We start from the raw sequence: 72,089 nt of genomic DNA on the forward strand, positions 1-72,089 counted from the left end.
ACATTGAGCCCAAACATGTAACAAAATCAGATAAAACCAAATATAACAATTTATCTAAGCTCGAAATTCTAACCCTGAACCAGTGGTTCTGGGTTGTCAGTCCCCAGCAGAGTCGCCAGAGCTGTCACACCTCCTTTTGGCCACCCCACGAATGGGTGAAGGAGTTTTTTCCAATTAAAAGACAATCGAAACGGGATTTGTTTATTTATTTCAAAGTCGCCACTTGGGAGTTTTAGGGTGTCCCAAGTCACCGGTTTAATCCCGAATCGAGGAAAAGAATGACTCTGTTTAACAGTCTGCGAACCAGAAATCCGGATAAGGAATTTTGTTAACCTGGGAGAAGGTGTTAGGCATTCCCGAGTTCCGTGGTTCTAGCACGGTCGCTCAACTGTCATATTTGGCTTGATTATCTGATTTAATACATGTTGAACCTATGTGCGAATTTTAACTTTTAACCGCTTTTATCATTACTATTATTTTTATCAAGAATTGCAACATCGTGAAAACACGTCTCGAACCACATCACATCAAGGCACCCGTGGTTGTTGGAACATTTCAACTCTGTTGAGATTTGGATTTGGGTCACATAAATGTGCACCCGAGTTTAAGAAGATAACATTATTAAATACGCGCCTAAAGCGACTAGCGTATCATTATTTTGGGTAGGGCCGTGAAATTTGCTAAACGGCCCGTCCCGGAATCTAAGTACTCGAAATTACTATCCGTTGAGGGCCCCGCACTTTGGGTATTCTTGTTTGTCGAGGCTCGTCTCATTCGTTATTTATTATTATTATTATTATTATTGGGGGAATTTGCAACGTTGTGAAAATGCATCTCGAGCCACGTCACAATCAATGTACCCGTGATTAGAGACATATTTCGACTCCGTTGAGATTTGGATTTGGGTCACATAAATGCACACCCGTATTTAAAAAGGTAAGATTAATTAAGACGCGTCCTAAAGAAACTACGTATTGTTGTTTTAGAAAACGGCCGTGAAAAATTCACTAAACGGCCAAATCCAAAGTCTAGTCAATGGTTATGTATTTATTGAGGGCCCCAGTGATGTGTGATTTATTTGGCGAGGCTCGTCTCATTTTTATTTAAAAGGTCGTCCTATAGTGGCTATGTTTTCTATTGAGTTTGTCTCTAATAATGAAAGAAGAAGAATGGTCCAACTTTATTTACATGCTTACAAGTTAGTTATAGTCGGGTTCCGAATGTGATTTGCCCAAATCCGAAACATGAATGCGTGTCTGGGCAGTCGTTTAGATATTATGGGCCCAGGCCCAGCGCACACTGTATGGACTGGACCTGGGCCATTCCCTTTCCTATAAGGGCCTGTTAGTCCATTCGACTCAGGCCCAACATTTATAAGGCTGAAATGGAAACTGGTGTTATTTTATTCTAATGGTATTGTTGCAAGTTATAGCGAGGCAGCCCGCTAAATGGAGTGAGATTAACTAACAATGGACAGTTTAACACTTAACATGCATTAGAAGATATGCTAATCACAAACACAGCTAAAATTCCAGATATTGTTTACTACATTCTCACTTCTTTTCTATCTACCAACATACATACATAAGGTGATACTAAGTAGCCATACGTGATGTCTAATTATACATGATGACTGCCTTCATTATCCTAATGGAAGATATGAACTATTATATATACAACTTTAATGTTCAATATACAGACTGAAACAGATTCGAAAAAACAACAACTTTAGCTCTTCATTTATGTATTCATGTTTCAACTTTCAGCTTACATTGACAGTGTATCAGTGGTGTACCTGGTATTTGGGAAAGCAAAAGAAGAAGAGGAATGATCAGTGGAAGCAGTAGCATACACAGCAACAGCAGCAACAAGAAAACAGCACTCAGCAGCAACAACCCAGTGATAGATTTTTAACACCAAGACAAAGAACCCAGTTTGCAGCCCAGCAGCACCCCAAAACAAATACAGGCAAAGCAGAGAAGGAAACAGATGCAGAAAAGCAGTAGCCTCTGATTGTTATGTTCAAAATCCAGCACACTCTTAACTCTATATCACTCTGAAAACAAACTGTCCTCTAAAGGTTGAAAGACCAGCCTTGTGTTTGCTTTCCTTTTCTCTCTTAAAACTGTCCAGCCCCTCTCTTAGCCAAAAATAGCTCTATTTATAATCTGAAAGAGACCCCTAAGGTCTGCATAGAACTTCACAGCCTCTAGGTATGCCCATACCCTTCACTTCCCATGCCTAAGTGTCTTTTCTTGATGTAAACTATTTTGTTCCCCATGCTTGTCCTATTGCTCTAATCAAGAGTTATGGGTTTATTAAAATATTCACTTAATTCCAATGCTTGTTGTTTTGTTCCCCATTGTCATTAGGTTAATAGTATTTTAATTACCACTTGACATGTTCTTAAGTTAATCCCTAATCAAACTCTGTCAAAAGCCAGAATTACCCTTAACCTTTGCATATTATTGTATTACCCTAACTCCTAATAGTCAGTATATAAACCTCTCTAAATTCAACTAATCACTGACTACTAACTAATCAGCTTAAACTCAATACTGACTTCAGGTTGATCTATTAGATTTCTACAACTATACCCAACTCTCAGCCTAAGTTCAGCCAATGATTCAAACTCAATCAAACAGGGGTGCCAATCAAATGGTATGAGTTGGTCATATTGGGAGCCAAACCTGACCAACTCAAAACCAATTGATCCAATAGACAGTTGAGGATGCAAACTAAGATCGAAGCACTACTACAACAGGCCTATTGATACAAGTCTCACCATAGATAAGAGGAACATGCTAGTAATCACACTGAAATGAGCAGACTCTTGATTTTCTAGTTTTTCAAGTGAATTCAGTTGACGACACTTATTTAAACGACTACACAAGCTATAATATACAGCAAACAATCAGTAAAACACATAAAACAAACTAAACATTAACTCAAGATTCACAGACATGGACAGAAAAATCAAAACAAACCAAACTAAACATGAAAGACAGATAGAATTCATAAGAGAAATATTACCTCAGGGATTTGAAATCAAAAACAGACCCAGGCTCGAACTCGGACTCAACCATTTTTGGGGTCGAATGGACCTTAATCGAGTGTTCTCAACTGAGAACACTTCGACTAAGGTCAATTAGACCCCACATCGTCTTTTAATTCGGACAAATCTCAACTTTTAGACTTTTTAGGGTTCTTTGTGGTCCGATTTGGGATTCGTTCAGCTCTGGTCAGATTCGAACGGAACCAATGGCCTTTAGGGTGTGAAGGAGGTCAGGAGGTGTTGTGGTATGATTTTGGGGTCGGTGGGTGTAGATCTGGTTTTGTTAGAACCTTCAAACGAAGATTCGAGACGATAGAGAATGATTCGAGGCAAGAGGCTAACGGATTTTTGTTCAGGGTGGTTGGGTGCATCAGGGGTGTTATTTTGGTGGTCATCGGCATCGTGGTTGCCGGGTTTACGGTGGGGGAATCCTAAGGCGGCTAGGGTTTGAAGGGGGTTTCTAGGGACGAAGGTGAACAGTGTGTGAGGGGGGCTTTGGTTTGGGGCATGGGGTGATGGATTGGGGGTTCTTATACGGGGTGGGGGATTCAATCCTGGACGTTGGATCAATTAAGATCAGTGGCCAGGATTAAGGGAACTAAATAATACGGCGTCGTTTGGTTTTAGCCAGGGGTCGGTTCGAACCGGAGTGGGTCAGGTCATGAGGGAAGCCGGGGACCGTTGGATCAATGTAGATGAACGGATCTGATCAAATCGCCTAAAACAGCGTCATTTCAACTTAGCAGGGGCTGCACTGGACCATCTGATTGAAACAAATCAACGGCTCAGATTGAGGTGCCGAAACGGCATTGTTTGATGCATCTGAGGGGTCAGGCAATTGGACTGGACCAATGCAACGGATTGGGCCTGATTTTCAATTGAATTTTTGGCCCAAATCCGATATTTTCTTTCCTTATAATTAAACAAAAATTCCTAATCAAATAAAACCAAAATTAACTACACAAATATTAATTAACACCTAACAACAATTATCACACGAATTAAAACATTTAATAAAATCACCATGACAACAAATAGAATAAAAATGCATATTTTTGTGATTTTCACTTTTAAAACCAAATTATGGTTAATTAATTCCTAAATGTACCATTTATTCGTAAATGCATGCAACATGTACTTTTGTATTTTTTAACTATAGCAAGGCAAGCATTTACGGACAGAACCATTATCAAAATGTCACGCAAATTCTCAAAATTGTACCCGAAGGTAACTTGTTGTACTTTTATTTTCGATTTCTTTTGGAGTAGTTTCCGTGAAGCAAAAAAATCACGTGCTCACAGCTGCCCCTCTTTGTCCGAAAACACAAAGAGTTTTCGTGCAAAGATAAAGTGAGTGGATACGAGCGATTTTTTGCCCGTTGGAACACTCTGTGTGAAGCATTCTTTTTTGAAAATGATTTAACCGAACCTTTGCTTCAAAGGTTTCCTACATATCCCTGGCTAAAAGGGAATCAGGTTAATGTAGTTCGGGAAGTTTTGGTAGCTGGGAATACCATGGGACTGAAATTTGCTGTTACTGCTGCTGCGTGCTGTTACTACTGCTTACCAATTTCCTTATTACACCGTGCTTAAAAAGAAAAATCAAGAAGCTAGTCTAGACAACGGATTACAAGATCCCATCTATCTTCCATTTGTTCTTGATTTCTTGTCGGCTTGTGTCTATTCCAATGCTTTTCTTCCGAGAACTTGGGGATGACACTGGCCTTTTGCTTTTCTGAATACCAGTTTTCATCGTTTTGTTCGGTCCGCTGGGGATATGGCTTCCTTCATTAAACTTTTTGGCGATTCCACTGGGGATACGGCTTTCTTCATCAAAATTTTTTATGCCGGGGATTTTTGTTGTAACCTTCTGCCTTCCGGTGGGTTACTGATTTCAAGACCTGAAGTATAAGACTGAAAAGTATTCCTCTCGTTATACAGGTGGGCGCCTGAATGCAAAAATAGAAATGTATTCCCTCGTTATACTGGTGGGCGCCTATGACATGAAATGAAAAAACAGAAATATATTCCCTCATTATACTAGTGGGCGACCTAGGACATGAAATGAAAAAACAGAAATGTATTCCCTTGTTATACTGGTGGGCGCCTACGACATGAAATAAAAAAATAGAAATGTATTCCCTCGTTATACTGGTGGGCGACCTAGGACATGAAATGAAAAACAGAAATGTATTCCCTCGTTATACTGGTGGGCGCCTAGGACATGAAATGAAAACAGAAATGTATTCCCTCGTTATACTGGTGGGCGCCTAGGATATGAAATGAAAAAACAGAAATGTATTCCCTCATTATACTGGTGGGCGCCTAGGACATGAAATGGAAAAACAGAAATGTATTCCCTCGTTATACTGGTGGGCGCCTAGGACATGAAATGAAAAACAGAAATGTATTCCCTCGTTATACTGGTGGGCGCCTAGGACATGAAATGAAAAAACAGAAATGTATTCCCTCGTTATACTGGTGGGCGCCTAGGACATGAAATGAAAAAACAGAAATGTATTCCCTCGTTATACTAGTGGGCGACCTAGGACATGAAAAGGAAAACAGAAATGTATTCCCTCGTTATACTGGTGGGCGCCTAGGACATGAAATGAAAATAGAAATGTATTCCCTCGTTATACTGGTGGGCGCCTAGGATATGAAATGGAAACAAAAATGTATTCCCTCGTTATACTGGTGGGCGCCTAGGACATGAAATGAAAACAGAAATGTATTCCCTCGTTATACTGGTGGGCGCCTAGGACATGAAATGAAAACAGAAATGTATTCCCTCGTTATACTGGTGGGCGACCTAGGACATGAAATGAAAAAACAGAAATGTATTCCCTCGTTATACTGGTGGGCGCCTACGACATGAAATAAAAAAACAGAAATGTATTCCCTCGTTATACTGGTGGGCGACCTAGGACATGAAATGAAAAACAGAAATGTATTCCGTCGTTATACTGGTGGGCGCCTAGGACATGAAATGAAAACAGAAATGTATTCCCTCGTTATACTGGTGGGCGCCTAGGACATGAAATGAAAAAACAGAAATGTATTCCCTCATTATACTGGTGGGCGCCTAGGACATGAAATGGAAAAACAGAAATGTATTCCCTCGTTATACTGGTGGGCGCCTAGGACATGAAATGAAAAACAGAAATGTATTCCCTCGTTATACTGGTGGGCGCCTAGGACATGAAATGAAAAAACAGAAATGTATTCCCTCGTTATACTGGTGGGCGACCTAGGATATGAAATGAAAAACAGAAATGTATTCCCTCGTTATACTGGTGGGCGCCTAGGACATGAAATGAAAAAACAGAAATGTATTCCCTCGTTATACTAGTGGGCGACCTAGGACATGAAAAGGAAAACAGAAATGTATTCCCTCGTTATACTGGTGGGTGCCTAGGACATGAAATGAAAACAGAAATGTATTCCCTCGTTATACTGGTGGGCGCCTAGGACATGAAATGGAAACAAAAATGTATTCCCTCGTTATACTGGTGGGCGCCTAGGACATGAAATGAAAACAGAAATGTATTCCCTCGTTATACTGGTGGGTGCCTAGGACATGAAATGAAAACAGAAATGTATTCCCTCGTTATACTGGTGGGCGACCTAGGGCATGAAATGTAAAGACTGAAAAGTATTCCTCTCGTTATACAGGTGGGCGCCTGAGGTATGAAATGTAAAGACTGAAAAGCATTCCTCTCGTTATACAGGTGGGCGCCTGGGACATGAAATGTAAAGACTGAAAGGTATTCCTCTCGTTATACAGGTGGGCGCCTGGCCTCAACAACAACTTTGAAAATAAAATGTCATTCCTTTCTTTACGCAGGCGAGATTTCAACAACTTTTAAAAATAAAATGCCTTTCCTCTCTTCAGGTGGGCTCCTGACCTCAACAACAACTTTGAAAAATAAATCGTCATTCCTCTCTTCAGGCGGGCTCCTGACCTCAACAACAACTTGAAAATAAAATGCCATTTCCTTTCTTTAGGTTGGCGAGATTTCAAAAACTTTACAAATAAAACGTCTTTCCTCTCTTCAGGCGGGCTCCTAACCTCAACAACAACTTTGAAAAATAAAACGCCTTTCCTCTCTTCAGGCGGGCTCCCGACTTCAGCAACAACTTTGAAAATAAAATGTCATTCCTTTCTTTAGGTTGGCGAGATTAAAACAACTTTAAAAATAAAACGCCTTTCCTCTCTTCATGCGGGCTCCTGACCTCAACAACAACTTTGACAAATAAAATGTCTTTCCTCTCTTCAGGCGGGCTCCTGACTTCAACAACAACTTTGAAAATAAAATGCCATTCCTTTCTTTAGGTTGGCGAGATTAAAACAACTTTAAAAATAAAACGCCTTTCCTCTCTTCAGGCGGGCTCCTGACCTCAACAGCAACTTTGAAAAATAAAACGCCTTTCCTCTCTTCAGGTGGGATCTTGACTTCAACAACAAATTTGAAAATAAAATGCCATTCCTTTCTTTAGGTTGGCGAGATTAAAACAACTTTAAAAATAAAACGCCTTTCCTCTCTTCAGGCGGGCTCCTGACCTCAACAGCAACTTTGAAAAATAAAACGTCTTTCCTCTCTTCAGGCGGGCTCCTGACTTCAACAACAACTTTGAAAATAAAATGCCATTCCTTTCTTTAGGTTGGCGAGATTAAAACAACTTTAAAAATAAAACGCCTTTCCTCTCTTCAGGCGGGCTCCTGACCTCAACAGCAACTTTGAAAAATAAAACGCCTTTCCTCTCTTCAGGTGGGATCTTGACTTCAACAACAAATTTGAAAATAAAATGCCATTCCTTTCTTTAGGTTGGCGAGATTAAAACAACTTTTAAAATAAAACGCTTTTCCTCTCTTCAGGCGGGCTCCTGACCTCAACAACTTTGAAAAATAAAATGCCTTTCCTCTCTTCAGGCGGGCTTCTGACTTCAACAACAACTTTGAAAATAAAAATTCCATTGGCAATGATTTATGAAACATATATTTTGGCAATGTTCATACAATCAGGACCACTCGGGTCGAAATAAATCAAAACGTCCTTTGGAGAAAGGATTAAATTCAATATCCTATTTGAGGGCGGATGAACCCAAAATATCCTATTCGAGGGCGGATGAACCCAAAATATCCTATTTGAGGGCGTATGAACCCAAAATATCCTATTTGAGGGCGGATGAACCCAAAATATCCTCAAAACTTGAAAATATCTTACCTCAAAACTTGCTGGGGATTATTATGCTGGGGATGAATTTTCCTTCTCTTCTTTCCCCAATCTGTGTTGTCCAACCCTCTTGGAATTTGATCGAAAATCTGTCGAGGAGGCTTCCACATCTCGATGATCTGCTGGGGATAACATTGCGAACCGCTGAGTAACACTGCTGGGGATAACACTGCTGAGGATAACTCTGCTGAGTAAAATATGTTATCTTACTCCTTCCAAAACTACTTCCTTTTAAGTAGGATGTTTCATTCCTCTGCAAACTGTTTCCTTTTGCAGAACTGGTTTTTTTATTATTATTTTATTTTTATTTTTTTCTTTGTTTTGCTAGCTTCTTCCTTCGAAGACTACCTCCCTCAAAACTCGTTTTGCCTTTCCCCGAGAAACTGTTGGGGATACCGATTTTCACAAAACTTGTGTTAGACTTCTTGAAAATTTTCGAAATGAACGAAAATTTTCTGCCCCAGTTTGACAATCTTTCTTGCGGCGCATCTTTCTGTCATCGGTAGTATTCCCTGTCCCTGCTTCAAATCGAAAAAAATTTGGTCAGTTTAAAATGTGGCGGTTGGTTGTAATACTCCTGCTGGGGATGCCATCAACCATTCTCCATCTATGCGTTGTCTGTCCATCTCGAAGCTTGGGCTGATACCTTCCGCCCTTCTTGATGATTCATTATTCCCAAACCTCTTGACCACTTTCCTAGTCTCCTTATCTGACCTCACGCATTTCCATGACAGCTGATGTAACTTGAAGATCGTGCATGTTCATTGATCAACCATTTTCTCTGTCTATTGGTGTCACTAAAACACCCTTTGCTACTGGGGATGGTTTTCCATTTATCCCTTTTCTTTTGTGGCATAGCTCAGAAACTGGCATTTCCATGACCTTTTAGTCTCATATGAGTTTCCCCAAATCATGCCTATTGCTCTTCGCGTTGTTCTTTCTTGATTTAGACCATTTGGATGTTCTAATCGGATCTGGTCTTGCATAATTGGAAAGCTGATGGAAGATTTTGAAGTCATTTCTCACTTGTTCTAACCAAACAGACTCTACTGGGAAATTTTTCTATGGAAGGAGAAAGATAAACAAAAAGGGAACCGAAGAAAAGACAAAGGACAAAGATGACTCTTTAACAAGAGGAACTATAAATAAAAGTCTATCAAATGCAGATACCGCCTCTAATAATCATGACATGCACATGTGGCCTATCCTCTTCCATCAATCGTCTTTTAAGATCTTCCCTTGGCGATTCCCCATCTGATTCTTAATCTTATTCGACTTGTAGTGCCCGAAGGGTTTTCACTATCAAGCCTCTCTCATTTTGGTTTTCTCTCAGCTTTCAACGCCTTATGGTGTCCGTAAAGATTTTCACCGATAAGACTCTCTCATTTGTATCACTTTCCAGATGGGGATTTGGAGGGTTGACGATATGACTCTTTCTGCTTGGGATTCTTTTCGGCTATCAATTCATGTCCAATCCATGATCCTTTTCTCTGTTGGGAATCAGGGTGTTATCCCCGACTTCCGTTTGTATGACTTGGCATCTTTCGAAGACTTGGTCAAAAGGTCTTTCTTTGGACCGTAATGTGGGATTTTGGATAGGCTAGAAAGAAAGGGTATTAAAGGCTCAAAAACAAAATAAATTTGGGGTTCAAAATTACAACCTTCGGAACCATATTTGCTTACAACAAGCGCAACTCTTGCCCCAATTTCTAGCTTGGGGATTTTTATTTTTGTTATACTATGTTACACTATGCACATTATTCACATTATGCACCCTATGACCGAGCCGTGAAGCGCCTACGTATCCTCCTTGAGGAATCAGGTCAAACATAGTTCCCAATTCCTCTTTTTTCATTTACCTATTATTTTCTTTTCTTTTCTTTCTTTTTCTCATTTCTCCTTTCTCTTTTGTCGTTTTGTCGTTTTCATTTTTTTCTTCTTTTTTTTTTCTTTTCTTTTCTTTACCTGTCATGCTTGTGTTTTCTAGTCTTTGCTACTGATTCCAAACGAGGGGTACGAAAGAAAAATAAATAAGGCTCAAAAGCGGTAACGAAGGATAAAGTGTTTAGGTAGCAGAACAAAATGCCTTCGTCATTCCAGTCTTCAAAACATGCCAAGTGCAAACAACACAATTAAACAAAGATTTGTAGTCTCTTCTGATGGTGCTGGACTTGACAATTATATTCAACATTTGCTTTTTCATTTGTCATTTCTAAATCACCGTTGGGCGACACTCTCACTCTCATTATCATGAAAGGCGAATCTTGCTTTTAACGGTTTTCTTTGTGTTTTACTTGCCCTAGTTCCGTATGACTCGAGCTCCGAATAATCTCAAACCGTCCTTATTTCCTTTAAATGTTCACCTTTCCGGGGTTTTATGATTAACTTTTAAGATTAGGCCCAAACTGTGTGCACATGTCATGTCACTAGAATCGGCGCTGAACAAAAAAGGATAAAAGGAATAAACAAAAAGATGACTGGAAATAATAAAAGACCGGATTTTGCATTAGACTACCGGTGAAATGGTTTGAATAACAAAACAAACAAACAAACCAGAATAAAATCCTAAAACAACCTGGACAAAACTTAAACAAACCGCTATGACAAAATGGAAAGATAGGAGGATTTGACACAAGATAATGTCCGGATTATAATCCAGACAACAGAAATGACAACAAAATAAGCCATCAAAGATCCTCTCCGGCGGACCAAGGAATGGAGCGTCTTTCCAATTGCCAGGCTCAGCATCTTAGCCACTGAATTCGGCATCAACCTTACTGGGATCTCCACCAAAATATAGCACTGAAAACTTTGCCATGCGCGGACCCCCAAGGATCTCAGAAGAATTCTCATACTCCTTTTCAAAACAAATCATATTCGACCTATGCATCTCACTTCGTATAGGCGATGGACTTTGGCTAGTGTCTGTTGCATCCAGATTTTGCACGACAATGTCACCTGCATCAATAAGCTTCCGAATTGCTTCCTTGAGTCTCCAACACCTCTCTGTGTCATGCCTCAGTGCATCTGAGCAATATGCGCACCTTCTAGAAAAATCAAGCTTCTTTGACAGAGGGTTTGGCATGTTTATATGAATCAGCTTCAACATGTCCAGTTGCTTCAACTTTTGGAACAAACCGACATATGATCCTCCAATAGGGGTGAAAGCCTTTCTTTTTTTCAGCAACATCTCATTCTTGCATGCTTGACTGGGTCGGAAACCTGATCCAGATGGCTTTCGGTAGGCTCGTGAGGGTGGATAGGCATTTTGTGGAGCCGGGCACCTGGAAATTGAAGTATGGTTTTTAGGGTCACGGGGAGAAAAGTGGTGTTGGGGAGGGGAGAAGCATTGAGAAAACATAGCCGAAGGGCGAGTGATGGAGCTACTCGGGTGGCTGGGAAAGCTGTGATAGGCGGTTATATATGGAGAGTGTGGGGGAGCGTCTGGCCTTATGCTCGGTGTTTGGGTAAGGACAGATTCCAGGAAGCTAGGTGGTGGCGGGGGTGGTGCTATCCGAGCCATCCACGCCCGATACATGTCTGCCACATGTTGTCTCAGCATTTTCACTTCTTCTACCAACCCGTTGTTCCGTTCGACCAGTTGTTGTCGTTCACCGGTACCGACCCACTCGGTTCTGAGGTTCTGTGTCATTGTCCCTTTTTACTTTGTAGGGAGGAGTTACCACAACCAACCACTTCTCTATATATGAACATAGCAAAGGGAAACCATCACGTTAGTGTTAGGGCATTTGACAGATAATCATATATCAGAGATGCAATGCACCTAAGCAGTTAAACCGTTCTATCAGAGATGCAATGCACCCGCGCTTTCCTTTATTTTTCTTTTTTCTTTTTATTATTATTATTATCATTCCTTTTTCAATGGTGGTCGAATCTTATGGAGATTGCCTACGTATCATGACCCCGCATGAATCAGACCTTGCGTAGTTCGGCCAAAATGAAAGGTAACAACAATGAAACATTTTTTTTCTTTATCAATTTTCATAATAAAACAAACTGGGTTTCAAAGGCTTAAAGATGACCTACAAACTCAAAAATCAAACAACCCACATATTCTAATCAAAAGATTTACAAACTCAAAAACAAAAGGTCAGCTTCCTTTCTCCGTTTGACAAATGCAACCAAACGGTTATTTTTGCAAATGTGGCCCATTCCAAATTTCACATGAATTTTGAGGCCGGGGAGGATTATTTTATGACACTTTACAAACTTGTCCGTTCTTTTACAAAAATAGCCTTTCGACAACTGAAAGATACTCTAAGGCTATTTCGGCAAGAACGGTTTAAGACGCGGCCGAAACTGGCTCGGCTTATTTTTTGACTAAAAATCCAAACGGTATTCACTTGACCTCTGACTCTTTGTGTTTTTTTACAAATTACAATAAAATCTGGTGTTGCAAACACGGCCCTTCAGCGCCTCGGGGACGAAGATTTTTAAGGCTGTGTGGGTCAACCGGACCAAAATCCTAAAAAAATGACCCAAAGTGGTTGTTTATACAAATTCATCCCTCCGGCGTCCCTTTCGGGAACATTCAGCTATTTTTGACAAAAACAGCATCACCCGACTTTTTTATGACTCTTTTTATCGTTTTTCAAAATAGAAAACTCAATATTGCAAACACTCGGGGACGAAGATTTTTAAGGCTGTGTGGGTCAACTGGACCAAATCTTAAACATGACCCAAAAGGTTGCTGTTAATGCAAAGTCAGCCTTCCGGCGTCCCTTTCGGGAACATTCGGCTATGTCTTGACAAAACAGCGTCACCCAACTTCTTTATGATGAAATTTAAAATTTGACATATATATATTTTTTTGCTATTTTTTGCAAAAGGGGAGGTGGGACATCACCCGACTTATTTATGACAAAATTAAAATTTTGACATGTTTTTTTTATTTATTTGTTTTTGGCTATTTTAGCAAAAGGGGAGGTGGGACATCACCCGACTTATTTATGACAAAATTAAAATTTTGACAAGTTTTTTTTTATTTGTTTTTGGCTATTTTAGCAAAAGGGGAGTTTGGACCCGATGAGGGTTGCTTACGTATCTCACATCCGGTGAGAATCAAACCTGCGTAGTTCGGGAGATTAACTGAACTATTTTAAAACAGGATTTTTTTCATTTTTGGCAGCAAATAACAAAACCACTTTCAAAGCACGACTCTTTTTATTTTCATTTTTGGCATTTTCATAAACAAATAAAAAAACTATTTTAAAAATAAAACTCTTTCATTTTCACTTTTCATGGGAAGACAAACTATTTTCCTTTTCTATATATATATTATTTTTTTTGAAAAACAAGACAGAACAACGACTCTTTTTTTTCTATTTTCCTTTGCTTTTAATAAAACAAACTAATAAGACATTTTTTTTCTCATTTTCTCAAAATTTCGGCAGAGTTTTGACAGTATTTGGGCATTGGGTTTTTTTCAAAAATAAACAATTAATTCTCTAACCGCTATTTCCTTTTTTTTCTTTTTTTTTCTTTTTTTCAATTTCACAATATTCCTGATATTCAAAAGTCGGTCAACACACAAGTCCGAATCAAATAAATGCACAAGTAGCAGCAAGTTAGATGCATCAGGATGGTCATTTTCATTTTTTTGGTACACCTGTCCTAGACAGACTCAACCCCTGTGTTGAGCCTCCAAAGTCAAAGGCTCGTGATGCAAACAAACGTTCTTACTAGGGATCCGGCATGAAGCTGAGTTATTCTAGGTTCATAACCTGGGTATTTGTTCTAGATTGTATACCCGAGCGGACAACTCGAGTCGATGAGGGGGCTACGTACTGGGGACCCGCGGGATCGTCCGGCTTTGTAACTTGTCCGGCCTCTTTCTTATTTCAGGTATTGACACTAACAGAATAGGGAGTCTCGACCAGTGAGCTCCTCCCCGGAGGTAAGAAGAGAAAGGTTTCGGCACAGTTTATATACAGTTCAGATAATATCAAAGCGGCAAAAGCATCATTTAGCACATTGAGCCCAAACATGTAACAAAATCAGATAAAACCAAATATAACAATTTATCTAAGCTCGAATTTCTAACCCTGAACCAGTGGTTCTTGGTTGTCAGTCCAAAGCAGAGTCGCCAGAGCTGTCACACCTCCTTTTGGCCACCCCGCGAATGGGTGAAGGAGTTTTTTTCAATTAAAGGACAATCGAAACGGAATTTGTTTATTTATTTCAGAGTCGCCACTTGGGAGTTTTAGAATGTCCCAAGTCACCGGTTTAATCCCAAATCGAGGAAAAGAATGACTCTGTTTAACAGTCTGCGAACCAGAAATCCGGATAAGGAATTCTGTTAACCCGGGAGAAGGTGTTAGGCATTCCCGAGTTCCATGGTTCTAGTACGGTCGCTCAACTGTCATATTTGGCTTGATTATCTGATTTAATACATGTTGAACCTATGTGCGAATTTTAACTTTTAACCGCTTTTAGCATTACTATTATTTTTATCAAGAATTGCAACATCGTGGAAACACGTCTCGAACCACGTCACATCAAGGCACCCGTGGTTGTTGGCACATTTCAACTCTGTTGAGATTTGGATTTGGGTCACATAAATGTGCATCCGAGTTTAAGAAGATAACATTATTAAATACGCGCCTAAAGCGACTAGCGTATCATAATTTTGGGTAGGGCCGTGAAATTTGCTAAACGGCCCGTCCCGGAATCTAAGTACTCGAAATTACTATCCGTTGAGGACCCCGCACTTTGGGTATTCTTGTTTGTTGAGGCTCGTCTCATTCGTTATTTATTATTATTATTATTATTATTATTATTATTATTATTATTATTATTATTGGGGGAATTTGCAACGTTGTGAAAACGCATTTCGTGCCACGTCACAATCAATGTACCCGTGATTAGAGACACATTTCGACTCCGTTGAGATTTGGATTTGGGTCACATAAATGCACACCCGTATTTAAGAAAGTAAGATTAGTTAAGACGCGTCCTAAAGAAACTACGTATTGTTGTTTTAGAAAAAGGCCGTGAAAAATTCACTAAACGGCCAAATCCAAAGTCTAGTCAATGGTTATGTATTTATTGAGGGCCCCAGCGATGTGTGATTTATTTGGCGAGGCTCGTCTCATTTTTATTTAAAAGGTCGTCCTATAGTGGCTATGTTTTCTATTGAGTTTGTCTCTAATAATGAAAGAAGAAGAACGGTCCAACTTTATTTACATGCTTACAAGTTAGTTATAGTCGGGTTCCGATTGTGATTTGCCCAAATCCGAAACATGAACGTGTGTCTGGGCAGTCGTTTAGATATTATGGGCCCAGGCCCAGCGCACACTGTATGGACTGGACCTGGGCCATTCCCTTTCCTATAAGGGCCTGTTAGTCCATTCGACTCAGGCCCAACATTTATAAGGCTGAAATGGAAATTGGTGTTATTTTATTCTAATGGTATTGTTGCAAGTTATAGCGAGGCAGCCCGCTAAATGGAGTGAGATTAACTAGCAATGGACAGTTTAACACTTAACATGCGTTAGAAGATATGCTAATCACAAACACAGCTAAAATTCCAGATATTGTTTACTACATTCTCACTTCTTTTCTATCTACCAACATACATACATAAGGTGATACTAAGTAGCCATACGTGATGTCTAATTATACATGATGACTGCCTTCATTATCCTAATGGAAGATATGAACTATTATATATACAACTTTAATGTTCAATATACAGACTGAAACAGATTCGAAAAAAAAAACAACTTTAGCTCTTCATTTATGTATTCATGTTTCAACTTTCAGCTTATATTGACAGTGTATCAGTGGTGTACCTGATATTTGGGAAAGCAAAAGAAGAAGAGGAATGATCAGTGGAAGCAGTAGCATACACAGCAACAGCAGCAACAAGAAAACAGCACTCAGCAGCAACAACCCAGTGACAGATTTTTAACACCAAAACAAAGAACCCAGTTTGCAGCCCAGCAGCACCCCAAAACAAATACAGGCAAAGCAGAGAAGGAAACAGATGCAGAAAAGCAGTAGCCTCTGATTGTTATGTTCAAAATCCAGCACACTCTTAACTCTATATCACTCTGAAAACAGATTGTCCTCTAAAGGTTGAAAGACCAGCCTTGTGTTTGCTTTTCTTTTCTCTCTTAAAACTGTCCAGCCCCTCTCTTAGCCAAAAATAGCTCTATTTATAATCTGAAAGAGACCCCTAAGGTCTGCCTAGAACTTCACAGCCTCTAGGTCTGCCCATACCCTTCACTTCCTATGCCTAAGTGCCTTTTCTTGATGTAAACTATTCTGTTCCCCATGCTTGTCCTATTGCTCTAATCAAGAGTTATGAGTTTATTATAATATTCACTTAATTCACATGCTTGTTGTTTTGTTCCCCATTGTCATTAGGTTAATAGTATTTTAATTACCACTTGACATGTTCTTAAGTTAATCCCTAATCAAACTCTGTCAAATGCCAGAATTACCCTTAACCCTTGCATATTATTGTATTACCCTAACTCCTAATAGTCAGTATATAAACCTCTCTAAATTCAACTAATCACTGACTACTAACTAATCAGCTTAAACTCAATACTGACTTCAGGTTGATCTATTAGATTTCTACAGCTATACCCAACTCTCAGCCTAAGTTCAGCCAATGATTCAAACTCAATCAAACAGGGGTGCCAATCAAACGGTATGAGTTGGTCATATTGGGAGCCAAACCTGACCAACTCAAAACCAATTGATCCAATAGGCAGTTGAGGATGCAAACTAAGATCGAAGCACTACTACTACAGGCCTATTGATACAATTCTCACCATAGATAAGAGGAACAGGCTAGTAATAACACTGAAATGAGCAGACTCATGATTTTCTAGTTTTTCAAGTGAATTCAGTTGACGACACTTATTTAAACGACTACACAAGCTATAATATATAACAAACAATCAGTAAAACACATAAAACAAACTAAACATTAACTCAAGATTCACAGACATGGACAGAAAAATCAAAACAAACCAAACTAAATATGAAAGACAGATAGAATTCATAGGAGAACAAAAGAAAGGGAAAAATTACCTCAGGGATTTGAAATCAAAAACTGACCCAGGCTCGAACTCAGACTCGACCATTTTGGGGTCGAATGGACCTTAATCGAGTGTTCTCAACTGAGAACACTTCGACTAAGGTCAATTAGACCCCACATCGTCTTTTAATTCGGACAGATCTCAACTTTTAGACTTTTTAGGGTTCTTTGTGGTCCGATTTGGGATTCGTTCAGCTCTGGTCAGATTCGAACGGAACCAATGGCGTTTAGGGTGTGGGGGAGGTCAGTAGGTGTTGTGGTATGATTTTGGGGTCGGTGGGTGCAGATATGGTTTTGTTCGAACCTTCAATCGAAGATTCGAGACGATGAAGAATGATTCGAGGCAAGAGGCTAATGGATTTGTGTTCAGGGTGGTTGGGTGCATTAGGGGTGTTATTTTGGTGGTCATCGGTGTCGTGGTTGCCGGGTTTACGGTGGGGGAATCCTAAGGCGGCTAGGGTTTGAAGGGGGTTTCTGGGGACGAAGGTGAACAGTGTGTGAGGGGGGTTTGGTTTGGGGCGTGGGGTGATGGATTGGGGGTTCTTATACGGGGTGGGGGATTCAATCCTGGCCGTTGGATCAATTAAGATCAGTGGCCAGGATTAAGGGAACTAAATAATACGGCGTTATTTGGTTTTAGCCAGGGGTCGGTTCGAGCCGGAGTGGGTCGGGTCATGAAGCCGGGGACCGTTGGATCAATGTAGATGAACGACTCAGATCAACTCGCCTAAAACCACGTCATTTCAACTTAGCAGGGGCTTCACTGGACCGTCTGATTGAAACAAATCAGCGGCTCAGATTGAGGCAGCGAAACGACATCGTTTGATGCATCTAAGGGGTCAGGAAATTGGACTGGACCAATGCAACGGATTGGGCCTGATTTTCAATTGAATTTTTGGCCCAAATCCGATATTTTCTTTCCTTATAATTAAACAAAAATTCCTAATCAAATAAAACCAAAATTAAACTACACAAATATTAATTAACACCTAACAACAATTATCACACGAATTAAAACATTTAATAAAATCACCATGACAACAAATAGAATAAAAATGCATATTTTTGTGATTTTTGCTTTTAAAATCAAATTATGGTTAATTAATTCCTAAATGTACCATTTATTCGTAAATGCATGCAACATGTACTTTTGTATTTTTTTAACTATAGCAATGCGAGCATTTACGGACAGAACCATTATCAAAATGTCACGCAAATTCTCAAAATTGTACCCGAAAGTAACTTGTTTTACTTTTTTTCGATTTCTTTTGGAGTAGTTTCCGTGAATCAAAAAAATCACGTGCTCACAAAAGGTAGTTTCATTATATAAAGGTTGATGCAAATATCGCAAATTACAACTAGTTCACCCAAAACAAATTTGTCCCTTGGCCAATTGAAACATTTATTACACAAATAAAACTAGGAAGGTCCATCATTCCCCTAAAGATATCCATTACAAATATTTCCCTGAACAATTCTATTTGCTTGTCATTAAGCTGCACTGTCGGAGTATCAGTAGGGGGAATTAATGACCTTCATCGCATATGTTCCACTGATTTCACTACAATAATCAAAGATACAATTAGTTATTAAACAAACAAAAAAAAGAGTAAAACAAATGGATGACGCATTGAATTTACCTTTGCTGAATGGATGGCGCATTCAAAATATGCTACCACGACCATTTCTTCGTTAGCTCATCTTAGCCTAAGTGTGTAAAATGGCCAGTATTTATCAAAATCCTGGGTATCATGTGTGCTAGGGGTTGAATAAGCTTCTAATTTACCATCATCATACAAACTAACATTGCTATTGTAAATTCGAATTTGTCCATCTGCCAAATGGAAAACAATAGGCACAAAATATCTATTATCAATTTGTCACAAATAATACAACACTTTAGCCTTGCACCACTCCACAACCCCAGGTTTGGCTTACTTCCTCGAGGATATAGCATTAAGGGTGCAAGGAACTAGTCTTGGCAAACATCAACATTCTCAAAAGTTCAAATCTTTACTGTCTTTACTGGCATCCTCCTTCATCTTATCCCATGCAGTATACATGTTATTGCATAAATGCAAATCGATAACAACATGACTATGAGAATAAAGGCGTGGATGTTTTATGTTCCGTACATGCATCAGCGCCAATAATTTCTCTTCATGCTAAATATTATAAAACGTGTATATTAAATGTGGAGCTACATAATTACTAAAAAATGAACTATACACAACAATTAAGGGACTTACAAAACTGCCAATCAAAACATTTTTAGGAGAATTCTACTTCATGTCAAACCATTCATTGAATAGTTTCTCATCTTTCTCCATAACAAGTTTGAGTACATCTACCTTCAGTATCTTCTTCTTAATCTGTTTTAGCTTCTTCATCTTGCTTGCAAAAATTGGAAACTTCCTCAATTTACTTTGCAATCTTGTAAACTTGTACCAAGGTGATCTAAATAGTTTAGAAGAGCTTTCATTCTAATATTTCATCTTGCCAAGGATCTTCAACACATGATCCAATTTGTCATTCATAACCCTTAACTCATCGCGCACTTCTGTATCACTTGACTGAGCATCACACATCCGGCACGGTCATCCTCTACTAATATCTTTATCAAAACACCACCAACCAGTGGTGAACCAGGAATACTCCCACCCAAAGGGTCTTTATCAACAAAGTTAACTTCATTATTAATCTCTAAGCTCACTGCACCAGGTGCCTTTTTAATGGTATTCACCCATTCTAAATCAAGCACTAACTGGTCGATTATAGGATCCACTTCTTCATCGTCGTATGGTACCAAATTCTTCATGTAGTCCATATCCATGTCACGTAAGGTAGGAATAAGATAAAGGTGCACCTCTTGAAATACATCATAGATAGAAGTCAATAGATAAGCAATACCCTAAAAGCGACAAAAGGTCTATGATAATCTCTTATTCCGGTTGAGTCTAATCTACTGGTGGAGTGTTATTGCACTCCCTATCTTACCACACCAGGGTCATCAACTCTCTGCTTACAAGTATCTCAATCATGGTTAGATGTCACTTTGTTGTTGTGCCATCTCAACATCCTTGGCAGGGGCATCGACACGACCTTTGATTTCACGGCATTACGACCAAATAGCAACAAAAAAATTGTACACCTAAGCCTACATTTAATATGAACAAAAAAATATTAATTTTAGTCTGCTTCAGATAACATAACAGTAATCAACTACAAAGATATTCTGAGAAGGTTTTTTACTACTTACCGTGAATGCCCATGGGCAGCCGTACAGGGTATAACTAGCCGATTTGGAATTTTTACCAGAGATATTAATTTTCTTAATCTTTCTCACATATGATTTGTAAAATGGAAACATGTCCTTCTTCAAATACTCAAATCACTCCTTGCCTCATGGATATTTCATGAAAACTTTCAAATTGTCAGCCATATAAATCCACTTCGACACATGCTATGTTATCCCTTGCAAGCAAGATTGAATGGACAAACCACACTAATGAAAGCTTAAAACTCTCTTCTGTGTTAAATCTATTGGATTTCATCATCATCAAAAGCTTATTTGCTTCGACTCCCTTCCTGCTACTTACACACACTTTGTCGCAAAATCTTTTGCCATCCTCCAATACTTTGTTGATTTCTTTTATTGGGTTTGACACCACCGTTTAGTTCAGTCATTAGAGCAACCTCCTTCAATCCAAAGTGAACATGCTTGTCTCTAACTAAAACCATAACCCGTGCTCCTTCGCACAATAAATTTGGCGAATCAGCAGGGAATGGACAAACTGTCCATTGAACTATGTCCAATGCTCTGAAAGTTTTGCAAACTGTCCAAAACAACTACTCTCAAACTTCTCCATCAACTTGAATGTTCTGATGCTTTTCTTAAACTCATGGAATTGGTTGATCCTAAACCTCACACTAATCTTGGACGGAAACATCTGTGCTTTCTTAGAAAAATCTTGAATTTATATGTAGATGTGTCAATCACCTTTACAAACATGAGAATTGATAGAACATCCTGGTCACCTTCACCTGCTCCATGTGTTTCACTTTCCAACTCATCTTTACCATCTTAAGGTTGTTCATTATCTTCATCATCATCATCATCTTCTTCTTCTTCTTATTCTTCTTCTTCCCTTGGAGCATCATCACCATTTTTATCCTCCTCCCCTCCTAAAGCTTCATCTACATTATCGTTTTTTCTTTGACAATTGCTTTTTCAGATGCCTATTCTTCTATTTGATTTTGTGTTGAATTTATGTGAAATGCTTTTTTATTGTACTTGCACCTTGAGTTCTGTTTTCCTTAATTTTTAAAAGTCAAAGATCTTTCTCTTCCTTATCAACACCATATAATGCCAAGCTCCTTGCAACAGGTTTTTGTACTAACAAGTATATCCTCGACATCTAATCTAGAATTTGATCTTCTTTTTTCTGGTAGGCTTTGATGACTCTTTGTTCTTTTTCCTCCTATCACGCTTAGAAATTTTAGCGTTTTCTTTATTAAGGGAAGCTTCCGAAGTATCTGCATTTCATTTCTTGGTAGTAGTCTTTGAAGGATCAACATTTACTTTACTAGGGGAAACTTTAGAAGTATCTGCATTTTATTTGCTGGTGGCAGGCTTTGAAGGCTCCACAATTACTCTATTTTTCGAAGATTTATGCTTCTTAGCACTTGATTTGTTTCCCTTGTTACCAACATGCAAATGCAATGCCATATTTTATAATTTGAAACTTACGATCGGAATAAGAAACAAGCCCTAATTCCAGCAAACATGTATGACCAGATGATAATCGACGACAAGTTTATTAATAAACATTAAGTCGCCAGACTGATGAAAATTTAAAATTCAGAGCCCAAAGATAGTCAAACTAGGAAATATAACCACCCATACCATATAAGATATGAGTGTACACTACACACAACCAAATCGAAATTGTAAATGCGCATGTACGAATCCCTCTACAAACCCCAAATCATAGTTGTAAGAAACAAAGAAAATAGGAATTTAGTGTTTACCTAACATTGGCAAGTACTAAGTAAATATACAATGATTGTTTGGTATAAACAGACGATTCAACCCAAAATTAAAGTTTGATTCTTATCGGAGGCTGCCGGAAATCACCGTAGTTGAGTGGGTGAGTGAGAGAGAGAAGTGAGAGAAGAAAGAGAAATTGGCGTAAAAATGAAGGAAATAAATGTTTTCCAATTATTAATAGCTTACCTACAAGTTTTGGAAATGTTAAAAAGGTCCCAACCATCTTAACACACTTTTTAGCCATTTTTCAAACCAAAAGAAACTGAGAAAGATAATAGGAGGTCATATAGCCAATTCAAGTTTGGTGGAGGTCTTTACTACATATTTTCTCTACAAAGCGGATGAAAGTTACATTGATATTGGAGGAGTATTGTTGTGTAATAACTCTAGCCATCAAAAACCGTACCCGATATTTTGAGAAGGTTTTTTACTACTTACCGTGAATGCCCATGGGCAGCCGTACAGGGTATAACTAGCCGATTTGGAAATGTTACTAGAGATTTTGATTTTCTTAATCTTTCTCACATATGAGTTTTAAACCGACAACATGTCCTTATTTAAGTACTCAAATCACTCCTTGCCTCATGGATATTTCATGAAAACTTCCAAATTGTCAGCCATATAAATCCACTTCGACACATGCTATGTTATCCCTTGCAAGCAAGATTGAATGGACAAACCACACTAATGAAAGCTTAAAACTCTCTTCTGTGTTAAATCTATTGGACTTCATCATCATCAAAAGTTTATTTGCTTCAACCCCCTTACTGCTACTTACACACACTTTGTCGCAAAATCTTTTGCCATCCTCCAATACTTCGTTGATTTCTTTTATTGGGTTTGGCACCACCGTTTAGTTCAGTCAATAGAGCAACCTCCTTCAATCCAAAGTGAACATGCTTGTCTCTAACTAAAAACCATAACCCATGCTTCTTCGCACAATAAATTTGGTGAATCAGCAAGGAATGGACAAACTGTCCATTGAACTATGTCCAATGCTCTGAAAGTTTTGCAAACTGTCCAAAACAACTACTCTCAAACTTCTCCATCAACTTGAATGTTCTGATGCTTATCTTAAACTCATGGAATTGGTTGATCCTAAACCTCACACTAATCTTGGACGGGAAACATCTGTGCTTTCTTAGAAAAATTCTGAATTTATATGTAGATGTGTCAATCACCTTTACAAACATGAGAATTGATAGAACATCCTGGTCACCTTCACCTGCTCCATGTGTTTCACTTTCCAACTCATCTTCACCATCTTAAGGTTGTTCATTATCTTCATCATCATCATCATCATCTTCTTCTTCTTCCCCTGGAGCATCATCACCATTTTCATACTCCTCCCCTCCTAAAGCTTCATCTACATTATTGTTTTTTCTTTGACAATTGCTTTTTCAGAAGCCTATTCTTCCATTTGATTTTGTGCTGAATTAATGTGAACTGCTTTTTTATTGTACTTGCACCTTGAGTTCTATTTTCCTTAATTTTTAAAAGTCAAAGATCTTTCTCTTCCTTATCAACACTATATAATGCCAAGCTCCTTGCAACAGGTTTTTGCACTAACAAGTATATCCTCGACATCTAATCTAGAATTTGATCTTCTTTTTTCTGGTAGGCTTTGATGACTCTTTGTTCTTTTTCCTCCTATCACGCTTAGAATTTTCAGCGTTTGCTTTATTAAGGGAAGCTTCCGAAGTATCTGCATTCTGTTTCTTGGTAGTAGTCTTTGAAGTCTTAACATTTACTTTACTAGGGGAAACTTCAGAAGTTACTGTATTTTATTTGCTGGTGGCAGGCTTTGAAGCTCCGCAGTTCCTCTAATTTTCGAAGATTTATGCTTCTTAGCACTTGATTTGTTTCCCTTGTTACCAACATGCAAATGCAATGCCATATTTTATAATTTGAAACTTACGATCGGAATAAGAAACAAGCCCTAATTCCAGCAAACATGTATGACCAGATGATAATCGACGACAAGTTTATTAATAAACATTTAGTCGCCAGACTGATGAAAATTTAAAATTCAGAGCCCAAAGATAGTCAAACTAGGAAATATAACCACCCACACCATATAAGATATGGGTGTACACTATACACAACCAAATCGAAATTGTAAATGCGCATGTACGAATCCCTCTACAAACCCCAAATCACAGTTGTAAGAAACAAAAAAATAGGAATTTAGTGTTTACCTAACATTGGCAAGTACTAAGTAAATATACAATGATTGTTTGGTATAAACAGACGATTCAACCTAAAATTAAAGTTTGATTCTTATCGGAGGCTGCCGGAAATCACCATAGTTGAGTGGGTGAGTGAGAGAGAGAAGTGAGAGAAGAAAGAGAAATTGGCATAAAAATGAAGGAAATAAATGTTTTCCAATGATTAATAGCTGACCTACAAGTTTTGGAAATGTTAAAAAGGTCTCAACCATCTTAACACACTTTTTAGCCATTTTTCAAACCAAAAGAAACTGAGAAAGAAAATAGGAGGTCATATAGCCAATTCAAGTTTGGTGGAGGTCTTTACTACATATTTTCTCTACAAAGCGGATGAAAGTTACATTGATATTGGAGGAGTATTGTTGTGTAATAACTCTAGCCATCAAAAACCGTACCCGATATTTTGAGAAGGTTTTTTACTACTTACCTGAATGCCCATGGGCAGCCGTACAGGATATAACTAGCCGATTTGGAAATGTTACTAGAGATTTTGATTTTCTTAATCTTTCTCACATATGATTTTTAAACCGACAACATGTCCTTCTTCAAGTACTCAAATCACTCCTTGCCTCATGGATATTTCATGAAAACTTCCAAATTGTCAGCCATATAAATCCACTTCGACACATGCTATGTTATCCCTTGCAAGCAAGATTGAATGGACAAACCACACTAATGAAAGCTTAAAACTCTCTTCTGTGTTAAATCTATTGGACTTCATCATCATCAAAAGTTTATTTGCTTCGACCCCCTTACTGCTACTTACACACACTTTGTCGCAAAATCTTTTGCCATCCTCCAATACTTCGTTGATTTCTTTTATTAGGTTTGGCACCACCGTTTAGTTCAGTCATTAGAGCAACCTCCTTCAATCAAAAGTGAACATGCTTGTCTCTAACTAAAAACCATAACCCATGCTTCTTCGCACAATAAATTTGGTGAATTAGCAGGGAATGGACAAACTGTCCATTGAACTATGTCCAATGCTCTGAAAGTTTTGCAAACTGTCCAAAACAACTACTCTCAAACTTTTCCATCAACTTGAATGTTCTGATGCTTATATTAAACTCATGGAATTGGTTGATCCTAAACCTCACACTAATCTTGGACGGGAAACATCTGTGCTTTCTTAGAAAAATCCTGAATTTATATGTAGATGTGTCAATCACCTTTACAAACATGAGAATTGATAGAACATCCTGGTCACCTTCACCTGCTCCATGTGTTTCACTTTCCAACTCATCTTCACCATCTTAAGGTTGTTCATTATCTTCATCATCATCATCATCATCATCTTCTTCTTCCCCTGGAGCATCATCACCATTTTCATACTCCTCCCCTTCTTAAGCTTCATCTACATTATTGTTTTTTCTTTGACAATTGCTTTTTCAGAAGCCTATTCTTCCATTTGATTTTGTGCTGAATTAATGTGAACTGCTTTTTTATTGTACTTGTACCTTGAGTTCTATTTTCCTCGATTTTTAAAAGTCAAAGATCTTTCTCTTCCTTATCAACACTATATAATGCCAAGCTCCTTGCAACAGGTTTTTGTACTAACAAGTATATCCTCGACATCTAATCTAGAATTTGATCTTCTTTTTTCTGGTAGGCTTTGATGACTCTTTGTTCTTTTTCCTCCTATCACGCTTAGAATTTTCAGCGTTTGCTTTATTAATGGAAGCTTCCGAAGTATCTGCATTCTGTTTCTTGGTAGTAGTCTTTGAAGGCTTAACATTTACTTTACTAGGGGAAACTTCAGAAGTAACTGTATTTTATTTGCTGGTGGCAGGCTTTGAAGCTCCGTTGTTCCTCTAATTTTCGAAGATTTATGCTTCTTAGCACTTGATTTGTTTCCCTTATTACCAACATGCAAATGCAATGCCATATTTTATAATTTGAAACTTACGATCGGAGTAAGAAAAATAAGCCCTAATTCCAGCAAATATGTATGACCAGATGACAATCGACGACAAGTTTATTAATAAACATTAAGTCACTAGACCGATGAAAATTTAAAATTCAGAGCCCAAAGATAGTCAAACTAGGAAATATAACCACCCACACCATATAAGATATGGGTGTACACTATACACAACCAAATCAAAATTGTAAATGCACATGTAAAAATCCCTCTACAAACCCCAAATCACAGTTGTAAGAAACGAAAAAATAGGAATTTAGGATTTACCCAACATTGGCAAGTTCTAAGTAAATATACAATGATTGTTTGGTAAAACAGACGATTCAATCCAAAATTGAAGCTTGATTCTTATCAGAGGCTGCCAGAAATCACCATAGTTGAGTGGGTGAGTGAGAGAGAGAAGAGAGAGAAGAAAGAGAAATTGGTGTAAAAATGAAGGAAATAAATGTTTTCCAATGATTAATAGTTGACCTACAAGTTTTGGAAATGTTAAAAAGGTAACAACCATCTTAACACACTCTTTTTCAAACCAAAAGAAACTGAGAAAGAAAATAGGAGGTCATATAGCCAATTCAAGTTTGGTGGAGGTCTTTATTACATATTTTCTCTACAAAGCGGATGAAAGTTCCTTTGATATTGGAGGAGTATTGTTGTGTAATAACTCTAGCCATCATTTTGTGTCCCATTAGAAACAAAAGAATCTTATTTTTCCATACCATAATGGTCTATTTATTATCAATAACTTAGGATTTTGAGAGGACTAATGAGTTGATGGGCTAGTGAGCATCCTTTGTGGTTGAACCCGACCCAATAGTATATTTTGATATAATCTTTATTTAATTTGATATATGACATGAAGAATAAAGCTCCGCATAGGTAATCTAAATTACTTGTTTAAATGAGCTGAAGTGTGCGAATAAAATCTAATAGAATAATAGGATTGAAAATACAATTCGATACAAATATGAATGTTTAAGTCGCCATTCAACTTTAAAACGAAGTTATCTTACAAACTATTTTTCAACTATTTCATATGAATGAAGGGAAAAGTTTTGGAAGGTATTTAGGTTTTCCCTTATTTATAAATAAACCATCAAAAAGGGATTACCAATTTCTACTGGATAATTTCAAAAACAAACTAGCAGGTTGGAAGACAACTTTTTTAACAAAGGCAGGAAGGACTACTCTAATTAGATCTACTTTAAACCATCTTCCTAATCATCTGATGCAATATATAAAAATCCCTGCTTATATAATTACTTACCTAAGCGGTATCAACAAAATTTTCTTTGGGGTGCAATACCACAAAAGAAAAAACTCCATTTGATTAAGTGGTCTATAGTTACACAACCTATTCACCAAGGGGGCTTAGGTATACAAAACCTGAGTATCAAGAACCAGGCATTACATGCAAGTCTTGCATGGAGATTGTTTAACAACTCACATCAACTGTGGGCACAAGTGTTATTATATATTAATCTACGACCACAACATTTAATAAAAGTCCAAGGTTCCTATACTTGGCGTAATATTATGAAAGGATGGTCCTACTGTCATTTAGGATATAAATGGAATCTTACAACGGGACAACATGTTATGTTTTGGACTGATCCCTGGATCATCCAAAATAATACACACTCCGTAGTTATATACATGGACCTCTACCACAAAATGAGGACAGGAAATTAGTTTCAAATTACTACTATAATAATACTTGGCACTTAGACACCTTACCTTTCACTTTACCAGCACATTTACTTTCTTTAATCACCAATATTTATATGTCTACCACACCTGCAACGTGTGATCAAATTTACTGGGCTCTAACAGAAAATGGTATCTTTACAACCAAATCTATATACAATACTTTATTAAAAATTACACATCCTATTAGCATACCCACATCACAGTCCTATAGGTGGATTTGGAAACTCCACATTCCACCAAAAATTACTTTCTTCTTATGGTTACTTTGCCATGACAGACTTCCAACAACCACGTATCTCGCACGACTAGGTGTCATTAATTCAGCCGTATGTCAGCAGTGCAACATGAGCCCTGAAACAATACTCCATTTATTTTTTGACTGTTCTAATGCTAGACAGCTTTGGACTGCCCTAAGAGTCCAAACTACTTTCACTAGCTCTCCTACGTCGCAACATACTAATCTAAGTTAGTTATTTCAACCTATACACACCCCCTCATTACCCGTCTCTCATAATATTCCTTATACAACACTAATTCCGTTTGCTCTGTGGCACCTTTGGATAGTAAAAAATAAACAAATACTTGAACACCAAAAAGCCACTCTCAATATATCTTTTATTATAAAAACAGTTGCTGAGTTTTACTTCTTAACAAATTCTTCTATGAAACATCGTTCTTTGACGCCCCTTTATATAAAACGGCACCCACCAAACCAAGCCACTTATAAATTGAATATTGATGGATTTTGTTCCCCGGATAAGGGCAAATATGGCATTGGTGGTATGTTTAGAAATATACAAGGAAACTGGATTATAGGATTTGCAGGAACTGCAAAAGAATGAACAAGTGTTCAAACAGAACTTCTTGCACTCCTCATGGGAACTCAAAATTGTTGTACAGCAACATCTTACGCTACTCATCATTGAGACTGATGCCCGTGCAATAATAGGTATGTTTAACTCACCTACAATGCAATATACTAATATTATTAATGACTACAGGTTCTTACTCTTACAGCTGGATAGTCCACCACTACAAAACATCTACAAAGAGCAAAATTGTGTTGCTGATAGTCTAGCTACATATGGAGCCATGCATTCTAAGGAGCAATGCATACTTTTTGGAAGACCACCACCTTTTGCTATGCCTTCTTACCAACAAGATCAACATGGCACGTTACAACGAAGACTAGTTAGGAATGACTCTAGGGCTTCAACACAATCACTCTCTGGTTCAACTATTTTGTATAATAGTAGCACCTTATCTAGGAGTGTGTCATCTACTAATAGTAGTATGCTGTCTACTTTTAATTCTAGGAATAGACATGGTAGCTTTATACAAATGATGCCTCTTATGCATCTACTTAACATGTGCGATGTACCTGTTTAAGCTTATATGATATAAATTATCTTTCCGACCAAAAAAAAAACAAAAGACACCGGACAAAGATCACTTTTAATCGGTGATCGAAATTATTCACATTCGCTAGTTATAAAAATATATAAAATTTATATATTTTTTGTATATAACATATATAAGTATATATATATACTAAAAAATATATACATATATTTTGCTACTATTTTAAAAGTGGTTATAAAGTGTCATTTTCCAAAAGGAACCAACGACGTAGAACGATAAAATTGTAATGCAACTCATTATCCTAAGGAATACTATCTTATGACACGTGTAAGAAACAGAACCAGTGCCTATAAATATCCCGTACAATAATTTTGGTGGAAAGTTCAACAATTTAGTAGTAGCACCACCACATTTCCAACTGTGTTAAAAATTTGGCCTTTCAAATTTCCTTTTCTACTATACGTATCAGCAGCAATAGAAAAATCAGCAGTAGAAGTTCCCGTTTGTCCGCACACACGCACTCAGGCGGAGCTTTACTTCTCCGCTGCTATGACTGCGAAAGCATTTCTCCTCTCCCACTACAGTTGCTCTCCTCCCAAAAAATGCAATTCCAACATCCGTGGAAGAAATTTCAGTTTTACTTCTCTTTACTACACTACTGGGATCGAATGCAGGGGCGCATTTCGATTGTTTCAGTTTGGGAGCAGAGGGTTGGTTCGGAGGAATAATGATAGTTGGAAGGTGGGGGCTGATGTCAAGTCAAAGCCCTTCAAAATTACTGAGTCGTCAGAATCGTTGAAGTTCGAGGATCCCATCTCCGAAGCTTTACTGAGAAAGAAAGAAGATGGAGATAGCTTAGACGGTCCAGCTTGGTGGGAAGAGTTCCCAAAGCGATGGGTTATTGTGCTTCTTTGTTTCTCCGCTTTTCTTCTTTGCAATATGGATAGAGTAAGCGATTAATTTCTTCCTTTCCGTTTTAGTGGGTTTTCAGTTGGAAACTTTAATCAGATTGTGCTGTGCAGGTAAACATGAGTATCGCCATACTTCCAATGGCATCCGAATACCACTGGGGTCCTACCACTGTTGGTTTAATACAGTCTTCATTTTTCTGGGGTTATCTTCTCACTCAGGTAGGATATCCACCTTCACTCTGCTCTTTATTAGTGTATCTAGCTAGTAGTTTTATTTATTTATTCTGATTTATCAAAATAAGCTTCTGAATTTTAAAGAGAGAAAGTGTCATTTTTTTGTTCTTGCCTTAGTATTTTTGTCTAATTAGCTCTCTTATTTCCCATTGTCTTGCAACTCATAATGTGGATCCTTTATACTTAATAGACTTGAGGCCCCTCTGTATTTCATTTTTTAATAAATGTGGTATTAAGCCCAGATAGCAGGAGGTATATGGGCAGACACTGTTGGGGGGAAAGCTGTCTTAGGATTTGGAGTAGTGTGGTGGTCTGTTGCTACAGTTCTCACGCCCATTGCTGCAAAGCTTGGATTACCCTTCTTATTTGTTGTTCGAGCTTTCATGGGAATCGGTGAGGTTGGTTCTGTTCATTTTTCATTCTTATTTTCATTTTAACTCATTGAAGGGAGATCTAAGCTGATTTAATTTTCAGTTCAAATGAGGTCTTTTCGTTTGGAATAATCTGGCATTATAACTCAATTCCTTGTTTCTTGATTAGCTGATTTGACTTTATCGCTTCCAGGGTGTTGCAATGCCGGCAATGAATAACATTCTCTCTAAATGGGTTCCTGTATCAGAAAGAAGTAGATCTCTGGCACTCGTCTACAGTGGAATGTATCTTGGATCTGTGACTGGACTAGCATTTTCACCATTGCTGATACACAACTTTGGGTGGCCTTCTGTCTTCTTTTCTTTTGGTTCTTTAGGCACTGTATGGTTTGCAGTGTGGCTCAATAAGGTACATATTAATCTGTATATTCTTTTGATTGTGAAAGAAACATTTATTAAGATGACTGTTTATCAAACAATGAGGATCATCTAGATGGTTTCAGGTTGTGCTATATATTTGTCAAAAGCTCTGTAGTTGCGTATATTGAATGCTTTAACTTCATTTGTAAAGAAACCATTGTGTTTGATCCTAGACATACTCAGCCAACAAACCACATCGTGCAAAATCTTACTATTCATAAACTCGGAATTTCCTAGTAGGCTATAAGTAGTACTGCTTATCCATGTCAGATAATTTTCATGTAGGCATACAGTTCACCCCTTGATGATCCTGAGCTGCGGCCTGAAGAAAAGAAGCTTATTCTTAGTAGCAGTGTTTCCAAGGAACCTGTTAAATCAATCCCTTGGAAATTGATTCTGTCAAAACCACCTGTATGGGCCTTGATAGTTTCTCACTTCTGTCACAACTGGGGGACGTTTATTCTTCTTACCTGGATGCCAACGTATTATCACCAGGTAGTACTTTCACTTTCGTAATGTTGCCTCATTTGCTTTCTACATAATTATGACTTACAATAATTGCTAAAAAATATGTAATTTTGGTGTAAACATGAACTTTTCTAATTCTTAAATAAGATATAAACTTATGAAAAACTTCTTCACGAGAAAGTTGCTAGACCAAAGATTTTGTGGAGATAAACATTTGACATCTTTTTTACTATTATATGATATTAGGTCCCAGTGCATTAATTTGGTTCATGAACACATGACAATTGACCAAGATCATGTTGCGGAAGCCAAATGTATATAGTGTGAATAAGTCACAACTACTATACCAAAAATTATGACAGCCACCAAATAATAAATAAGACAATAAAGCAACAATAAAAGGAACACTAGAATTTACGAGGTTCGGCTAATTTTGCCTACTACTCGGACACAACCAATATTTTATTCCACTCCAAAAATACAAGTGAAATAATACTAAAGAGAGAAGATACAAATGCCTTAAACAGATGAGAAGGCAAATGAGAGGTGTGTTTAAATCCTAAACATTAGGCCTTCTTTTATAGGGGGAAAATCCCCCCAAAATTCAAGAGCCCACCGATGTGGGACTTTGGCATTTTGCCAAACTTCAACAAATCTCCACCTTGACAAAATTCCACATCTTTAATTCTCTCTCAATAACAAATTTTGGTTGTGTCTTCATCTTCAATCTTCAGTGTTCAACAATGTTGATCAAATCCAAACAATGTTGAAACTTGATCGTAGTCACCACTTTTGTCAGCATATCAGCAGGATTCTCTGTAGTATGAATTTTCTTCATCGTGACTCCACCTTCTTCTATGATTTCTCGTACAAAATGATACCGAACATCAATGTGCTTCGTCCTTGCATGATAAACTTGGTTCTTCGCTAATTGAATAGCACTTTGACTATCACAAAAAATTGTGATACCTTTTTGTTCAACACCAAGCTCCTTTAGCAATCCTTGAAGCCAAATTGCCTCCTTCACAGCCTCTGTAATAGCCATATACTCTGCCTCTGTTGTAGACAAAGCAACTGTTGACTGCAAAGTAGACTTCCAACTAACTGGTGTCTTTGCAAATGTAAACACATAACCAGTAGTTGATCTTCGTTTGTCCAGATCACCCGCAAAATCTGAATCACAATATCCAACTACAGACTGATTGTCTTCCTGCTCAAAAACTAACCCAACATCTACAGTATTATGAATATACCGTAGAATCCACTTCACAGCTTGCCAATGCTCCTTTCCTAGATTATGCATATATCTGCTAATAACTCCAACAGCTTGTGAAATGTCAGGTCTCATACAGACCATTGCATACATCAAGCTACCAACAGCATTTGCGTATGGTACCTTTGACATATACTCTCGTTCAGCTTCATCCTTTGGCGACATAGTAGTACTCAGCTTAAAATGGGGAGCAAGTGGAGTACTAATTGGCTTAGTCTTGTCATCTATGCCAAAACGTTGTAGTACTCTCTGCAAATATTCTTTCTGAGATAAACAAAGTTTCTTTGAACGTCTATCTTTTATTATCTCCATGCCAAGAATTTTCTTTGCCTCACCCAGATCCTTCATCTCGAACTCCTTCTTCAGTTGAATCTTCAACTTATCAATTTCTTCCGAATTCTTGGAAGCTATCAACATATCATCAACATATAGGAGAAGATATACAAAGGAACCATCTTTAAGCTTGTGCAAATACACACAATGATCGTATTTGCTTCTCTTGTACCCTTGCCGCAACATAAACTCGTCAAATCGCTTGTACCATTGTCTAGAAGATTGTTTCAATCCGTACAACGATTTTTCAAGTTTGCACACCATATTTTCTTTTCCAGCAACTTTGAATCCTTCTGGCTGAGTCATGTAGATTTCCTCCTCCAAGTTTCCATGTAAAAACGCAGTTTTTACATCCATCTGAACTAGTTCCAAATCCAATTGTGCTACCAAAGCCAACATAATTCTAATGGAGGAATGTTTTACAACTGGAGAAAACACTTCATTGTAATCAATTCCCTCCTTTTGAGCATATCCTTTGGCCACCAATCTTGCTTTGTAGCGAACATCTACTTGGTTAGGAAATCCTTCTTTCTTTGCAAATACCCATTTGCACCCAATTGCTTTCTTTCCCTTCGGGAGATTGGCCAATCTCCATGTATGATTCTGATGAAGGGACTGTATTTCATCATTCATGGCAATCCTCCACTTATCTTCTTCTGAACTTTGGACAGCATCTTTATAAGTGGTAGGAACATCATCAGCTACAATTGAGGTTGCACAAGCAACCGTCTCTATGAGACGAACAGGTTTCGTTATTGTTCTTTTTGGCCTGCTGGTTGCTATTGATTCAAGTTGTTGTTGAGGTTCCTGAGTTGGAATCTCCTCTACTGGCTCTCCTTCCAGAGGGTAATCTTCATTTGTTTCCTCCTCTGCTTCTTGTGTAGGAAAAATAAATTTTCCCTCAAACTCCACCTGCTTAGAAGCACCTTCATTTTGTTTGGTATCTTCTGTTACCTTATTTACCATAGCAGATTCATCAAAGGTAACATCCCTGCTGAATATTACTTTCTTTGTCATAGGACACCATAAGCGATATCCTTTGACTCCAGAAGTAATTCCCATAAAAATAGCCTTCTTTGCCCTTGGATCCAATTTTGACTCTGTCACATGATAATATGCAGTTGAGCCAAACACGTGCAAAGAGTCATAATCTACAGCAGGCTTTCCATACCATTTTTCAAATGGTGTCTTGCCATCAATAGCAGCAGATGGTAGACGATTAATGAGGTGGCATGCATATGTAATTGCCTCAGCCCAAAATTCTTTGCCCAAGCCAGCATTGGACAACATACACCGTACCTTCTCCAGCAAGGTCCGGTTCATACGTTCTGCCACTCCATTCTGTTGTGGTGTATGTCTAACAGTGAAGTGTCGGACGATGCCATCATTTTCACAGACCTTATTGAAATGATCATTTTTGTATTCACCTCCATTGTCTGTGCGAATACACTTGATCCTCTTGCCTGTTTGATTCTCCACCATCGTCTTCCATTTGAGAAAAATTCCCAACACTTCATCTTTGCTCTTCATTGTATACACCCATACTCTTCGGGAAAAATCATCAACAAAGGTTACAAAATAGTGCTTCCCACCCAATGAAGGTGTTTTGGAAGGACCCCAAACATCAGAGTGTACATAATCCAAAATGCCTTTAGTATTATGGATCGCTGTACCAAATTTAACCCTTGTCTGTTTCCCTTTGACACAATGCTCACAAAACTCCAAGTTGCAAGCCTTTACTCCTTTTAACAATCCTTGATCTGATAGAGTTTTCAAGGATTTTCCTCCAGCATGTCCCAAGCGCATGTGCCATAGCTTGGTTGCTTCTGCCTCTTTGTCGTCACTGGATGTCACTGTCGCTGTCCCAATAACTGTACTGCCACGATAGCGGTACATATTATTATTCTTCCGATTAGCCTTCATTACCACTAGTGCACCGGAGCATACTCTCATCACTCCATTTTCTGCAATGATTTTGAACCCTTTTGATTCTAGGGCTCCTACAGAGATGAGATTCTTCTTCAAATCCGGTACAAATCGAACATCTGTTAATGTTCTGATCATTCCATCATGGTTCCTTAATCGTATTGAACCAATGCCATATGAGGTAAGAGGGCTGTTATCCGCTGTGTGGATGACTCCATATTCTCCTTCTTGAAATTCCACAAACCAGTCCCTGTTGGGACACATATGATAGCTACAAGCCGAGTCCATCAACCATATGTCTGATGATGTTGATGACTCTGTTGTAACTAATGAGAAGTCTGAATCATCACAATCAGCTACATTTGAATCCATAATGGCCTTTCCATTGTTATGTTTGGCCTTATTCTTCAACTTCGGACAGTCTTTCTTCCAGTGCCCTTTTTCTCGACAAAAGGCACATTCATCTTTGCTGGGTCTGGATCTTGACTTGGATCTTCCCTTCTTTGTCCTCGTTTGATTTTGAGGACGACCCCTCACAAATAGTGCTTCTCCTTCTCCGCCCTTCTGTTTTTCTCGCTTTCTTTGTTCATAGCTGTACAAAGCCGAACAAACTTCTCTGAGAGAAACTTCGTCATTTCCATGGAGTAGAGTAGTTTCAAGGTGCTCGTACTCATCAGGAAGTGACGCCAACAACATCAAGGCCAAGTCACCATCATCATAAGTTGTATCCATATTTTGCAAATCTGTGACCAACTTATTGAAACTGGTGATATGTTCATTCATCGTGGTACCAGGAACATAGGTGAAGTGAAACAGTCTCTTCTTCATGTACAATTTATTTTGACTATTTTTCTTCAAAAATTTATCCTCCAGTGTTTTCCATAATTTACTTGCAGAAGTTTCCTTTGTGTATGGATATTTCTGCTCTCTAGCAAGGTAGGATCGAATGGTACCGCAAACAACACGGTTGATAATTTTCCAATCTTCTTCTCCAATAACATCTGGTCTCTTTTCTTCAATGGCAAGATCTAGCCCTTGTTGAAAAAGGACATCTAGAACCTCGCCTTGCCACATCCCAAAATGCCCGGACCCGTCAAAAATTTCTACCGCAAATTTCGCATTTGACACAATTCTTGTCATAAGCGAAGATGCCAATGATGACGTATTGTTGACACTTGATGTAGATTCTTCTTGTTTATTGTCTCCCATATTTGACACAAATATTATTTAATAGCTGACGACACAAATCAAGATTATTTCCTTTCTGATGTAGAAGATCAGACTAAGCTGCAACCACAGAGCATACTCAGACAGAACCTTGACTCAGTTACCAAGATAAATCTTTTCTGATGTGGAAGATCAGACTATGCTGCAACCACAGAGCATACTTAGACAGTATCTTGGCTCTGATACCAATTGTTGCGGAAGCCAAATGTATATAGTGTGAATAAGTCACAACTACTATACCAAAAATTATGACAGCCACCAAATAATAAATAAGACAATAAAGCAACAATAAAAGGAACACTAGAATTTACGAGGTTCGGCTAATTTTGCCTACTCCTCGGACACAACCAATATTTTATTCCACTCCAAAAATACAAGTGAAATAATACTAAAGAGAGAAAATACAAATGCCTTAAACAGATGAGAATGCAAATGAGAGGTGTGTTTAAATCCTAAACATTAGGCCTTCTTTTATAGGGGGAAAAATCCCCCCAACTCTTCTCCCAACCGATGTGGGACTTTGGCATTTTGCCAAACTTCAACAGATCAAAGGTTCCACATCTATCTTCAAGAGTAAGGTTGGACAGTTTAGGCTGTAAAGATACACTCTACCATTTATGGTAGATTTTTGTAAGTCCAAATACATAGAGAACCCGTTAAACTTGTCACGAAATTTCATTTAGACACCTCAACTGAGACAATTACCTGTTGAACACTCAAATTACTATCAAAGTCTACCGAACACCTCACTCCTACATGGCACAATTAGTGAATCTCACCTAGAGTCAAGCGCGTGAAGCCGTGAATAACTGAAATGTTTCTTTTTTCAAATATTTTTTTCCTTTGACTTTCTCCTTCATCTTCCTCTTAATTTCTCAATGCTGGATTCCTACAGATTCTCTTCAAAGATAAAACCTCAAAATTTTTAAAGATAAGATTTTTACTAAACACTAGCATCTAAGGTTGTCCAACCCCTTCGTGGGTCCTCTGTATCTTCCGGCGACAGAGACTGGGGGTCATGTTTTCCGGTCAAAGCTTTAGCTTTAATGATGATAGACTTGTTCGTTACTATAGTAACTGATTTTATTTTAAGCTTTACTTTAAATGTTATTTTAATATTTACTAGTTGGCCGAGAAAACAGAGGTGGGTGTTGGGGTGCGATGGCGTTAGTCCAAGGGTGCAATAGGGAGTGGGGGCACCTAGAACTGAAGAGGATATGACATGTCGAGGCTAAATGACGAGGGAAGTGATCTAACGAATTTGTGGGTTAATATGAATTTGATAATCATGAAAGCCATCAGCGGCATGATGACCCAATTTGGTGTTTGAGTTTAGTTTTCTTAGAAGTGTGATTATAGTGTGCTGTATTTTTTAAAACTTTTCACTATAAGTTTCAAAAGGAAAGATTTGATTTTCATGTGGTGGTTGCAACCGTATAGCTTCGTGTGACCTGTAGGTCATGAGTTCTAACCGTGGAATTAGCCATTGATGCTTGCATCATGGTAGGCTGCTTACACTACATCCCTTGGTGTGCGGCCCTTCCTCGCACCCTACGTGAATGCGAAATGCTTTGTTCACCGGTTGTGATTTGGTGGTGCTTGTGGTGGTTGAGAAGGAAGCAGGTAGGGGAGGCAGAGGCCAGAGGTGGTGGGTAGAGGTGGTTGTGGAGGGAGAAGAGGAGGGGTAGGTGTTGGCTCGGTCTAAAGAGATAATGTGCATCTTTTTTATTGACATGGCTATCTTTCATTGGTTACCTTGCCACGTAAGCGTGATTGAGCTTCACACACTTATTTCTTTGCTGGGATTGAATTTTTCGTGTTATAGACACTTTTACATTATTTTAAGTGCTCAATAGGTAATAGGCTCAGTTGAAGTGTCTAAATAAATATTTGTGACAAGTTTAAGGGTTTGTTATGTATTTGGCTTTTTTGTAATAATATTCTGCACCTAAGTTGCACGGACTCTTCGATTTTGGTGTCGTCCTCGTCCGGATACGAGACGGGGACGGGAGCGGGATACATCCCGGATATGGTCAACCGACTTCGGACACTTTGACCGGAGTCCATCGACAAATTTGGGAGAAAAATTGAGATTTTGATTTCTCAAAATCAAAAATAAAACAGATTTAGGAGAATGAAAGAATAATGTCCATCTTGGAGAATGAAAAATTGAATTCTACAATATTCATGTAAGTTTTTCATAGAATATCTCTCAAAATTTACAATATTTTTATAGCTCTATTTTTTATTAGCCGAATCTCCGCACCCGTATCCATATCCGGATCCGCACCCCCAATCTTAAAATTTAGATTTTGTCGAATCCGATACTCGGATCCGTTCCCGTATAGGATACCCGCACCCGAGTCCGAGCAACTTAGTTCTGCACTAGGTATTGGAAAATAATGTAAACTTTAGAGGTGAATGTGTCCTTGAACTTGTAGTGCATGTTGAAAGGTAAGTTATCAGTGTTGGATATGGAGATATGTAGTCTTTCTTTTCTTTTTGTGTGTGTGGGGGGAGGGGGGGGGGAAGGGGATTCAATTAGTTTACTTATGCAGTGCGAGAAAGAAGTCCAATGATTGTAAGATTGTAAACAGAAGGATAAAAAGCAAAGAAGGATGGTTGTTTAGAGTTTGAGAGAGCAAAGTGTGAGGGTAGGAAATTCACATGACTTCATCCTTCTTAGGGGTCACTGTCAATATCTTGAATAGGATTAGGATCAGTGTCTTGTCCATCACTAAGAGCCCGTTTGGCCAAGCTGCTAGAAACTACTTATTTTGAAAAGTCCTTTTGCTCTCAAAATTGCTTTCCAAAAAAGTATTTTTTCAGAGTTACAGTTTGTATTTGGCCAATTTATTTGAGAAGTACTTTTTTCAATATTTGATAAGAATATTGCGCCTGGATATTTTTTCAAAAAGTACTTTTGAATGCCAAATTACAAAAAATGAAAGTAAATGTTGAGTTTACAATTAGTATATTATTTAAAAGAGAAAAATTAATTTACATATTTATTATAATTTTTTTTATTTAATTAGAATATAAAACATAAAGTAAAAATATATATTAAAGATTTTAAGCAATATAAAATACAGTTATCCAAAGCAATAATATTAGGTATATAATAATTTAAATATCTCTAAATATAATCATTCAGTATAAATTAAAAATATAATTAATTAATCCAATATAAAAGAAGAGATCTATTTATAGTGGAGAGACTATTTCAAAGAAAAATAAGAAAAGGAAAATAAAAATACGATGGAAATAAAATAAATAAAAAGGGAATGAAACAAAAAAGGAAAAGAAAAAAGCTAAATTAATGAAGGATAACTTGAAAAATATAAATTTATAGTAAAGATACTTTTGTCTTAAAATAATTAATTTTCTGCTTCTGCTTCTTAAAAGAAGCTAGAATTTGTAGCTTCTTCCCAAAAACAGAAAAACTACTTCTTGTGCTACTCAAAAGCACTTCTCTATCTTGGCCAAACACATCAAATTTTCGAAAAAGTACTTTTTCTGACAAAAAAGTACTTCTAGCCTCCCGGAAGCTTGGCCAAACAGGCTCTAAATCATTAACCGTGATGCTTAGTCGCATCCCACATTTAATGATTTCTACTATTAAATTATTGTTATTACTTAGAGATGGTCATAATTTTATTGTCTTTTACTGTTATTAAACTTGTTTAAGCATTTCTACTGCAGGTATTAAAGTTTAATCTCACAGAATCAGGACTTTTTGCTGTCTTGCCATGGCTCACAATGGCAATCTCTGCAAATGTTGGTGGGTGGATTGCAGATTCCCTGGTGAGGAAAGGCGTATCAGTGACTGTAGTCAGAAAGGTACTAGACACCTTTATCGATGTCATTGCACTTCTTCTTTTATTTTTTATTCTGGTTATCCACCTGGTATCCGGTACCCGTATTGTGGTCCGACTAAATTCGGATTCATGCCTGGAAGTCCCACTAGGGGGCTAAGTGCTCTAACAAAGGCAACATTATACCTAGGGCTCGACTCGAGACCTCTGGTTAAGGATGAAGGAGTATTTACTACTCCACCATAACCATTGTTGGTTGATGTTATTGCACTTCAGTGTTAGATCTTGAGATGCTCAATACAATATTTTATTTGTTTTCTAAAGATACCTCTGAGCACAATTATTCTTATTTAGAGTCGGGACACATTATTGTCTGCCTGTTCAACTTTACGTGGCTGCCCTCAGATAGAGAAGAAAATTTTGACTCCAATAATTTGGTTTTATTTGCATGGCTTCCTAGTCTTAAAATGCTGCCATATTTAGTATAAGGCCATCCTATGCTAAAGTCAATGTATTATCTCCTTACCAGTTTTTGAAATAGCAGTGGCTGTATAAATAAAGAAATTCACCTATCTAAAATGTTAAGACCAGCTTTTTTGAATTTGTTTGATCATTGTTGCAGATTATGCAAACAATAGGATTTCTTGGACCTGCTTTCTTTTTAACCCAGTTGAGCCATGTTGACTCTCCTGCAATGGCAGTTCTATGTATGTCATGCAGTCAGGTTTGTCTTCTTATATTAAACAACTATAATGATTCCAGCAACCGTTTGATATTCTTCAACTGTGAAAAGTGAAAACTGGTGATGTACTTGATTTTTTTTAAAAAAAGGGAAGAAAACTGGTGATATATAATTAGTACGACATGTGAAATGATGCCATCGATCCCCTCTTCTCCATCTAGTCTTTAGGAAATACCATCTGTCAGCCTGCTTATGAGTTAACACTGTGGAATGTTCTGTTTCATGTGAATGGATAGAGTAGTGCTAACAAGGAGGACATATTGAAAAAGTTGAATTAATAATATTGCGTTGTTTAGATCTCCGTCAATATTAGTTGTAGTTGATGGCATGTAATCTCTTCTTGCTTCAGCTTAAATGCTGCCACCCTTGACATCTTTTTCATTCTTGAAACAGGGAAGTGATGCGTTTTCACAATCTGGTTTGTATTCAAACCATCAGGATATAGCTCCACGGTATTCTGTGAGTATTACCTTTTCATCTTTCTCCTTCTTGTTGGTCTTTCTTAATGTCCAATGAGCTTTAAACAATATCCGGGAGTAGTGCTGGCAAAATGAGCCCATATTTTGTCAACCCGCCCAATCCGCTCATATTTTAGTGGGTTGAATGAGTAATATTTAAGTTGGGTAAAATTTAGGGTTCAACCCGTAGAAATATGGGTATTCATGGGTAAAATGTGGGTAAAATATCGGTTAGCCTAGTAGGTTATCTTCCAATTTTTGCTCACTCAAAATACATGATATTTTTAAACTGAAAATGCTATAAAGGTATTCCAACTCTTCTTCCTTCATAAGTTTCTTCTCACTATAGCTGACTGTGTGTGTATTTTTTTTCCTTCTAACTATGTAAGTATTGTTTACTATTGTTTAGCGTTCTTGTTCTTTCTAGATGCATGCTTGACGACAAGACGACACGACAACGACCCAGTATAATCCCACAAGTGGGGTCTGGGAAGGGTAATATGTACGCAGACCTTACCCCTACCCCAAAGGGTAGAGAGGCTGTTTCCAGGAGACCCTCGGCTCAAAAAAGCAACAGGAGCCGATATATTAGTACCATAAAAATGCATAATAAAATAACAGCAATATAAGAGATATGAAATACAGAATACGAAATACGAAATAGATGGCTGGTATAGTAAAACTAGCAGGTAAAGCCCTGCATCAATAGACGACCAATGACATTCTTAGTCTAACTCCTAACTGGCTAGTCTCACTCTATTGTGCTGTAGAAATATTCACAACTTTCCCTAACCTACAACCTTAATGCTCGACCTCCATAATTCCCTGTCAAGGGCCATGTCCTCAGTAATCCTAAGTCGCGCCATGTCCTGTCTGATCACCTCTCCCCAATACTTCTTAGGTCGCCCTCTACCTCTCCGCGTGCCCACTACAGCCAGTCGCTCACACCTCCTCACCGGTGCATCAGTGCTCCTCCTCTGAATGTGCCCGAACCATCTGAGTCTTACTTCCCGCATCTTGTCCTCCATGGGGGCCACGCCCACCTTCTCTCGAATATCTTCATTCCTAATCTTATCCATCCTTGTATGCCCGCACATCCACCTCAACATCCTCATCTCTGCTACTTTCATCTTCTGGATGTGTGAGTTCTTTACCGGCCAACATTCAGTTCCATATAACATGGCAGGCCTAACCACTGCTCTATAAAACTTACCTTTTAGTAACGGTGGCACTTTCTTGTCACACAAGACTCCCGACGCTAACCTCCACTTCATCCACCCCACCCCTATACGGTGTGTGACATCCTCGTCAATCTCCCCGATCCCCTGAATAACCGATCCAAGGTACTTGAAACTACCCCTCTTGGGAATGACTTGAGAGTCAAGCCTCACTTCAACTCCCGCTTCCGTCGGCTCAACTCCAAATTTGCACTCGAGGTATTCCGTCTTCGTCCTGCTCAACTTGAAACCTTTAGACTCAAGAGCATGTCTCCAAATCTCTAGCCTCTCGTTGACGCCGCCTCGTGTCTCGTCAATTAGAATAATGTCATCAGCAAATAGCATGCACCATGGCACCTCCCCTTGAATATGATGAGTCAGTGCATCCATCACCAGGGCAAATAGGAATGGGCTGAGCGCAGACCCTTGGTGCAACCCCGTAATAACTGGAAAGTGTTCAGAGTCGCCTCCTACTGTCCTAACCCGAGTCTTAGCTCCAGCATACATGTCTTTAATCACCCTAATATAGTCAACCGGGACCCCTTTATCCTCTAAGCAGCTCCATAAGACCTCCCTAGGAACCCTATCGTACGCTTTCTCCAGATCAATAAACACCATGTGGAGATCCTTCTTCCTATCCCTGTACTGTTCCACCATCCTCCTAATAAGGTGGATAGCTTCTGTGGTAGATCGCTCCGGCATGAACCCGAACTGGTTGTTTGAAATAGACACCGTCCTTCGCACTCTCATCTCTACCACTCTCTCCCAAACTTTCATAGTATGACTTAGTAATTTGATGCCCTTATAGTTGTTGCAGCTCTGGACATCACCTTTGTTCTTATACAACGGGACCATTGTACTCCGCCTCCACTCTTCAGGCATCCTATTGAATACCAAAAATAGTTTAAGAAGTAGAAGCAAATTTGTATAGTTTTCCACTCACCCCCACCTCACCCCCACCTCACCCTCACCCTAAATAGAAATATTATTAAGAGTACATTCTTTCATGTTGTAGATAGAGTACTTTCTTTTTTATTTCAACAAAATGAATATTTTCTTTTCATGATGTAAAAAAAATATTTTCTTTCATTTCAACAAAAAAATACTTTATTTTCATGATGTAGAAAAATATTTTCTTTTATTTCAACAAAATAATGTAGAAAAAGTATTTTCTTTCATTTTAATAAAATGAGTATTTTCTTTTCATGATGTAGAAAAAGTATTTTCTTTTCATTTATTATTAGTGATTATTGCTTGTAGTGCATTAAGCACATTTTCTTGTTAAAAAAAAGGTCATATTTTGTAGAAAAGTAACTTAAGTTTACAATATGATAGTCAAATTTGAATAAATTTTAATGAAGAAGAGTATATATTATTCTAGTTGAGATTATGTCAAAAAAAAATTATAAATTGCACTTGAAAAAATATTACTCTTATATAATATGGGTTAACCCATATTCAACCCGTCCATTTGACACCCAACCCGTTTTTCACCCGTATGAAATATGGGCGGGTTGAGACCCAACCCATTTTTGACCCGCCCATTTGCCACCACTATCTCGGAGTAACCATTTGACTTACCTTATGTTCTGAAGAAGGGATTCTTTATGATGTGTTATTGCTGCACACTAGTATAAATAGTATATCATACTGTGGGTAACATGAGTAATGTATGATATGTTTGCAGGGAGTACTACTTGGACTATCCAATACTGCTGGGGTGCTGGCTGGTGTTTTTGGCACAGCAGCAACTGGTTACATCTTGCAACATGGTATCCTTCATCCTTCACATTTTAGTCTCGGATAATATTCGGCTGCCTGTGCTTCAAAATTGATGGCCGATATTCTTTATTTATGGCTGTAGTGCCAGTGGGAACGACCTATGATAGTTTGACCTTTCTGTCCACCGTACTACCAAGAACTTCTAAGATATCACTAACTATGTGGGGGTAAACAGATTATGGGCTTTCTGGTTTTAATTTCACCTGATTTCAAAAATTTCTTTTTACTAAATCAACGCTTTAAATAATAAATGCTTATGGTTTACACGATAGAATCACTTTTGGAACTATATAACATATATTAATTCTTTAAGAGTGACTATCTTTAAATTATGCGGCCAGTGATTATCTGTAAATTGTACGTTCAACAATCAGTTATTTAGGTGATATGCTTGGTGATTATTTGAGTTTCACGTGTTCTTGTTATTAATGAGTAGAGTTGCTTTCAGCTGATCAAGACTACCATCTTAGAAACATAGTTTACCCAAAGCATTAGCTCTTTCAGAAGCTACAGAATGATCTTAATCGTGTTGTAGTGTCAAGTTTGTTCAGTAGGGCACTTCAACTGCACTTCATCTGCTGTCATGCTAGAACAGTGTTTAGAGTCTTTGAAACCTAATAATGACATTTCGCCCTTCAAAAGCATGTGTGCATTTAATAAATTTATTTTATGTTGTCTGGCTCCTCAGGTTCTTGGGATGATGTCTTTAAGGTTTCAGTTGGGCTTTACTTGGTTGGAACTGTAGTTTGGAATGCCTTTTCGACTGGTGAGAAGATTATTGACTGAAACTTTTAACTGATTTCCATGGAGGCAGCAACTTAAGCCCTTCGAGTTATGCTGGACGTTAGCTGCAATCACGAAGGCGTGACTATTCGAGTTGAAAAGAGTTTTAGACCGATTTAGTTGAGAATAGGTGGGAATACTTTTGGCAGTGCCAGAAGACGAGAATGGGGAACAAATTTTGACACTGGGTTGATTAAACCAGGAGATTCCAAGATTTCCACGACTATACCAGACTATATTTCACCTCATGCAACAACCACATGAAGAAGAATACATCAGTGACATAGCTTGTAAATCTGTTTTAAGTTACTAATCAAATTCTGCAATAGTATATACCTAAAAACAGTTTCTATGTTTTCTTGTAAGAATTATGAACCGACGTATTTAATTCCACTAACCAATTTTTGGCTTGTTGCGTGGTAGACAGTAATTCTATTACAAATATTTTACAGTAATAAATTCCTTTAGGACCAATAGAGAACTGACTCTTTTCTTTCCATACTTCTCTCCAATTAACTGGGAACTCACAAAGGATCTTAGGCTTATATATACTACAAACTAGTATTAGTACCCGCGTGGATGCGTAGACGCTAATTATGTCAAATATTTAAGTTATTTGGATTATATGTAAATAATCTTAAAATTTGCACTTTCTTAGTAAATATAGATAATCATGGGATATTAACTATATGAAAAAAATTAACAATATATTCCTTATATTTTTCTTTTTTGATATCATTCTTGCCGGTGTCATTGGATCCTAAAAATAATCAGGAAGCAAAATAATAACTCATATTTATGGCAAACAATCAAATGTTGAGACAATGAATGACTCTTTGGATAAGACTTAACTCTTTTACTACTACTTGAACTCTTATTTGGTGTTTTTTTTGGTAATGAAGAAACTTATTTGGTGTGTTGATATCTCTTAAAATATATTTCTTTCTTAAAATTTCAGTTTCTAAAATATTATTTTTCAATAATAATTATTTTTATAATAATGTAATTGAAAATATTATTCTTAATTCAAAACTCAGTTAGCTAGTGAATTTTTTTACTCCATTTTCATATTTGACATTAACCATGTTAAATATCTGAGTTATTTGAATTATATGTAAATAACTGTAACATTTAAACCTTCTAAATAATTATAGATAATCGTCAGATATTAATTAAGAAACACTACATGAAAAAAGACTAACATTTTCTCAATTCTCGTAGTGATAATTTTGTTTTTGCACTATTCTCATAGGTGTCATTGGAACCTAAAAATAGCCACAAAGTAAAATAATAACTCATATTTATGGCAAAGCACAAAGGTTGACACGATATAAACGATTATTTGATTATGACGTGACTCTTATACTACGACTTGAACTCTTATTTGATATGATTTTATCTTTCAAAAAATATTTCTATTTTGAAATTTCAATTTCTAAAACTTTATATATATTATAATAATAATTATCTTTATAATGATGCAAGTGAAGATATTATCCTTAATTTAAAATTCACTTTAATCGGCTATCTAAAAATTTAAATAATTCTTTGGCCGGATTTATTTCAGTATGACTCCACTTTATGTTTATCGATATCTCTAGCCCTAGAATTTGAATTTTTAATACCCTATAGATACAAAAATTTTGTTCTTTGAATCATTAAATGTTAAATTAGTTGATTATTATTATTATTATTATAAAATATTGCATATATTATCTTAGAATTGTCAGGTAGTTTATTTTTCGACACCATACTTGCCTTAACCTCAATGCAAACTACTCAAATTGCATTCCAATTCAAATTCGAATATCATATCAGTTTGTTAATAATAGTGATTTTTTTTAAAATGACACATAATGTAAATTAAGAAAAATATTCGAAGATATCCTTATCTTATAATCTATGTATTTGAGTTGAAAAAAAAAAATTTGAAATCGATGAGATTAACTTTCAAATTTTTTATATTCAACAAAGATGAAACATAAAAAGAAATTTTTTGTCATCTTTTATTTCTCGGTTTTAGATCTTTCTAACATTTTTTTCAATATTTATTTTCTTTTATCTTATTTTTTATGTCATTATTTTTGTTGTTACAAAAAATTAATTTATTTCACTATGAAAGGATGAGTTTTAATAAAAATTGTCTACATATGAACTTTAATTATATTTTTAGTCTTTGGTTAAAATTATTTCATACTTTTCTTTTGGCTTTATCTAATCAGCCTAAATAGGTGCTCACCCGACCACTTAAATTAAAAAATCTAATGATGTGTAATTTATATATAATTCACATATAATATGTGTATAATCGTGTGTTGTCGGTATATCATCTATTTATATTAGCTATAAAAAGTAAACAATAAATATGACCGGATATTATGTAAATATTCCATAAGATTTCGATTTTTTGATTTTATCCATGATATAACTTCTATTATAATAATTTTAAAACTCTCTACTAATGTTAAAAAATATCCTGTCTTTTTATTATCTTTGAATTAAAAAAAAAAGTAAAGAGATTTTTCGAAATAATTTGTTTACATTTAAAAAAATTATTATCACGTCATACCAATTTTTTCTTTATATATACTCTTTGTTACACTTAAAAGTCACTATAGAAACTATCAATTAGAAACCAATTTATCTCTTGTTGAGTTTGAAAAAGAAAAACCTTTCACATAATCTAATGATTCAAAACTAATATTCTTCAACGAAAAAAATATTATACCCTTGCAATATTAGCTTGACTACAGCTTCAATTCCTTGAATGTGCTAAATTGAAATTAATGATAGCAATTGTATAGCCAAAGTTTTGTTATTTTTTGATGTCCATTTATGCAAATTGACTCTTCAAACAAATATTCTTCAAGAAGAAAAAAGAAACAACTTTTTTTAATATTGACTGATTTTGTGATGTTTCTTTCTCCAGCATGTATACTTACTTTATTATATATGTAAGTAAACTTTTTTTTGGTTTTGTAAACTCTTTTTTGTTATTTAGATAAACATAGACATGTACCCTATATATTATATTTATTTCAAAAGAATTTCGTTTTATTCAAATCTAGCTACAGTGTTTCAAAGAACTATACTTATAGGATTTTAATAGGCCGTTTGGATTGGCTTAAAAAAAGTAGCTTTTCAGCAGAAATAGCTTTTAAGCCAAAAGGCAGTAAGTTGGGATTGTCCAACTTATTGCTTTTGGCTTGTTTTAAGCACTTTTTAACTTATTTTAAGCACCTTTTGACTTTACCAAACACTGAAAAAAGCTAAAAAAGGCTTAAAAGCTGCTTTGTCCAGCTTAAAAGTCAATCCAAACACCCTCAATGTGAAAGAGTTTTATTGTTATATGGAGTAGTTTTTTTTTTTTTTTTTGCTAGAGGCGAAGTAGTATTTAAATATTTATAAAAAATAACAAAAGTTCCTAACATGATTGCATATGATCATTAACCGAATTAAGTATGATAACATGATAAAAAAAGATAAATTTTATTTTTAATTTAAATTCGAATTTTTGAACTTTATCTATAAATTCAAAATTATCTTTTAATTCAAATTCGTGTGTGTGTGTGTATATATATTTGTATTTAACTAAAATAGTTAAATATAGAATAAATTTACCATATACTATTGACATTATTAGTTTGCCACTTGGCTTAACCATAATATCAATTATATATGGTAACTCTTTTGCTTTAATATATATATATATATATATATATATATATATATGCTGATAGTGTAATTTCTCTACTTGCGTGTATTTTAGTATGTTGTAATTTCTTTATTATAGGGTATTTTAATATGTTGTAGCAAGTGAGCTGTTTTATTTAAACTGTTCATGGACACTTGGCAGTATGAATCTATTAGACTATGAATATGTAAAAGTTAAACTCATTAGTCATGGAGTAATGAAAAAAATGGTCTTTAATTATTATCTGAAAATCGGAAACATATGAAGTATATCAGCATATTGTTGTAACGGTATTAGTCGACAGTATACTTTTGAGTTTTGCCATACTAATATCCCGTTCAAGTATACATTGTTGTAAAGTAAAAATCATTTTCAATCTCAAAGTGACCAAACGGATATATATATATAATATTTAGAAACGGCAGTTGGGGTGTGCGAACAGGGGACGAACAGGGGTACTTTGGTAGTTATGAGTTTATTAGGGATAAATTGTTAATTAAGTCACCGATCTCTTTTAAGAAAACACGCGTACTGCAATTTTACTGCGTAAAATACTAAGTTCTGTTCTCTCCCACCTACCTTCCATGACTCCTCCTGATTTTCTCCAATTTCTTCCCATTGTACAGTGCAGTCTAGAAATTTCTATTGCCTTTGATTTTTATTCGATTTTGCACAAATTTTTCTAGCAGTGCTTCAAATGACTGGATTCTCTGAGATGTCTCGAAACCGATTCTGCTGAAGAAGGTACTATGGAGATTCTAAGCCTTTTCTAGGTTAATTTGATCATTTTATCCTCGTGTCTTTTAGGGCGTGTACTATTGTTTATAAGGGCAAACCACGATGTACTCACTTTATGTATATCAGATTTCAAGGACTAATTCTTGATTTTATGTTCTCTTTTCCAATTGTTTAAAATTTCTTCTGTCGTTCACTCCAAAGTGTCGTCTCTTTGCTTTGGTGAATTTAATTTGCCATAAACGGACCCAAGCTGCTTACTTGCTATTATATCGCTTTGTTTCTACTTTATTTTGTGAATTGATCATTTGTCTTATTTGTTCTGGTTATACTTTGGTTTGGATGCTTTTCCGTGTTGCTTCTACTACTCTGCTCATTCTGCTTAGCTCCATTTTTGAATTTTATTTTCCATCTTACCTTTTTTAAGGAAAATTTTGCTCACACATGCATCTGTATTTTAGTTTTTTCTCTTTTTTATTTTACATTTCTCAGTCTGAGTTCCAAGTTGTCTTTGGTGTGTGTTTTATTCTATTTAATTGTGGTGAATTTTTCTCTGTTCTTTCATTTCTTTTAATGCATCGATGGGTATCTGGTAGTTTCTCTATTGTTTTGGATAGTTTTTTAGATGTATCCAATTCACGTCTAATCCACCAATGCTTTTGATAATAGGCCCAGATTAACTTCTCCACTTTTTCTAGGTATTCTACAACTAAACACATTAGTAGGCTCAATTTGTCGAGCACATACATGTCCAGAATCAGGTAACAAATGAATCAAATTGGTCAAAAAGTAGAATCAGACAGGCGGCTTGCCACCATTAGGAAGATCTACCCACTTCCTCTCCTCCAACGCTCTTTTCTTTTCAAGTAAACTTTTATCAAACTTTGTTTATCAATCTCTTGATATCCCATTTTGGTATTCATTTCTATATTGTTTATTTTCTGTTTTATCTGTGCATGTTGTCGTAATGATAGTTGAAATATCAAGAAGCTTGACTGATCAGCAAACTAAGATTCAAAATGATTTCACTCTTCTTTGATTTAGTTTATTGGTGATACAGGTTTCAAGGTTTGGTATTATGACGTAGATGTCTCTACAAGATCGATTACCATATGTTGTAGGCAATTTGATATCTCATTTCCGTCTGTTCACCAAGCAGAAGGATGGGTTATTTGGATTTTCGAAAGATTACTCTGATTTAAAGCTCTATCATTCTAAAGAGAATTGGTAATGAAATCTTCCTTCGTCCAATTATATATATTGGATCATCCACGTCTGCAAAAGCTGCTATTTTCAATCTTTTTTGTTGCTTTGCTCTTTTTATTTGCCAAAATGAATCGAAGTTGCTTACTCTCTACTATCATTGATTTCATTGCTCTACAAGATTTCGACAACACATTTTGTAATTTAGTATGTAAATTTATTCTTTTTCTTATGACATACTAAAATTTTGCCCTACTAACTTCTATACTCTTCTTTATTTTCTCGCTTATCCAGAAGTAATGAGAGCTTTATGGGCAGAAGGGTATGCAGAGATTAAACAATATTAATTTGGAACAGGTGAGAAGCAACAGAATACTAATATGGTATTTTAAATTTTTTTCTTATTTGATATATGCTATTTTGAGTGAAATTTTTTATCTGACGTTGAGTTAAACAGGTGATACTAATGCTTGAAATAAGTTGCTTTGACATTAGTTCTCTGCCAATGTATTGGTTTATCTTTTATTCTTAATAATTAATTTGAGGTCTTACAGTATAACTGAAGAATTGAAAAGGTAATTTGGATTGTCATCAGCCACTATGTAACTTTCTTTATAAGGTGGTCTTAAGTTTCTTTTGTACTTTAGGCTAAGCAAATAACTTATCAAATTAATTATCTCAAAAATTCAGGGCATCTCAGAAAATGAATTGATCTTAGTTCTGGTGAGAAGACTGTCTAGGAAAATGACCGGTGAGAAATAGTATGCTAATTTATCTTGGTTTTGGAACTATGGAGTGTCTTAGTAGCTATATGCTTTACCAATCAACAAGATATGTAGTTTCGGATAGCAAAAGCTTTTTGGACCAAGCAGACGGCAGTGGCTTAATTTATGTTAAAACTCATTTATTTGGTCTCTCTCAAATTCCGTGAAGGTGCATCTTTAGTTGTGAAAAAGACCTTAATGAATGTATTTCATGCCTTTATACAAGAGAACCGTAATTTAAATTGACTGCAATAATGCCACTTCTTACGCTCACAACTCTATACTTCTCTCTTTGATGATCCCATGTTGGCAAAATTTGGTTCCTCAATCTGATTTTTCGAGGAAAGCATATGGACAAGTTTCCATTTGATCGAGATGGGGTGAGGTTGTCTGGTATAGCTTCTTTTCATATCATGGTGGTGGAAATGGATATTAGCAAAACTTAAGCAAAGTTTAATGGCTATTCTCCGAAACACTGGTAAATGTTCGTTCTTTTTTTTTTTATTCCAGTTAATTTTCTCTTTATTGTTGATATGAATCATGTATTATGAAATACGATTGTAGTGTGTCTAACGTTTGACATTCTGATAGTTTTTACCAGCAACAAAATATATGAAGCAAGTCCAAAAACCTTAAAATGTAACCTAACTACCGAGATTCTGTCTGGCACGATGTGTACGAATATACTTTCCATGACCTTTAGACAAGTGATTCTGCCGTATATTTAGAACTTTTAACATATAATTTTTATACCAGTGGCTGAAAGAAAAATAGATGATCATGAAACACCAAGAGACGTGGGGAATTTCTTATGTTTTAATATCACCTATCGCCTGTCGCTGCTTCCTCCATGTCTATCTTTCTATCTCTCTAATTCTGATAATCATGTATTTTCATTCATCAAGCTCTCTTCTATTATCAGGTTTATACTCTCTATCTTGCAAATACTGCGTGATAATGATAGATTAAGTTATGTTATTCCTTTCCTATCATCACCTCATCAGATGAACGAGTTATATCTTTCTGTGCTTGAAAGCACAAAAGATATTTTCTTAATTAATCTCCAAGACAAGTAGAAAAGCTCTTTCCCCTGGTTTCACAATCATAATATTATTATTATTTCAGAAGATTCATCTGTTGCTCTATACAACTTACTAGAATGTGAGATAATTTCAAATTCCTATATTTTGCTCCAGCAAATTTCTTCTTAAAAAGGTGAATTACATCTTACGGGAGGGAGACAGATGAGTAATTGATTAGATTTGAATTCAGTTTAACGTCACTCGGAATATGGGATATTATTCCTAAAAAGAATATAGTTAGTTAAAGTGTGGGGTGTTTCTGACTTTTTACCATAACTACAACCTCTCAGTCTCTTTTTTAAATTCAGCACGAGACAGGAAGAGTAGTGTTGTGTCATGAAATAATTAGATTATGAAAATACATTCCAAATACTAATAAAATGTTGCTCAATCATGAGCTCTTGGCTTTAGCAGTACTTTACATGACCAACTAAACTAAATTAGAAAACTTGCAGTAACTTTTCTAGCAAGAGGATCGAAGGCGTGGTTACAAAGTGACCTGCGTGACTTATAATCTATTTTATCACTTGAGAAGGAGATTAATATTTTAATATGCTAGAGCCTGGATGTTAAAAATCTGTCATAGTCAAGCAAAAGTGGATAAGATCCTTTCTTATATTCTTCTTCTTACAATTTTCTTTATTTATAGTCTACCAACAATTTTAATCTTGAATTTAATTATATAATATGTTGACGGAACATTTGATTATCCGTGTAATTTTCTCTGTGTGGTTTGGGGGATATGGAGTAAGTATGGCAGAAAATAGTTGTTGTGCTGATCCGTTCAACTTTTCAATTCCCCTTATTAATAAGCGACAGTTTGAGGAGCTTGGGGTCTCTAGGGGTATTTTGGGAAAACTGCAAATATTTTGGCAAAAGTTACGTGCTAACCCTACTTTGGTTTTGCCACGTTCCTTACACCGCTCAAACGGACAACATCTATACTCCACTTCATACTGTTCTCCCTCGAAATTGTTAGTGCTCAACTCCTCTTCCAATTTCCTCTGTCTCTTTCAATCTTCTCTCTTCCTGGACAATTTATTCGCGTTGGTCATACAGTTATAAGGTGAATTTTGGTTTCTTATTTTCTTGATTTTTGGAATAGTGGTTGCATAGAATTGTTTAAACTGAGTAAATTGTTCGTCGATCACTCTCTGTTCCTTTGTCCAGAAAAATCTAGGACGAATATCTAATTACAAAAGAAAGTGATTATAAACTACCAGTTGACTTCCCAACCCTTTGAACTAGACATTATGGGGTGTAGACGTTTACCACATGATAGTGAAAATAAAATTGGTATGCTACAACATCGATCCAAACGCTATAGTTTGACACTAAAAAATTAAAATCAAAATTCTTGTTTCGACAAGGTTAGACATTAGAATCTGATTCAAGAACACAAGGGATCGACTTGAAAAGGGAGGGATCGAGCATGATTTTCATATAATACGCTATTGATACTAATCTTTCTACTGCATGATTTTCAAAAGGTTTGCATTATTTGAAAATTTCATTATTTTTAAAAGGTTTATTAGTTGGAGTTCATAATGATTTTCTGAAGGGATAAGTTTGATTAAACTTATTTGTTTCTACTAAATAGTCCAAAATTACATATGTACAATATGTTCCTCAAGGGGACCAATTAGCTTAGGTTTTCCGTTTTGCAATTAGGGACTGATAAGATAAGTGGGTGAGGGCTTGCTAGAGCAAAGGCATTTATGAGAGTTATGAATGCAGTTGCGCTAAATTCTCAACTGAAGCCGCTTTGCCTCACTAGGATTATAGGTTCATGATCTTTAAGCTATAAATAAGTTTAGTTGATTGTCAATGTTAATGCATTGTTTGTTCTTTACTTGCAATTTTATAGTAAAAAAGAACTATTAACCAGTAATTGATATTGCAAATTATGTTATTGTGTTTGATGTCGTTGTATTAGTACTCTGCTGTATTTTTGTTCTGGTAACCGAAAAGAATAAAGTGCCTAATCATATTTATATGGTTCTTTGTAGAAATAGTTCATATTAGCAAAACGAATTGTAATATGAAGCGATAACTGTAGAATTATAGTTGGATTTAATAGTTAGTATCGTAAAACTAATTAATTGATAATATTTTCCATTCCTGTTTTCTATTTTATTCTCAACATCCCCCTGCCAAAAAGTTTTTTGTGTTCTGCTTCTGGCTGCAATGAAAGAGCACCGATCTATATTTAGCATATAAATTTCACAAAGTAATGTTATTGTCTTACAATTTGATGATCTTTAAGCTATAACTAAGTTTAAGTCATTGTCAACTTTCCAAAGTGATTTACTATGGTGTACACTCATTAGATTCGGTAAGAATCACTTAAGTTTTATTACTCTTACTGTAATTTATTACTGGAAATAATTTAATCCTTTCAATAGACTTGGCCAAGGAAAAAGCACAAATCTGTATTTAGTGTATAAATTTCATAAAATAATGTCATTGTCTTATAGTTGATAATTGACAATCTTTAAGCTATAAATATTAGGTGATTGTCAAAATTAATGCATTAGTTGCTCTTTACTTACATTTTATCCTACAATCTGTGTATTTGTTGTCATTGTATGAGTTCTCTGCTGCATTCTTATTTTGGTAACTATAAAGAATAGAGTACCTAATGATGTTTTGTTGAAACAAAGGAGAACTTTGATGCAGCTAAAGGGCTTGACAATATGCTTAACAACTGAACATTTTTCCCGCTCAGCTGAAGTTATTTCTTCAGTGGCTTTGCAGTGCCAAATCTTCAATTGCTAATAAAAAGTTGTACTTATCTTTGTGGTTCAGATTTTCTAACAGAAAGAAAGCTAGAACAAGATCAAGATCACTAGCACTGATCCAAACTCCTTGACATTAGTTTCATGTAAAACTGATCAATACTACCATGGTGGTTGCAAAACTTTCTTACGTTTGTCCAATAGCATGCTCAATAAAACGTTAATGTTCTTTATTTACATGTTGATGTTGATAATATACCGGTTGTTGACATAACCTTTATTAAGAAAAAAATCATGTTCTAGACCAAGTAAGTCAACATGTGCTTCTACTGCTACATATGGTGACGGTGAGTATCTTGCTTGCTCTCTTTCTGGCATTTCATTTTTTTTGCTCAAAATGAACTCAATTTTAATTTGCCGATAACTGTTTTTTGAAAATAGGTTGACATCCTCCTATGGACATTGATCTTTTCCACCTTATCAAAAAAAAAATGAATATTGATCTTTCCCTGAGCAATGCACTACGTCCTACAATGTTGAAGACCCAATTTGCTGACACCATCATCAAAGTGAAACAGAAATCTCTTTCACTTGATGAGTGTATTTCGTATCACATAGTTGAATCAGCATGATAAGTCTAATCTTCAGTCTGAAATAGCCTATCTCTTATCCAACAATATTCTTTCGTATTCGACAGTAATAGCTTTACTGCAGATTTTCCTAATCGCTTGTGTTGTTTTCTTTTGTCCTGCTTTAACTCAAGCTTGGTCTCTTTCGTCCGTAGTATTATATTCTTGCGTCAGCATCATACTAATTGAGTTTGTTCATCCTTACGTCATAGGTGTCTTGTTATACTAAATGAAAATTTGAAGAATCTGTTTATTGAAGCACATATTGATTTTGACATTATATTAGAAGTATTAGTATAATAATCGCATAGAAAAACTGATAACTAGATTTCTTTTTATTTCTAGGTAGGTTGAAGATTGCACTGGACATACTACTTTTCTTTCCTTTTCTTGTTCTTTGTACTGGAATTTCTGCTACTTCTTTCTTCTGTTGAAGTGTATTCCGTTCGGTAAATATAAGGTTTTACAGTGAGTGTAGCATTAAAGTTGTAGGTTAATGGACTTTCAAATGAGAAAAAGTCCAATAGTCAATTCTTTCTAATGTTCTGCATGTTTATTGACTTCAGTTGGTCTGCTATAAAAAGGTATACCACAGATGTGAAGTTCTATAATCAGGAATTCAACAAACACGTTTTGTAGAGAAAAAGTGATCATTTGTCACCAACCATTTGCTATTATATTCTGGTAGTAATAACGTTATTGCAGATCTATGGATGTTCCTATAAGATAACCCTAATAACATTATTGCATATCTATAGATGTTTCTTTAAGACCACCTTTCACTTCGTTTCACTGTGAGAAACTTTATTTCTCGTGATTTGTTATTGTTTTATTCATTTCATTTGATAGGGTAATCTTTATGGCCAAGATATTACCAGTTTAAGGTATGAAAAAAATCCCTTTAGAAATGCAAGGTAGTTAGACTTTACACAATAGACCAACTGTACTTCAGCTCTGCCCTTGATCCTATACATAATGAGAACTTAATGTACCAGTTCGGTATTTATTGTTCTACTCTGTAAACTGCAAACATGATAGGATTATATTTACAATCTTATAGAAGTTTGTCGCCTTCTGCTTTCCCTCATCGAAATCATAGTTTTCCCTGAAATATCAGGTGTTGCAAATATGATGGAAGTTAAAAGCACAATTGTACCTCAGAGTGGTATCTCAGCCTGAAAAATTTACAGAGTATTATATCTGGACTGGGATCACAGAGTTTATACGTTTATGGAAAAAGGCCTTTCCAATTGTACGATTGCTTAACAAATGCAATCCTTGCATCAAGCACTGACAACTATCTTGAAGAAAACATTCTGAATACATTAGAACCAAGTGACTGAGTTAGCTGGTGGGCTTCATACTGGACAAGTAGAGGAGAAATATCAAAGTTTGTGCTTGATTTCATAATTCATGTGCAACCATTTCAAGGTTTCACCTCAAGTTCTATTTTCGGTGATGTTATGGATTTGTTCATTCGACTTGTTTTTTTTTTCTCATTAACCAGAAATATTATAATTTTGTAACAACATATTTCCAGTTTGGTTTTCCTCTTTATTCAACAAAAGCTGTGAGATTCAGAGTTGGACATCCTAATGTTAAATTTTCATGTTGCATAATTGCCTTTACTCTGGCTCTAAATCTGGAAAAAAATTAATATTGCTTCTAAGATAAAATCACAGGTTATTTGGTGATTTTGTCTATTCTTTCTTTATTTACTAGCTTAACAGCTCCAATTTTGCTAGAATCTGATTAATTTAGTGGAGTTTCTCATGTGGAGGTGTGTGCATTTATGTTGGGACTCTATGTTTTCTATCTGTAGTTTTAGTTGAATAGGCAAAGAACCCAAAATATCCATATAAATACATATTGCTTACAGCCTCACACATTTAACTCTATTCTACAAAAAAGGATGGTGGACCTGTTTTAAGTAGCCCTCAAAGGCATAAATCTATCGCTAAAAATAATATTAACAATAATATTAAATAGCTGTTGGGCTGGGCTTAATCCGGGCTAACCCTCACTAGTTGAAAAATAGAGCAAAGAAAATACAAATCAAATGGCCAATAATTACCCTTTCACCATACATTTCTGTTCAACCACGCGACCGGAAACCAGTGACAGCCGATACCTAAGCAGTGCAGCAATAACTACATATTTCATTTGCAGGTAAGCCAAGTCCTTGCCTAAGAAAGTTATAGGTCCTCCGTTGAATGCCACAATCTTATACCCATCCTTTAGCGGTTCGAACCGGTCCCCTCCGATATATAGCCATCTCTCCGGCTTAAACTCCAAACAATTCTCCCCCAAATATTCTTCTTTTCCCCCACATAGCAAATAGAATAATTACGTAACCGTTGAACCAGCAGGAACGTAAGCGCCATCAGGTAGAACTTTATTGGAAACAACCTATTTGAAATCCTCTGGTACTAATACAAACGTATAGTTTCAGCCAATGCTGCTTTCACATAAAGGAGTCTATTAGCTTCATCAAAAACCAATGGCTCTTCGATTCATCATCCTCTCCGCGGGTTTCCATTAAAACAATTGACATTTCATTAATGACCTTCTTTTCTACGCGTGGATTGTTCATGACTAGCCAGAAGAACGAACTTAATGCCACCCTACCGGCAAGAACAAAATTAAGAGCAATACGTTTGAGGATATAATTTGGGAAAAGGTTGTCCTCCACATCTTTCTTCTTCATGAAACGTGAGAGATTTTCCTTACCCCAAATTCGGGGAGGCGAGACCGCACCTAGTGTCTTACTTGACGAGCGTACCAACTAAACTTGTGTTATCTGAATATATAAGACTTTTTTTTTGAATATATATGACTTAATTAGGCAGACAAAGCCAACTGAATACCGTTATGTAATATCTTAGGCCGGCAAGGCTATAAAAAATCTGAGGAATGGACAACTAAAGATCTAATCGTAACAGGGACATCGAATTTGTGTACTTCTTAGCAACAACAGAAGATCGCTAAAATTTGTGCGATAGAAATTGCTCCACACCGATTCTATTTCACTTTGGAAATAAATTTTTTTATTCCACAAACTAAGTGTCCTCTGTGTATTTCTTGTCATGAGAAGAAAGGAGATGAGTTCTTTGTGTTTTTCTTGTATCTTTGAAGAGTATGTATTGTTCCCTTTTATTTGGAGTTACAAAAGAAAGCAGTTATGAAGAAAACTGTTCCCACCCAAAAAATAACCATATAGAATATGCTCCCACAAATTCAACATGTGGAGTAACTTCTCATAAGAGGTTATGTAATCTTGTCTTATTCATAAATGGGTCGGGTCAACCCACATGGAGCGACCTGCGACCCAAATTGAAAATAAATCGAACATCTCCCACTTTGCTCATGGTGGGCTGTACTCAAACCAATATCATGCCAATAACACACGTTATTCATATGGACAAATAGTTCGTGCGACCTGCGAGCATCAAGAGCTATAAAATATTTTCAAACCTATTAAGGTTATTATAAAGCTCTATGTAGAAATCCGGTCACATTCGAAAAGGATTCACTACTAACATAAGGATCTTATTACTCTCTATACCCCAGACATTACCCGCTACTTTAGTGTCACACCTCCTTTTTCTACCTGAGGGGGTATAAAGGAGTTTTTTTCAATTTAAGTGACAATTGAAAACAGGATTATTTTATTTAAAATTCAGAGTCACCACTTGGAATAATTAATGGTGTCCCAAGTCACCGGTTTATTTTAAAATCCCAAATCGAGGAAATTGACTCTATTTTTACGGTCTGCGAACACAGAAGACCGGGTAAGGAATTCTATTAACTTGGGAGAAGGTGTTAGGCATTCCCGAGTTCCATGGTTTTAGCACGGTCGCTCAACTATTATTAATTGACCTAATTATCTGATTTATTACATGTTTTAAACCTATTGTGCATTTTTAACTTTATAACCGCTTTTATTTATCTAACAACTTTTTAGGATTTATCGAAATTATTTGAACAAGTCACGATGTCGTACACTTGTTTGTTTTTGCACACATTGCGAATTGCATCAGATGAAATGCACCCGCAATTTACAACATGTTTATTTTAATTAATGTTCGAAGTTATGGTCGGGTCACATGAAATGCACACCCGAATGAGATTTACGCATCGTGACCATGCCACGGGAACCATACCCATAGCCACAATGATTTATTAATCGCGCCTAAAGCAAGCTACGATGGTACTTGTGAGCACGTGATTTTTGCCTCACATGAAGTACTCCTACCGAATTCCCAAAATTAGATTTTTTCCCTTAATTATTGGGTATTTTAGGAATTATTGTAGAACTTTCCTGATTATTTGCATTGTTGTGTGCATGTTTAATTTTATTCAAATCATAAAAATACCAAAACTATTATGCATTGCATTTAGGATTTATTTTTACACTTTTTAGAGTTAATCCGTAATTACTTGTTTTATAAAATTTGAAAATCAACAAGAAATAACTCATTTTATATTTTTGTCTTTAATTTTAGTTTATTGATTTTTTTCACTTTTAACATATATCTAAGTAATGTTTATAATTTTTATAATTAGTTGATTACTTCAGTTTCACATTTTTAGATGATTTAGAATTTTTAGTTAATTAAAAAAAGAAGAAAAAGAAATGAAAAGGAAATGAGAATCTGATTTTGTTTGGGCCATTTTAACTCCCCAAGCCCAAATAATTTTTGCCCATTACCTGTCTCCAAATCCGGCCCAGACCCGTGTCCCCTACTCGGTCCACTCTGTATAACCCCCAAACGACCCCATTTTATGTCCATTTGATCTCGACCGTTGGATCTCATCAATACAACGGCCCGGAACTGTCTAGTCCATCACATATAACTGTCCAAAGAGAGATTAACCCCCTCATCAGACCCCCTCTCACCTCGTCTCCCTCCTCTCAATGTCGGAACCTTAGCCGCCCTTCATTCCCTCACCAACTCCACCGCAAACCACCCACTGAAAATCGCCTCACGACGGTTCCGGTGGTCAAACCAGTCCCAAAATGATACAATAAACTCCCTCACATCTCCCCATTCCATATCTTCACTTCATTTCCCTCAAATCAAGCTTGGTCCGTTCGAATCTTAAATCGAAAATTCGGCCAAGACTTGAACCGCTCCAAACTGTTCCAAAATTACACCCTAGATTCCTTTTCATTCCCTCTCTATGAATCCCCAATCGGTTCCCCTCGAGTCATGGTTGAGCGTGTCGAATCTTAGATCAAAGTTCCGGTCAAAAACTCTAATCACCCCAAATTACCCCAAAATCAAACCTCATCACCTTTGATTCCCCCTCTTCACGATTCCCTCAATGGTTACTCGAATACTCCTGTCAAAAGCCCTAAATCCCAAATCTACAAAAGGGGTTAGGAACCCAGTCGATCTATTTCTTCGGCTCGAGGTTATCCAAAATGCATGTTAGTTAGTTCGTTCTTAGTAAGAACGACGGATTAACGTTAATTTTGGTTCACTTTCAAAAATTAGAGCCGTTTTGAAGTTCTTCGTCAATTTTCAGGCATTTGCTTTGCTGTTTTTAGCTTTCTTTACTTTTTCTGAATATCGACTCCATCTCTTTGCCTTTTATGTGTTTCCCTGCATATGGTTTTAGCTAGTTTGTTTGATTCGATCAATTTGTCCAGTTTAGTTAAGCCTTTTGCTCTTATTGCTTGAAGATTTTATTTGTGTTAGTTGGATTTTCTGAACTTCAGTGATCAAAGATCGTCTAAATTGTTTATTTTAGCTAAGTCGTGTTTATTAAAATTAAGTGTCTATTTCGAGTGATTGACTGCTTAATTTAAACGATCATATTGGTTAGAATTTCATCAATTATTTTAAGATTAATAGTTCTTCTCTGAAGATTCTTGTTAATATTAGTTTCAAAGTTTCTCCTCCATGCTTGTTTCTTCAATTGTTGCCATTACTGCTATCAGTTTTGTCCAAGTTTAGTTCTCATTTCAGGCTTGATTAAAATAGCTTTTGCATTTTTACCGAGTAGTTAGTCTAGGATTATATTATCATGCTTGTTAGTTTTGTTATTTCAATTCAAATCTAGGGTCTTTCCTTTGTGTTTCTGCTTCTATTGGTTTGGATTTGAAGGTCAGTAGAACTTTAGGGGCCCTGTTTGAATTAGAAAGTTTAGGTAACACCTGAAAAAAGTGATAACCTAAAGGATAAAAAGGGGTTTTTACTTAGGCTAAAAATCAGATATTTTAGGAAGGGTGTACAACTGTCCTAGTTGTTTTAAAATATGCTAAATATGAGATAGCTATACTAGGGGCTGTTAAAAAGGGCTGTACTAATATTCTTTAGGATAAGGAATATGCTAAGAAGATTCCCTCCCTTTAGGCAGCCTATATATAACCTCTTATACTCTGAAAAAGACAAATTTTTGGTAGGGGAGACACATTTTTATCAGCAAATTTCTCTGAAAAGTTCCATTTTTCTTCTCTGAAAACTTCAGACTCAAAATAGCTTCGAAAATCTCTGAAATCTCTTATTTTATTACAAGTTGAAAACATGGTTTGAAATAGAAAGTTTCCTTAGTTCTTCAGCTGGATTCTGGGGTTCTTCTAGCTTTGATTCTGGTTTTTTGAAGCTTGATTCTGAGGGCTGTGGAAGTTGTCTGGTTTACTGCTGTTGTGCTTGCTTTCTGAAATATTTTATCAATCTCATATCATTTGGTTACTTTAGTTTCAAGGTACACATAGCTATTCCTTTGAATGACTCCTATGTATTTGCAATTTTCTGAATGAATGTGATTTGTCTCCCTTGGTTGACTATGGTTGTTCATGTCCTTTTACAGCAAAAATGATTTTTCCTTTTGAAAAATGCTTTAAGGTTCCTTCACTCATGTCTATGCCCCCCTAAGTTTAGTTTTCTTTGATAGATTTGGTTACTAACTATTTGAAGTTATTTACACATTTTCTTATTATTCAAGACCTGTTTAGCTCCCTCCCTGGAAATCATGTTATTCATTGAGCCTGACCCTTTACATGGTCAAGTTCATGGATTAAATTTTTCTCCCCCTACTTTTAAAATCTGTATGAATGCTCATAAGACCAGGCTGCTATGATTTTTGAGCTGAAACCTTTAATGATTTATGTGTTTAACCTTTAACATGGTTAAACTCATGAATAATTATCTTTTTTTTTTTTTGGAATTCTTGAGTTTTAATTTATGTCTGTCAATATTTCATAGTAGCATAACTGAAGAAACCATGTGAATCTGACCTTTTCCATGGTCAGATCCATGAGGTACTTAGAAAACATGGCTTATTTAGCCACAAGAAGTCTCATATTGGGAACCTGGGCAAATAGCTTTGTAAGAAGCAGCTCTGTAGCTGGGTTCTTGCAGATTTGGCACCGTGGATTCGAAGAAGTGATGAAAGGAAATTCTGGAATCAGTAGAAACTTTCATTTTTACTGTATTTTTGTTCCTTTAGAATTTCTTGGATGTCACCCGTTAATGTGCTGATTCTCTAGGAATTAAAACTTCATTGTATAATTTTAGGATTTACAAATTTGTAAATGGACTGTTATAATGATTATTTTAAGTTCAGTTCTTTCCTATGTTTAGTTAGTATAGGGTCATCACAGCTGGGCCCTTTGCTTTCTTTGTAATAAAACAATATCATGGTGAAATGACTTGGTATGAATTGGGCCAGACTTGCATTGAGGTCCGACATTGGAGCTCATTTGATCAAGTCTGGGCCCAGACAAATGGGCCTGGACGTTGAACCCTGCAGATGGACTTCAATTATAAAGTTTTTTTTATTACAATAGAAAACATGTTATTAAATCCAGTTCAGCCATGCATGTAATTGTCAATTGATTGTACTGTTTGACCTTTACTGATTTCACTCAACCAGCAATAGGCATAGTCGTGCTTGAATAGGCAAATTTCGGTTGATTCAAAAGGGGTAGATAGGTCCAGTCAAAAAATTTAGTAACTGGGCCCGCCTGATTTTGGCCCAATGTGGGAACAAACTTGTCTAAATTCTCAATGAAAGCAATAGCTCTCAAGTTCTTTCTCTAATGGGACAAGTCTTAGGCCCAAATGCAGCTCCTTTTAAAAGCTGAACCTTTCTTCCTAATTTAACTAAGCCCAGACTTCCCATTTTCTAGTTAAAAGATCTCTTGGTTTAAGCTTCAAAATTAGTAGTTTTAACTAAATAAAAATGCAAACCCCTTTTAGTGAAAATAGTTCGAGGCATGCCATCTTCCATTAAATAACCTAGGGCCCTCATATTGATATTAATTTAGTATTAAAATTACCTTGAACTTTCGTAGTTTGCTTTAGGCCCGATTTAGATTAGTATCGCGATTATATATACGTTCGCGTAATATAATTGCAAATTAAATTCTTGAAAGACTCGAGGGATGTGTTCGCGCAACTTCAATCAAACCTTTCTTAATAAATCAACAAAAGCGTTATTAATCGTGGACACGTTCGCGTGACATGATTTTGACGCGCCAAAAGAAAAGAGTATACGTACGCGTAACTCAATTCCTTCATTACAAATAAATCAAGTGATTTAAAAGCGTTAAAAAGATAAACGCACATAGGTTCTAATAATGAGTAGTTAAACAACTTAAGTCAAGTAATAATTGCTAAGCGCCCGTGCTAGAACCACGAAATCCGGGAATGCCTAACACCTTCTCCCGGGTTAATAGAATTCCTTATCTAGAATTTCTGGTTCGCAGACCTTAAAAAATAAAAAATTTCCTCGATTTGGGATTTAAAATAAATCGGTGACTTGGGACACCAGATAATTTATTCCAAGTGGCGACTCTGATTAAATAAATAATACCATATCAAATAATGTCACTTTAATTGAAAAAACTCCCTTATATCCCTCTCGGGGTGTAAAAAAGTAGGTGTGACAGCTCTGGCGACTCTGCTGGGGATCGAACCCAAAATCTCTGGTTCAGGGTTCAAGAATTCGAGCTTGTTAATGTGATTATTATTTGGCTTTATTGTTCATATTACTGTATTTTGTGGACTTAATGTGCTAATTGCCATTTACCGCTTTGATATTACTTGAACTGTATTTAAATGTCTTCTTACGCCTCCCTTCTGAGTCTTCTAAAAATGGTGCACACATTCGCGTGACCTGCTTTTTCTGTAGAAATTATACCAAATAGATCGAGGCTGGGCCAGCAACAAGGCTGGATAGACTTTAGTGCTCCCGGTACGTTGCCCCCTCTTCAGCCCCAGTTGTCCGCTCGGGTAACCCAAGTCTAGACCACAAACCCCAGGTTTTAAACGTAGAATAACGCAACCTCATGACGGATCCCTAGTAGGAACGATTATCTGCATCACGTGTATTTGACCTTGGGGACTTAATATAGGGGTTGGGTCCGTCTAGGATAGGTATACCCAAAATAAAGACCATCATGATGCATCCTACGTGCCATGTGAATATTTATTTGTTTCGGCTTGCATGTCGACCGGTTAATAAAGAGAAAAACCAAGAGTGAGGTAGGATAGAAAATTTACCTGGTTTCTAAAAATCCCAGTATTTGAAAATATCCCGAAACTTTACCGAATTTTGAAAAAAAAAAGAAAGGAAAATGTATTTCAAAAAGAGTGAGTCAAATATCATATGTTTATGACAAAACTGCCCAAACTACGCTGGTCTGATTCTCACCGGGTATGGGATACGTAGGCAACCCACATAAGGTTCGGCTTCATTTTTACCAAATAATAAAATAAAGGGTGTTTCAGGGCTTTGGTCAAAATAATAAGTCGACCCAGCTTCGGTTGTATTTTAAGTCGTTTCTTACTAGAATAGCCTTAGCTTACATTCCAATTGTCAAAAGGCTATTTTCAGGAGAAACAGGAAAGTTTGTTTAAAATGTGTCTTTTCCTTTTAAAATACTTACCCCGGCCTCAAAATTCATTTGGAATTGTGAAGGGGCCACGTTTGCAAAAATGACCATTTTGCTAACATAGCAATAAAAGGGATCCTTTGTCCGTTGATTTTTTTTAGAAAACTTGTTTTGCAAAAAGAGTCCACAAGAGTCAACCCTAACCTTAACCCTTCACAGGTATAAATGAATACCGTCCAAGAATCATCGCAATCTATCATAGAAAGGGCTCGGATACAGCTACGTAAGTGGTGGGGTGATTTAGATGAAGATGGCCAACTTTGGGTAAAAGAGCATTTGGGTTCCCTGGTAGACATCATGCACATCAAACCACGTGAGGATTTAATTAAGGCTTTGGTGACCTTTTGGGATCCCGTTCACAATGTGTTCCGTTTCTCGGATTTCGAGCTCACACCCACTCTGGAAGAAATAGCTAGGTACATCGATTTCGACAAAGAGTTAAGAAAGCAACAACTCATATTCCCTAGGGCTCCCTCAGTACACAAATTCTTCGATCTTTTGAAAATTAGCAAACAAATGAGCAAGGACTGCTCTAGCAAAGGGAGTTGTTCGTTCTACTTCCTGTATTTCAGGTTTGGGCACTCAGCCGGGTTTGAAACACATGAAAAGGGGTTGAGTAACAAAAAAGACAAGAGCATATGGCAAATTCATCGTCGTTTTGCTTTTATCGTGGCATTTCTGGGAATCATGGTATTTCCGAATTCTGAGGGTACAATAGACCTTCGTATGGACGGAATCGCACAGGTCCTCGTCGACAAAAAAGATCACACGCTTGTCCCATTAGTGCTGGCGGACATTTACCGGGCATTAACATTGTGCAAATCTGGGGGTCAATTTTTCGAAGGTTGCAATATTCTTCTTCAGATGTGGATGATCGAACACCTTCGCCGTCATCCTAAGTTCATGAGATATGCTTCAGACGGGAACAATTTCATCAAAAAGTATGAGGAAAGGGTGGAAGATTACAAACCACCGGAAGGGTTTGGAGCATGGGTTTCCTATTTGAGAAAATTGAGAGCAGATCAAATTGAATGGACCATAGGATGGCTCCCAATAACAGAAATCATCTATATGACCTCTTCAAAGGGCTACTTGATGATGATGTGAGTGAGAAGTATACAACCATATGCACTACAAACAGTTCTGAGACAACTGGGAAGATATCAGGTGATACCCGAAGAGGCAGACCTAAGCACTCAAGTCATTGAACTACACCCAGAAGCAACGATACCCGAGGCTTTAGTTCAAAGAGACTGGAATTGTTGTCGGTATCTAAAAAGTAACACCCAGGTGCCAGACCCAGCTAAGGGCAAAGTTGATTCCAATTATGCTACTTGGTTCGAAAGGAGTTTTTATGTGTACAATGAGCCTGAGCCCGAACCTGTGAGGCCCGCCAAAAGGCCCCATGTTCAGGCTTTAGATGACAAAATTCAGGAAAGGTTAACCTGGGGGGAAAAGGAAAAGGAATATCAGGACACTATCCATGATCTGCGAAAAGAGTTGAGAAATGTCACCTTCAACAATGATTTACAGGCACAAGAGGCCGAAGGTGAGAGGTTAAGATTGGTTAGAGAAAATGAAGCTCTCAGGGCCCAGGTTCGACAGCTGAAAATAGCAGCCGAAATTCTGGGCCGAAGCAAGAAAGATGAAAGGCTCATTTATAACCTTACTCAAAAGGGCGTGACTATGAAGATGACCTGCAGAAAGCTGAGTCTGAACTAGCAAAAGCACGAACGAGGTTGGCTAAAAATGCCGAAGGGCGTGCAACTTTCATTCAATAGATGAAAGAAAGATATGAAAGAGGGGTCACAGGTTGGGAAAAGGCGATTAGAAACCTCGAAGGCGAAATGTCTAAACAAGCCAAAAATTTAAGGCCGAGAGAGAACATTGTTATGCCTTAATGGCACGGTTGGAAGAGGACTTACAGTGCTTGCAAGAGCAAAATCACACTGCCACCCAGGTCTTAGAGGCTAGATCCTGTCAGATTGGCTGTTTGTTGCAAGAGAAGGGCATTATAAGAGAGAGGGTTCAAAGGATTGCTGACTACATCACCATGAAATGCAATGCGTGTGAGGACATGACAAGATCCATGTTTTTTGCCACTGTAATGATCTTTGTCCGTCAGATAATGGAAGAACTCTATCGGCTCCAAGATGATATGGCAAGTAGGCACGCTGTAAGACCGGTTGGTGTTCCTAGGGCAGGGTTGGAGGCACTGATGTTTTCTTGATTGTATTTTCTTCCTTTTTCCGAGTATGTATTTTCATATTTCGAGTCTGTTTTCAATTATTAGAAAAGGCATGTCCCGAGTCTTAAAGTCCTAGAAAAGGTATGTTTCGAGTCTTTTTGTAATTCAGTAAAGTTGTATTAATGAAAAATTTTTAAAAAAAAACCACAAAAATTGTTCTTTTATTTTTTGCATTTACTTCTTGAACTACGGGGCGTCGTGATACGTAGGCAATCCTCATCGGATTCGGTCATGATTTTTGAAAACAATTTAAATAAAAGAGGGAAAGAACCATAAGAAAAACCAAAAGAAAGAAAAGAGAGTCAAAGAAAAACCAAAAACAGAAAAAGGAGAGAAAGGAAAGAGAAGAGAGGAAAATAAGGAATAAGCGATGAGGCAAGAAGAGAAGATTGGGGAAAATAAGCAAAACTGGGATGAAACATGCAACCATTGCAAAACATGTAGAAACACGTTTAATTGTATAGGTGCATCACACTCCGACGTGCGATTTCCTATGTGTTATATATTTCAAACTAACCAGTTGGTTGTCTACTGTCAAACCCAGATTTTATAGTAAGGTAGTTGGTTTTGTGGTAGTCTGGCTTCGCATCCATACTTCACGAGGTCGAAAGGTAGCGTTGAAATGTCTTCAGAAATCACTCTGCCAACAGTTCTTATTACGGATGAGAGCCCGTTCTCGGGCATCCCGACTTCGAAATCGGCGGTTGCCGAGGAAAATAGGTTACTGCGTCTCCGCATGATGGAAATATGGGACGCCTGGTCAAACGAAAGAGAGCCACCAAGTGTAATCCCCGGATTTCCCGAGCTTTTTCCTAGGGTAGGTGGAACCTCCAATATCCCGATCAGTCACCCCAATACCTCATTCAGATATCCTACCATCTCGGCCCACTTTGTTGGAACACCTTCTGAGGTTCGCCCCCAGGTGTTAGCTTCAGGACCGGCTTCAAATATCTTCACTGCTCCGCCATGCTCAGCCACTACACAACCTACACTGCCCAGGCCCAGCTTTGACCCATCATCCTTCACCTTCCAAACACCATCTTTTCCACTAGAACCTGCACAGTTTCCCACCTATACTTACTCTCAACCACCCCGATATGAGTTCACCGCGGGGCAAGAAAAGACCACCAAAACTCCCGAGCAAGAAGAGATTGCAAGGAAGATGAGACGTATGGAACAGAGTCTCAAAAGCATACAAGGCTTGAGCGGATAGAAAAGTGTATCCTATGCTGACTTATGTATGTTCCCTCATGTGCATCTACCATTGGGATTCAAAACCCCAAAATTTGAGAAGTATGATGGGCACGATGATCCTATTGCTCATCTCAAGAAATATTGCTACCAGCTGCGAGGAGCCGGTGGAAAGGAAGAACTCCTCATGGCCTATTTCGGAGAAAGTTTGGTTGGCATCGCATTTGAGTGGTACATGGACCAAGATATATCCCGCTGGCACATCTGGGATGATATTGCTATAGATTTCGTCAGGCAGTTCCAGTACAACAATGATATTGCTCCAGATAGGAACTCATTGACAAACTTGAAGAAGAAATCCTCGGAAAGCTTCCGAGAGTACGCAGTTAAATGGCGTGAGCAGGCCTCCAGGGTAAAGCCTCCGATGGACGAGAGTGAAATGGTCACAGTTTTCCTCCAAGCTCAAGAAGCTGACTACTTCCAAAATATGATGTCCGCAATGGGTAAACCGTTTGCTGAAGCCATCAAGATTGGCGAAATGGTTGAAAATGGTTTGAAAACGGGTAGAATTCTAAGCTAATCTACTATCAGAGCTACCTCCCAAGCCATTCAGGGTGGGTTTGGAGGAGTAGCGAATGGCAAGAAAAAGGAAGAAACATCCATAGCAGCGTCGGGTGCAAGAAAACACCGTACTCCCAGATCCCTTTTCTCAGAAAGGACCCCACAACACTATTACCCCTACCAAGACATGGCCTATGCTCCTCAGCCATACATGATCATGAATGCTCAACCTTATGTCCGGCCACAACAACAAGCCAACCAGAATCAAGCTCCATTTCCTAGAAACCAGCCTCCTTACCAAACCCACTACAACCCTCAGCCTCCACAAAACAATTTCCACCCTCGTGAACCACCCAAGAGGGTAAACTTCACACCCATCGGTGAATCCTATTCCAGCTTATTCCCAAAACTTGTTCAGATGGGTTTGTTGCAGCCCGTTCCCCAAACCAGACAGAACCCAGCATCACCCGCTTACAGAGCTGGTACCCGATGCGCCTATCACTTAGGGGCAGAAGGGCATGACACGGATGAGCTGTACTCTGAAGAGATCCGTGGAGAACTTGATAGAACAAAGGAAGATAATGCTAAGGGATGAAGATATTCCCAATGTGACTAACAACCCACTACCGGTCCACAACAACGGATCGGTAATCGGAATGATTTGTGAGGATAAGGAATTTGACCCAGCGTTGAAGGCCATCATTGCCATCGCTGTTGTAGAAAAGAAATCAAAAGCTTCCCCGAAGCAAGACAAAGGGGAGAAAAAGAACAAAACCACCCCTCCAAAGTCAGAGAAGAAAATTGAAGTTGAAACTGGGGCAACGCCTCTTAAAGATGTTGTTCTCTATGTCCCTCGAGGCTGAAAAGAAATGCAGATGACTTTGAGTCCTCCCAGGAGATTCGAGTTGAACAAGACAACCCAAATATATGTGCCCAAGGGAGCTTATTTGATGTGGGGGCCAATTAATCCACCAAGGCTGAGTGAGCCCGTGGTTATTAGCTGCGCGCCGCAGAAGCCCATGACAGATCCTGCCGCTGTGCCATGGAATTACAACAAATCGGTGGTGACCTATAAGGGCAAAGAAATCTCAGGAGAAATTCAAGAAAATAACCCGGTTGAAAAGTATCTCAATTTGGAAGAGGTGAACAACGCCACTAGAAAGCGCTTCCCATCTAAGAAGCCTGTGAGTGCCGAAGAAGCGGAGGCCTTCTTTCAAAAGATGAAAATGGTGGGTTATGAGGTGATCGACCAGCTTCGAAAATCTCCCGCATAAGTCTCCTTGTTATATCTGTTGATGAACTCCACCGAACATCAAAAGGTATTGATCAAGACCCTTAACGAAGCATATGTGCCTGTTGAGACTTCTGTAGAGCAGTTGGAGAGAATGGCAGAAAGATTTTTCGCAATCAACCAGATCTCCTTCAGCAAAAATGACTTGCCCCCATAAGGGGCCGCACATAATAAAGCACTGCACTTGACAGTCAAATGCGAAGGGTACTACGTGAAAAGGGTTATGTTGGACGGAGGCTCTGGGGTAGACATTTGCCCACTCTCAACTCTGTAGCATATGGAAATCGGTACCGAAAGAATCCGACCCAACAATGTATGTGTACGTGTTTTCGATGGTATCAAAAGGGACACAATTGGAGAGATTGATCTAATTCTGACCGTCGGCCCAGTAGACTTTGAAGTAACCTTCCAGGTTCTGGACATGGACACATCCTACAACTTTCTTTTGGGGAGG

General features: G+C 37.1%; 1 protein-coding gene and 1 long non-coding RNA gene across 7 annotated transcripts; both read left to right on the forward strand.

The window, feature by feature from the left end:
* The first annotated feature begins 30,044 nt into the window (after nt 1-30,044).
* LOC104249898 (sodium-dependent phosphate transport protein 1, chloroplastic-like) lies at nt 30,045-46,002 on the forward strand. Its single transcript, XM_070150961.1, has 10 exons — nt 30,045-30,580; nt 30,655-30,762; nt 31,020-31,175; nt 31,342-31,557; nt 31,854-32,063; nt 40,498-40,635; nt 41,233-41,334; nt 41,746-41,811; nt 44,715-44,799; nt 45,498-46,002. The coding sequence occupies exons 1-10, from the start codon at nt 30,182-30,184 to the stop codon at nt 45,593-45,595; spliced, it is 1,578 nt and encodes a 525-aa protein (XP_070007062.1). The 5' UTR covers nt 30,045-30,181; the 3' UTR covers nt 45,596-46,002.
* A 3,790-nt stretch (nt 46,003-49,792) lies between these two features.
* On the forward strand, nt 49,793-58,056 carry LOC104211584 (uncharacterized). Of its 6 annotated transcripts, none has more exons than XR_707176.2 (5): nt 49,793-50,030; nt 50,720-50,887; nt 51,066-51,248; nt 51,519-52,466; nt 57,555-58,056. It is a non-coding gene; the product is annotated as an uncharacterized lncRNA (long non-coding RNA). The 6 variants fall into 6 exon arrangements; XR_707175.2 differs by having other exon boundaries at nt 51,082-51,248; XR_707179.2 differs by having other exon boundaries at nt 49,794-50,030; nt 50,720-50,782.
* The last annotated feature ends 14,033 nt before the right edge of the window (nt 58,057-72,089 follow it).

This window comes from Nicotiana sylvestris, chromosome 7 (assembly GCF_000393655.2).
Source record: "Nicotiana sylvestris chromosome 7, ASM39365v2, whole genome shotgun sequence".
NCBI lineage: Eukaryota > Viridiplantae > Streptophyta > Magnoliopsida > Solanales > Solanaceae > Nicotiana > Nicotiana sylvestris.

What these genes read in the sequence shown, in the direction of transcription:
- LOC104249898 (XM_070150961.1), top strand. Translation starts at nt 30,182, where the DNA reads ATGACTGCGAAAGCATTTCTCCTCTCCCACTACAGTTGCTCTCCTCCC. An exon ending in GGGGTTATCTTCTCACTCAG is followed by an intron (nt 30,763 to 31,019) that starts GTAGGATATCCA and finishes TATTAAGCCCAG; the next exon opens with ATAGCAGGAGGTATATGGGC. An exon ending in TGCCAACGTATTATCACCAG is followed by an intron (nt 32,064 to 40,497) that starts GTAGTACTTTCA and finishes TTTCTACTGCAG; the next exon opens with GTATTAAAGTTTAATCTCAC.